General features: G+C 47.5%; 1 protein-coding gene across 2 annotated transcripts; it reads left to right on the forward strand.

Moving 5' to 3' along the window:
- The first annotated feature begins 14,674 nt into the window (after nucleotides 1-14,674).
- Nucleotides 14,675-40,125, forward strand: CDK2AP2 (cyclin dependent kinase 2 associated protein 2). Of its 2 annotated transcripts, XR_011203064.1 has the most exons (5): nucleotides 14,675-15,237; nucleotides 19,472-19,578; nucleotides 26,260-26,392; nucleotides 27,570-27,787; nucleotides 39,743-40,125. XR_011203064.1 is itself a non-coding variant. In XM_069232913.1 (4 exons), the coding sequence occupies exons 1-4, from the start codon at nucleotides 15,144-15,146 to the stop codon at nucleotides 39,808-39,810; spliced, it is 402 nt and encodes a 133-aa protein (XP_069089014.1). In that variant the 5' UTR covers nucleotides 14,682-15,143; the 3' UTR covers nucleotides 39,811-40,125. The 2 variants fall into 2 exon arrangements, 1 of the variants encoding a protein (XP_069089014.1); XM_069232913.1 differs by lacking the exon at nucleotides 27,570-27,787 and having other exon boundaries at nucleotides 14,682-15,237.
- The last annotated feature ends 31,964 nt before the right edge of the window (nucleotides 40,126-72,089 follow it).

A 72,089-nucleotide genomic window follows, 5' to 3' on the forward strand; every position in this document is an offset into this window, starting at 1 on the left:
CATAAAAACGTGGCTTGAACTTATTGTTGGAAAACCGGGAAGGTAGAAATCTGGAAGAAAGCCACACCTTGTGGCCCACTTGATACAAAGGTGCGGCTTGTCGATAACGATCCGCCTTTCGTTTCATTGCTTGTTTCGAAGCTAGGAGAGTTGTGTGAAGTAGGCCCTGGATTCGACGGATCCGTCGTGAAAAAGAAGTGACAGCAGGCACAGAAGAGGATGTTCGGGAAACAGTAGTGGAAGTCCTCGGATGAAATCCATAGGTACAATAAAAGGGTGTGGTCTTGGTCGCACTATGTATTGTGTTGTTATAGGAGAACTCAGCAAGAGCAAGATACTCCGACTAATTGCTTTGTGTGGCATTGCAGTAACATCTCAGATACTGCTGAAGTTCTTGATTCACTCTTTCAGTTTGCCCATTAGTTTGTGGATGGAAACCAGAGAATAAAGAAATCTCAATGTTAAATAAGGCACAAAAGGCCCTCCAGAAACGTGATACATATTGAGGTCCTCTGTCTGAAATGACCTCTTGTGGAAGACCATGGAGGCGAAAAATATCCCGCAGAAAAATGCGACTCATTTCTGGGGCCGTCGGTAGTTTCTTCAAGGCTGAGAAATGGGCCATCTTGGTGAATGAATCTACAGTCACCATGATTACTTGGTTACCAGAGGAGGTAGGTAGACAGCATATGAAATCCGTGGATAGAGTACACCAAGGAGTGGAAGGAACCGGTAAAGGTCTTAATAAACCTGCCACCTTAGTTCGGGGTGTCTTAGTCTGAGCACAGACTGGGCATGCTGACACATAGGTTTCAGTGTCTGTCTTAAGCGAAGGCCACCAAAAAGATCACTGAAGCAGCTCCTGGGTCTTCCTGATACCTCGATGACCAGCTATAGGAGAATCATGGCACATTTGTAGAGCTTCTGTCTGCACTTTCTTGGTAGGTAGAAAAAGAGCATGTTGATGATAGAAGTAGTTGTCCTTCTTCTGCAAAAAAGGAGCCACTCTATCCCATTCTGAAGCAGACAGAAACTGGTTCTCGGATTGAACGCGTTCTTGAAAAGATTGAGTAGCTCCGATGATTCTGCTAGACTCAATAAGAGGTGGAGAGGAGTTCTGGGCTATGTTAGGATATCTGCGGGATAAGGCATCTGCCACTGAATTCTGGGAACCAGGTATGTACGTGATCACAAAATCGTACTGGCTAAAGAAGAAAGCCCATCGAGCCTGACGACTATTGCGACACTGAAAACTCTGAAGACACTGGAGATTACGATGATCAGTCCTGGCTTCAAAAGGCTCTCTGGAACCCATCAAGAAATGCCTCCATTCTTTACAAGCTACTTTGAGTGTGAGTAGTTCTCGTTCCAGTACAGAATAATTGCGTTCAGCCTCTGATAGGATATGAGACAGATAAAAGATAGGATGTTCCAGTCCATCGTTGCTTTGTTTTTGTAGCAGAACTGCCCCAATAGCTCTATCTGAGGCATCAGTCACAACGATAAATTTCTTGGTATAGTCAGGATGACGCAACACGGGTGCTTGGGTAAAGGCTGTCTTCAATTCTTGAAACGAGCGTTCAGCATCCTTGGCCCAAACGAAACTCTTCTTCAGGTTCTCTTTCTTAATTGTTTGTGTTATGAAACTTTGTAGGTGGGCAAAGTTCTGAATAAACTGACGATAAAAGTTTGATAAACCAAGGAAACATTAAGTTTCCTTAATGGACGTTGGAGAAGGCCAATCTAATATGGCACTGACCTTGTCAGGATCCATGGATATTCCGTGTTGATTAATACTGAACCCCAAATACTTTACTTCAGATTTATGGAACTCACACTTCTCAGGTTTACAAAACAATTGGTTTTTCTTGAGTCTTTCCAGGACTTGATTTATATGTTGCTCAGGATCACGGGAATATATCAAGATATCATCCAAATAAATGACTACATATTGGTTGAGTATATCAGAGAACATTGAATCCATAAATCGTTGAAAAACAGAAGGGGCGTTGGTCAGTCCAAAAGGCATAACACGGTACTCATAGTGCCCAAAAGGGGTACGGAAAGCTGTCTTCCATTCATCTCCTTCCTTGATCCGAAGGAGATGATAGGCACCCGGTAAATCTAATTTGGTAAAAGTCTTGGCTCCTTGAATGGCATCCAATATATCTCTGATTAAAGGCAGCGGATATCGATCCTTAATCGTTATTCTGTTGAGTTCACGAAAGTCAACATAAGGATGCAGATCCTTGGTCTTCTTTGGGACGAAGAAGAGAGGAGCCCCAGCCGGGGACGTGGAAGGAGCAATCAAACCGTTGTGCAAGTTATCGTCTAAATATTCCTTTAACACCTTCTTTTCTTGATCTGTCAGAGAATATATTCGACCAAGGGGGACGACTTCATCAGGAATTAAAGGAATAGCACAGTCATAACTACGATGAGGCGGCAAAATAGGATTACTAGGTTTCTCAAAAATCCTGATATATTCCTGATAACAATCTGGAATTCCCTAGATCATATTGACAGAGTTAGTGTTATCCTTAGTTGACTGACAGGACCTTTTGGGAGTCCAATAAGAAGTAGTGGAATAACAATTCTGTTGACAAAATGAAGACGTTAGGGATATAGTTCTTGTTTCCCAATTGATATAGGGGTTGTGTCGGGCTAACCAGGGTATTCCCAAAATCATGATGTGATTTGGTGAGGCTATGAGATCAAAGGCAACATGTTCTTGATGCCCCCCAAATGTCAAACAAAGAGTAGGAGTTGAGGCCACCACAGGTCCTGAGGTTAACGGAGAGCCATCCACTGTGTGAACCTGCTCAGGAGTCTCTTTAAGAATGCAGGGAATTCCTTTACTCGTAGCCCAAGTCTCATCCAGATAGAGTCCACTGGCTCCACAATCAAGGAGAGCCAGAAGGTGTTCTTCTTGATCTTGTGAACTTTGTAACTTGACCGAGAGGATAAACAGGGTGGACATGCCTTCTTTGGAGGAACATATTGATGGTACTTCAGCTCCTCCCGTCTTCTTCCTCCTTACAGGGGACGGGAGCTGGCGTTTCCCGCAGGTCTTGAGTGACGTACCAGACAACTATGGCTCAGGTGGCCAGCCTTACCACAGTACAGACAAAGTCCCTTTCGTCGTCGTTCCTCTCTTTCTGACTCCGTCAATGGCCCATGAACCAGATCTATCTGCATGGGTTCTTCAGGGGGAGTTGGAGGGGCTTCGGATGGAATATCTTCCGTTCTCCGACTGCTAGCACGAAAGGTACCAGACTGGTATGGAGCTCGCGTTCTACGTCTCTCCATCTTGCGCTCTCGAAGTCTATATTCGATGTTCATAGATTGATCCATTAATCCCTTCAAAGAACAAGCTGGAGAAGAATGTACAAGCTCATCTTTAATTTCTTCATGCAGGCCTCGGCAGAAAAGGGTTATGAAGGTGCGTTCCACCCAGGAGGTTTCAGCTGCCAGCTGTTTGAAGTGGGTTATATACTATATTACCCTGCTGAATGTCACATAAGGCTTCTTCAGCTGCTACTTCTACCCCAGGTCTCTCAAACATTTGTTTGAAAAGAGTCAGGAAAGCGTAATAGTTAGCCAGGACTGGGTCTTCTGCAGAAACCAGAGGAGTCGCCCAAGCAAGCGCCGGACCAGACAAGGTGCTGATCAGATAGCCCACCTTAGCTTTATCCAAAGAAAACTGGAGTGGACGAAAGGCAAAGAAAACCGTGAGGGCATCCCAAAATTCCTTCATCTTTAGAGGATCTCCAGAATATCGAGGAGTAGTGGCAGATACCCAGTATGTCCATTGATCGGGAAGACAAGACCTGTTGTAGCGCAGTGTTCTCTGCCCGTAACTGTTGTAACTCTTGGGCTTGTTGTTGGACAGTCTGCAACATGGCTTGAGCATTTTCTGACGCCTCTCCCTGTGGATCTTCCATGGCGATCTCACAACGCGGAATCTTTTGGCGTTGCAATCTGTTACGTACTGCGCTGGACTTCTCACCTCTGGATACCGGGTTGGCGAATACACCAAGGGGGTGATTCTAACTTCGGCGGGCGGCGGAGGCCGCCCGCCGAAGTTCCCCCACCAAAATACCGCTCCGCGGTCGAAAGACCGCTGAGGGTATTTTGGGATTTGCCCTGGGCTGGCGGGCAGCCGCCAAAAGGCCGCCCGCCAGCCCAGGGCAAATCAACCTTCCCACTAAGATGCCGGCTCAGAATTGAGCCAGCGGAGTGGGAAGGTGCGACGGGTGCAGTTGCACCCGTCGCGTATTTCAGTGTCTGCTAGGCAGACACTGAAATACTTTGTGGGGCCCTCTTACGGGGGCCCCTGCCGTGCCCATGCCATTGGCACGGCAGGGGCCCCCAGGGGCCCCGCGGCACCCCCTACCGCCCTCCTGTTCCTGGCGGGTGAACCGCCAGGAACAGGATGGCGGTAGGGGGTGTCAGAATCCCCCATGGCGGCGCAGCAAGCTGCGCCGCCATGGGGGATTCTAAGGGCAGCGGTAAACCGGCGGGAGACCGCCGGTTTACCCTTTCTGACCGCGGTGCTCCCGCCGACCCTGGCCCCGGCGGTCTGAGACCGCCGGGGTTAGAATGAGGGCCCAAGTCTTGTACAGGTTCTGGATACTCCTAGATAAGGGCAACCCCTTCTAGTAGCCACGGTGCCGCTTGACAGGCTACGCCAAAGCAGACCGTACCCTCCAGAAGGAGTCCCAGAGGGGAAAAAAAACAACACTGGGGAAAAAAACTCAAAAAGGAACTCCTGAAGAAAAACAAGAAAAAACAGGACTAAACAACAGGAAACAAAAATAGGCAAAAATCTCTCAAGGCAAAAAGCAGGAACAAAGAACAGGCACAAAGAACAGGCAAAAATCTCCCAAGGCAAAAAGCAGGAACAAAGAACAGGCAAAAATCTCCCAAGGCAAAAAGCAGGAACAAAGAACAGGAGCGAACAGCACAACCAGAAGGAAGTGTTTGCAACGCCAGGTGGAACAAGACTGACTGACATACTGAGAAAAGGGAAGTGACATCACAGGAAAAGGAAAGAACACCATCTTGAATTGGGAAGAGCCCATAGACCAGTATAGGAAAAAGAAAGTAGTATAAAAGAAAAACAGAGCATGCTAGGACAAAAACACGAAGAAGACAAGATGGACACAACATGGCCAGAGACAGGTAAAAAGACCAGACAAGCCTACCAACAACAAAAAAAAGAAAAAGGGGCTACAGGTAAGTGTAGCGCGACCGGGAGCTAAATATATGCTTCCCAGAATGTGTAGTCAAAAAACGCGGGGAACGGCGCTCCGAGTATCGGTAGCGCGTTCCATCCGCAAGGACAGAGAGAGACACCGCGTCTGAGCGCGGCGTTACAGATGCACGCACACAATCCTGACATACAAAAGCTCCTGTGGGTTAATGGGGCGTCCCCACTAGATGACATTTTAAGAATTGTGCGGAAGGCTGAAATTAATGGCAGGTGTGCTAATGTTTTGGAACCTGACACAGTAAATTAAAGTAACGTTTCAGCATAAGGACAAAAACTACTCTAGACAGAGCAGGGACAAACCATTTGTGAAGGATGGATGCAGATGTTTCTAATGTGATAGTAAAGAACATCTGGCATAAAGGAAGAACTGCCCTGTATTGAAACAGAAAGGCAGTAATTGTAGCATCACAGGTCATTATGCCAAGGTTGGCAGAAAAATAGTGTCAATTGTGTATGTGAGGGAAATAAGACTTAGTTGGAGGAAAATTCAAACACAGACATGAAGAAATCTGCCAATGTCATGTGCTTACATGACAATTTAGTTTTGAATATAAATGACTTCTTTAAAAAACATAAGCCATGATGGAACATGAGTATAGGAGGTGCCCAGATTAAAATTTATGCTGATTCTGGATCCCCTTTATCAACAGGATCGGAACACATCTGTTAGAACCAGACATGTAACCTTAGGGATACAGTGGAGAGAAGACAGACATGTTAGGATTCAGGTGGTAGACCATTAAGTTAAAAAACAGAGTTACAAGGGGGAAACTCTATGTAGCTAAAAAAAAAAGGGGCCATTGGTGTTAGGTTTGTTTGATCAAAAGAATCTGCACATTGTACTTAATCTCAACAGTGAAGAAGAGGTTTTAGTTGTGGATGAAGGAGCCACCATCGGCGCAGCCATGCTAAAACAATTTCAGAGTGTATTCAGTAAAATTTAGGGGAATTTACAAGGTTTTGAACACAACATTGACTTAAAAACACTATTCCTAAAATTCACAAAGTGAGAACTATTCCAAGGAACTTGATAAGCTACTTGCAACTTATGTGATAGAACCAGTAGAATCTTCTGAGTGGATTTCTCCACTGGCACAGTACTGTGCTGAGTTCATCCCAAACTTTGCAGAGAATATTTACATCATGCAGTTATTAAAATTGATAACTTGAGTGGTCACAGGGTGCGAAGAGGATTTTTTGATGGCTCAAGTCTAGTATCACCACTGTAGGTACTTTGAACAGTTTTGACCCTGAGCTGGGCAATTTAATTACATCGGACACCAGTAACAAAGGTTTAGGAGAAGTGTTGACACAAAAGGATCCGAGAGGGGAAGAAACTGTGATTTCTTTTGCTTCCAGGTCATTGTTGCCAGCAGAGAAGAAATACTTTATAATTGAAAAAGATGCTTTGGCAGGAGCATGGGCCTTGGCTCATTTCAGAGTTCAATCCTTTGACCATTCGATGTGACAATAAGCCTCTTGTTAGACTGTTGACTACTAAGATTTCAGTGTGCATGCAGGACTATGTCTAAATAATTCTTTATGTACCAGGGAAGGATAACATGGTCGCTGATTGTTTATCTTGTATGCCAGCTCAATTGGAGGAATGTGAGGATGATGCATGGAATGATTTTCAGGTGGTGTTGGTTCATGGTTGTGGTAGGCCAGCATTCATGAAGGAGGAATGGGTTTTGGAGTAGAGGAATGATAATGTGTTACAAGAAGTCCGGAAGTGTCTGGATTTGTCTGTGGAGGTTGGCCAAAAAGAGCACCTCAGTAGGGATGTGAGGTATTACTGGGAAATTAGATCAGAACTTTCTGTTGAAAATGAGTGGATTTTTGGAGGTGACAATCATTCCTCCTTTGGGGTTGTGAGGAATGATAATGAATCTGTGTCATGAAGGCCATTTCGGTGTTGCAAGAACAAAATCTGCTGTACAGAAATGTTTCCAGTGGCCTGGTGTAGATTTGGCTGTGGAAAGGTTTGTCAGGGAATGCTCAGGGTGTACTTTTGCTAACAAATCTAAGTACATTGAGACCTCCAATGAGTGACTGCTGTATTCCCAAACATCCATGGGAATCTGTGGTGATTTGACTTTTTTGGCGTCACAAAAATATATTGTTGTAATCACAGATCTCTTCACGAGATGGCCTGTCGTGGATTTTGTGAACCAGGCTGATACTGAAATAATTAATTGGATAGGAACTTTGTCTCAGAAGGGGTTCCTTCTACCATTCTTAGTGATAATGGTGTTCAGTGTTTGTCTAAGGCATCCAAGGAGTATTTTGGAAGGAGAGGGTGAGTTCATTATACCACCACTTCACTGTATAACCCTTGTGGAAACGTTTCAACTGTGTGATTAAAGGAGGCATTCAATCAGGAGTGGCTTGTAACAGTGATTGGGAGGTACAAGTGATGAAAGCAGTGTGGGAGTACAGAGTGACGACCAATTATATCACCAGGTTCTCACTTTCTGTGCTCATGACAGGAAGGAATCCCAGGACTACATTTAACCCTGGTTGATTGTGCTGGGTGAGTGTGGAGCATTGGTCACCAACCCTTGTGTGAGAAAGGTTAGTGGAAATGCATAAAATAAGAAAATGCTATTACGATAACAAGCATGGTACGGAACCTGTGTGTGTTAAGGTTGGGGATTGGGTTTGCATCAAGAAACCTGATAAAGTATGCAAGGGCGTGAGCCAATATTTTGATCCTAAAGAAGTGGTGGTGTTGGAGAATGCAGTCAAAGTGAAGAGTGGTAAGGTGTGGAACCTCAAGAAAGTGGCTTTAGGTTTGCAGGAATTATGGAATTATTTTAAGGCATTCCCAGACGAGGATTTCCACTGGTTGGAGGATGATTTGGATGTTTCAGTTGCTACGAGTAGTTGCACACAAAGTGCTGGTTCGGAACATGGTACAGGTAATGGTAATGAAGTTGTAGGGTCCGATTCCAGTGCAGGTGCTAGCAGCGGTGATGAGTTAGAGGGTGACTCAAGTGTGGTGGTGTGGAACTGAAGGAGATGGGCATATGATGGATATAGCTAAGAGGGAGGGAAGACCTTGTTTGTTGATGGGTTACATTGTGGATGGAATCGACAGTTGTGGTGGAAAGGAGTGATATGGTTGTTTTGAGATGGCGTGTGTGATTTATGTTCAATCACCATGTGTTTGATACATTTTTGATTGGCAATGTTATGTTGTTTCTTGTATGATTTATTTATATTTCTTGTTCTTTTTATTTTATTATAAGGAAGGGGGGATGTGTTATGGGTTTGGTGATGCGTTGGGTTCCAAGATGGAATGGAATCTCTGATGATGTGTGAAGTATACTGTGGGAGCACAGAAGATTGCAGGCAGAAGAGGTGAAAGACCTGACTTCTGTTACACCTTGGATTAAGGAATAAATACTTTAAGAAGCAACTGGGTGGAGTGGTGTATCACACAACATGCACGTCTTATTTAGTCTTGGAAGGTCGCGGAGCAATCACAGAGTGATCCCACCTAAAACAATAGAACTCGTGCCCCCATCCAAAATGTTGTACCCGTTTCTCTCCTTATAGCTTACATGCTAACTTTGTAATTCAAATATTTGAATGTTATCAATTATAAGGTTGATTTTTAAGTGTATAGTTTGTATTCCATCATTATAGTTTCATGGACTTTGACCCAAAATAAACTCTCTTTGGCAAAAACATGTCCTTCTCCTAAGCCACCACTCTGTTCGAGTGTTTAGCTGGTCGCCCTAGGCTTGTGGTGAACGGCCCGTGACAGAAAAGGGGCCAGCATTAGCCAAGTAAACGTAGCCAGCATCTCAGGCTGCAGCCAGCAGGGCCTCGCTGGCCACCCCTAGCCCTCCCCCCCAAAACGGTGTGAGACAGCAGGCAATCTTTTACATTAGAGAAGCAACATATAATCAAACATGCAAATAAACACATCCACAAATTCCAATCAGTGAGATTCTTCTTGCATTCATTTTTTAATCATCTTAGCAGGCAGGAGAGCAGCCAACGCGTTTCGCCGAAATCATATCTTCATCAGGGCACAGAATATGAGAAAGGTCCAAGTCTAAAATATCCAACGGAATCATTGCCAAGCACATAAGCAAGAAGCAAGACATCGATTATCCAATTAGACCACTGAACAACAGCCTCGTCTGCTGTTATTACAAAACATCCCAATGACCAATATTCTTGCGGAACACGGCTTGCACCAATGACACTGCAAACGTAATTCACAGTTAACTGAACTGGGAAAGTGGACACCTACACCACTAGTATAAGGTTTTCATGAAACCATTAAATATTGGATCTAATACGGACTTTATGTGTCTGTTCTTCAGTGGTGCGACAAGAATCTTACTCATAGCTGCCACGGTTTCAGACTGCTTTGTGTGACATTTTCATAATTTCAGTGTAATTATGAGTGACATTCCAACGACTATGAGTAACAGGTTTTGCAAGCAAAAATCAAGCAATTAAGACGAAGGAAAACATAAGGGCATGACAGGCAGCTCAGAATGAAGCAGATTTTAGCAGCCATAGCAAGCTAGCAACTGCTATAACCTGGACTCAGAGGCAAACATACTTCTTTTGGTGGTCAAAGAGCGAGTCGGTGCTGCAGCAGTTAGCGTGCCCTGTGGTCACATTGACATGTTGAGGATCGACTGACTCCTGGGGCAATTCTGGCTCAGCCCTGAGCTCTCAACTGCACACACGGCCTCAGATCCCAGTGCTGCCTGGGGATAGGTCCTCTGGCGGTGGCCGAGGCTCACAAATGGCAGGGAGCCTCCGGTCATGGTGGCAGGTTAGGTACTTCTGGGTCTAGGGAATCACCATGATACTGCCACCCACGGAGCGAGCAGCCCACTGTGCTTCCATTTGCATAGCTGTTGCACTGTGCATCCGCAGCCAAAACTTTTGAGAACTGCTGCGGCGGCCTGCTCGCGCCGCAGCATGAGCAGACGGACCCGCCTCTTATATATCATGTGTCTCACAAATAACTCTCTGTGTTGGGCACTGACCCTCTGACCATCCTGACATTAGTGATTGGCATTGCTAATGCCGCACTGGTGTCAGGTGCAAAAGTGTTAGATTGTAGCACTGTCCAAGCTGAGCTCTAGCAGCTCAGCTGGAGCCGCCAAGCCTGCCTGGAGCAGTGTGTGCTGCCACTGCAGGTACAGTGTGGTGCATTATAGCAGTCCCCAGGTCTTGACAGCTGAGGCGTTACAATGCGTGACATTGCATTTCAGTGCAGTCGTGGACCACAAAGAAATGCGTTAGTCAAACGCCTAATGCGCGGTACTTGGCAGGACTGCTTACTGAATGGGATTTGTGGTGCGTCTATTTGCACATTTGATTATGTGTTGGCTCTCTAATGTAAAACATTGCCTTGGTTCTGGGCGGCCAACTCACAGAGGTGGGCAGCAGGGGCGGATACTCGTTGGGGCTCACAGTAGGGTGACCACCTGGCATTGAGGCAAATTCTGGACAGGACTATAAAAAATTCAGGACAAAGGGTCAAAATTCAGGACAAAAATTCAGGACAAAGGGTCAAAATTCAGGACAAAAATTCAAGAACAAACGTCAGTTTTACAGACACACGCAAGAGAGGCCATGCCTCACTATGTTGTCAGTGCATTTATTTACTCTTTTTTAACATAGCACTATTTATTCACTGTGGTTTTTTTGTGATTGCCTCCTGGTATGCTACATTCAGGTGTCGCATTACATCCTTGTTCAGTAGTAAATTAATGCCCTTCAGTACTGCGGCAAGGCCATCCCCCCTACCCAAATCTACCTGATCTTTCCTGAAGAGAAAGTAACAGCAAAATTTTGATTATGTTTCTGAACATTTTAAAACCCCTGGCAAACAGTTTGGGAAACATTAAGGTAATTAACCTTATGCTAGTTTAAACAAATTGAACAAAAACATCTGGCTTACCCCAACCGCCCATGGACTTTCAACTTAACGAGGCAGGGCAGATGGTGTGGGCGACAGTCTCACACCTAATGTCAGGATGTGATGTACCCATAACTTGTCTGTGGTCTCACAGCACTAGAGTGTATGTCTGGGACTCTATATTTATCTTAGAAATGGGAGCCCGGACTACCAATCAAAGATAATAAAAGAGGAGGATGAAATCGAGAGCAAATGGGAGATCCACGGCAAGTAATTCAAAGGGTTGTTGCCAAGAACTGGGTAAATAAGGAAGAGAAGTACAAGGTGGGACAATTCCTAAAATCAGACAAGATGTGTCCACCAGGACTATCGGAAGGTATTGGGAACCTGGGGAGTTGTCTCTGCACACAGGAGCGAAACAGAAGTGGCACTGTCAAGTGGTTGAACAAGCAACACCCATCCACCTTGGCAAACTCTTCTGGTGCAATGGTCCGCTGTTAGTGCTTTTGAAGGGTGAGCAGGGGCCAGACCCCTTGCAAGGTTGTGCAAGGCAATTGCCCGCTTTGTCCATGTCTTTATATGGTTTTGAAATTGAGCAAAAGGCAAACTAGAGATCTGGGTTATCCCTAAGTGTCAAGTACACATAGAATCTTCAAAATATTTGGGATGTAAATTGCACAAACACAATATACAAATGTTAAATTTTAATTAGTGATTCTTTGACATATGGCACTGTTTTTGCCTTTATATACATTTAGATCTCAGATTGAACTGGGTACCAGTTACCTTTTGATACCTAATGATTAATATCTACCATTCTTACACTGATTTCCAGGAAGAAAATCTCGGCAGAGCGAACGGTCCCTCCAAGCCCAGTTTGCTTTTTGGTCTTCTCTTCTGCTTTTTGTAGAGGCCATGTGGCACTAGTGAAGATGGTGTGCTACCCCAATGATAGTATTATTTTGCAAACCTTCCTCTGCTCGTCCTTCATTCCTTCTTCAGACAGGCCACACATCTGATTTGGTCACTGCGGCACCATCAGGAGCTCTTTCCACTCTAAAGCTAACTGTGACTGCGGGTGGATTAGGTCTTCTGGACTTAGAATGCTATTATTCAGCTGCACAGGTCCAATGGGTGGCTGGCTTTCTGCCCACCTCCCTGCATGAGATGGGGTTTACCAGTAAAGACTTTTAAAAAAGGCTTAATGCACTGCTCATTGTTTCCTACTGACCATTCTACGGATCACCATTCAGGGTTATCATGCACAACTTTCTCTTGCCTTGCCAGAACCTGTACACCACTGCACTGACACTCTACTCTGCACCACTCTACTCTATGCCACTGCACTCTAGGCACTATACTCTACAATACTCCAATCTGCACCACTCTACACCACTGCACTCTATGCCACATGAGTCTACTCTGCACTCTGACACTGCACCACTCTGCATTACTGCACTCTCTGCTACTCTATTGTATGCCACACTACTCCACTGCACTCTATGTAACTCTACCCCATGCCACTCTATGCCACTGCACTCTGCGCCAATGCACTCTAAACAACTGCACTGTACGCCACTGCCCTCTACACCACTGTACTCTACACCACTGCTCTCTGTGCCACTCTACATCACTGCACTGACACTCTACTCTGCAGCGTTCCACTCTCCACCACTGTACTATACACTAATGTACTACTGCATTCTATGCCACTGCACTCTATGCCACTCTACATCACTCCACTCTACAGCACTTTGCTCTACTCTGCACCACTCTACACTACGCCACTGCACTCCCTGCAACACCAGTCTACTCTGCAATCTATGCCACTGCACCACTCTACACTACTGCTCTCTCTGCTACTCCATTGTATGCCACTTTACCCCATGCCACTCTATGCCACTGCACTCTGCGCCAATGCACTCTAAACAACTGCACTGTACGCCACTGCCCTCTACTCTGTACCACTGCTCTCTGTGCCACTCTACATCACTGCACTGACACTCTACTCTGCAGCGTTCCACTCTCCACCACTGTACTATACACCAATGTACTACTGCATTCTATGCCACTGCACTCTATGCCACTCTACATCACTCCACTCTACAGCACTTTGCTTTACTCTGCACCACTCTACACTACGCCACTGTACTCCCTGCAACACCAGTCTACTCTGCAATCTATGCCACTGCACCACTCTACACTACTGCTCTCTCTGCTACTCCATTGTATGCCACTCTATTCCACTGCACTCTATGCCACTCTACTCTGTCCCACGCCACTCCATGCCACTGCACTCTAAACCACTGTACTCTATGCTAACACACTCTAAACAACTGCACTGTACCCCACTGCACTATACTTTGCACCACGGGGCTCTACACCAATGCTCCTATGCCACTCTACTCCACTCCACACAACTATGCCACTAACTTTAAGCCATGCTGAACAGCAGCTATGCTGGTGTACAACATTGCTAATGGCTAAAACACATTAGCAAGGCCAATAACTCTTTCGTAGATGAGACCTATTGGCTTTGCCAATGTTTGTTAGTACTATGAGGTACCGAGGTACCTGAAAGAACTGTGAAAAATACAATTACATCATAATAAAGGCTGCTACAAAATGCGCAAACACATTTCGGTTAAATAAAAAAAAAGTGCTTTTCAAATACAGATTTGAATAATATACAGTTTATACCTAGTACTAAAAAATGTTATAACACTCCATTAAAACCACACACTCCACAGCTCACCTTGGAACACCATTACAATACCTCTCTAAAAGAAATATCTTTGCCACCAGAAAACTTCAAGTGACTCCTTTTAGTAAAGTCAATGGAGGTTTTCAAGCCCCTTTGTATTTGCAGATTTCCCAGTTGGGCACATTTGCATGTCTTTAGGGAAGGAGACCCCCTGGCAAGAAGGCCTTTTCTTATCTGTCTGCCCCTCCCTCCCTCAGAGCACAGGAGACCCCCTGCCTTCCAGCCCAGCTGGGGAGACTGATCTGCCCATAATTTCGCCCTGCCTCCATTGCCCTTTAGGTGAAAGGCTAAAATTACGGACAAATGCTGTTGGTGAAGACTTTCATCACGGACAACGGACAGCAGGGCGAAACTACGGACAGTCCGTGAAATTTACGGACGGGTGGTCACCCTACGAGGTAGTGCTGTACACTGATCCTTAACTACCCGATTTACTATATGCCAGGGCCGCGACCTGTTGCCGCCGCCGGTCTCCAGCTCAGTTCCCGGCCGGTGGCTCACGGATCACACGAGCTCCGCCGGCGCCAACAAACAGCAACGGGAACCTGGAGATCTGCCATGACGGTGTTTACAAACCTCCAAGCACGCGCGGGCCCCGCGACCAATCAGCACTTCCGAACTCGGTGCAGAGCCACGGGACTGGCTGAGATGGTGACAATGCTCCAATCCGACGTCACTTTACTTATTATCCGCACCTCAGCACCGGGGAGCCTGTCCCACCACGGGATTGGCTGCTCCCGACCCGGAAGTAGTGGGTCTACCGACCTAATGAGGGCCGGCGGAAGTGAGCCCCAGTTTATGGACGGTCCGTGAGTGTACCGGACGGGTGGTCACCGTAGAAAGAGGGGGCGGGGGACCCGAGTACTGAGCCGACGCCCCCTAACCAGACACGTCAGTTTAATGTCACAGCAACAAGAAATCCGTTGGTTCTGCTAATCCGCCACTCACAGCACGGGGGTCCCTGACAGCCCCTCGCCGGTTACAGTCAGACGGGTTTTACCACTTCCTGTCAGAAGAAAAGATTTCAAAACCACCTGCTGAGCACAATAGAAGAATAAATCCGTTTTTGACGCCGCCCGGTATTGCAGCTCCACTGGGGGCGTATTTATTTCATAGGACGGTTCATCACAGGTGCCAGGCTGGCGCTGGCGGCGACCTTCACCGGAGGGGGCGACCTGCCCCCCACGTTAATCGGGACTCTGGGGATGTCCTACAAGCCCATCGCCCCGGCACCGACCACAGCCAGCAGCACCACGGGGAGCAACAACAACTCTGGCCCTGGCACACCCGTCCCGCCAGGTAAGGAGACAGTAACCTGGAACTGGGGCTGCAAGGGCACATGTCCCACCAGGTGATGCGCCAATAACATATGGCGATGGAGCTACAAGGATAATTGTCCCAGCAGGTAAACAGACAATAGCATGGTAATGGGGACTGCAAGGACACCTGTCTCACCAGGTAAGGAGACAACAGCAGATGACGATGGGGCTGCAAGGACATCTGTCCCACTAGGTGATCAATAGTCTCGACCATTGACATACCAAAGGTAGAGTGATGTGGCAGCAAATGCACATCTCTCACTAGGTAATGCTTCTAGGCAAAGTGGGAGAATGCCAAAGATGCCACTCCAACTATGCAACAATCCATGGCATTCGGTCCAATCGCAGGCACCCTTCCACCAGGTAATGAGCTACTACAACTGATAGAACATCTAAGATTTCTGTTCTTCCATACATTTAGTAAGTGCAAAGTAAAAGATGCACTTGGGACGCCATTCACACCTATAATGGCAAAGTTGAAGGTCATGGAAATCCACCTGCACCACGTTCATCCTTCCAAACAAAAATCCAGTACAAGTTGACTAGACGGAAGGACGCCATGTACTGCACTAAGGGAAAGCATTGAATCTATGTAATTCTGGTTACAACTGCTCATTATTCCTACTTGACAGTGTAAAGCTTGTTTATCATCCTGGGTTACAGCCTAGTCAAAGTTGTCGTAAACAAAGGACGTTTATCCTCCCAGGTCTTGATCGAAAGTGCATTGTTATGCCCTAAGGACATCTATCCTACTAGGTAATGGTTCTTATGAAGTTCCAGAGGTGATTAGATGCTTTTTCTCGGCAGAGCCGCAAAGAACCCCACCAGAACAGGTAATAATTTGGAGTAAGGTGGCATATCTGTAATGGCCCTGTCTCCAGGAATTAACGGAGGGCCACCATTGGTAGAAGGAAGAGAGATCAGTTTGGAAAGAGGGATCCCAGATCCAGGAGCTATTATTGAGCTGAATCGGGGATTCGATTATCCCTAGTACAGTATGCTGATTTTGTCCCGGTGTAATTTGCCAACACCGGGACACGTTGAGCAGTGCCCACACGTTGTCTGCGATGAACAGGAAATGAGGGGCCATTCTTATTTTCGAAAACAAAGGTCGAATTTAAGGGGCCGTCAGCCTTCCTTTTGTCTGATTATGATCCTGTCTGTCTAGAGCCTATTACTGTTGCATTTGGCTTCTGCCCATTAAGTACTTCCATATTTTTTTCTTTTTTGATCACCCAGTTTTGGATTTATATATTTTTTTTACTGTGGGTGAGTCTCACTATTTGTGTCTCACAGACAGAAATAACACGGCAAATGGACTGTGCATGTTTACAGCCAGGGCCTGCCTGTTATTAAGGATCCGTGATGCAGCAAGGATTAGGTGCACCTGGCTGATTACATGTGAGCATATGCGCACATACTGAACATGTGACACTACAGTCATGTGCATCCTGGTAACTGCACACAGGTAGCCTGGCACAGACGGGACTCTGCAAGGTTAGGTAGTCCTTTTAATATTGGTGGCCACTCATCGGTAGAGTAAATATAGTGTACTGTATATCTTCAGTGACAGTGTTTTATACAATGGGGAATCTGACTTTTTTTCACTATCTTTTTATCTGGTTTTAACACAAGAAACAGGTGTCAGAAGCAGTGAGCATGGAGTATACAGCAGTTGTATAAAAATAATATATAAAAGGACATAGGAGAATTGAGCATTGTATACTGACACAAATAAAGTTATGGATATCGCCTGTGTACCTAAACTACCATTGGGGAATCTGCCTTGGAGTGCAGGTTCACTTCTCTTTGGACTGTAAGTCCCTCAAGATATGAAACTGTAGTGAAATGTGAGCCCAGTTGAGCTAAGCGCGCCCTAAGATCATAGATGTACACCTTGTGAGTCATTCAGAATTTTCATATTTCTTTGGCTCAAAGACTTCCTTCACTTTGCTGGGCCAAGTCAATTAATTACTCTGCTCCCCAGCAGAGGGAACAAAGGCCTACCCACAAAAAAAGGAGTAATTAACAGTGCTTCTTTCAACTCCTGAGTTGCAAGGAGTGGGGAAGAAAATTAGCATCTATTAATTGGCTGTTGCCCTGTGCCTGTGCTGGGACTGAATAACAAAGGAGGAAGCCCAGACCTCTGGGGGCCTCCTTTGATATTTAGGTTGGAAAGTCCCTGTCCCTGACAGTGATATCGGCTGTGGCAAAGCTGAGACCTTCAGAGATGCGAATAGTGACGTCTTGACAGCACCGTCTTGGATTGTTCCAGAATGCTGTGCAGGAGGGTTTGGGCAAGAGTGGAGAAGAGATGTGGCACCCTACAATTGGCCAGGGTTGCCTGGATTCTAGAAGTTTCCTCCCCTATCTAACAACTCTTGCACAAGGTAAAGAGGATTGTTGTTGTCCTCTGGACTGCATGAAAATGCTTGGATATTTTTCTCTGCAGCCTGGGGCTTGGCTATAGTGTGGCTGGGGGGGGGGGCACACGCAGAGACCATGTTTGGCAGTTTTGCCCAGTTTGTCGTTATATGATGTAAACATCATTAAAACACCTAGCATTTAACAAAATGTAAGAGAAACTTTAATATGAAGAGTTGATGGATATAACCTCAATTTTCATTGTTGGTTTCTTTATCAATGTGAAACGAGGGTTTCTGTAGCGTCCCCAGTGAAATCTGAGGCCACATACAGTTAAGGAAATGTCCAAGTTCACAATTAATCGTATCGGTAATCATCCCCTTCTAATGCAGCAGTGTGAAGTTAAATGACAGTGTATTCTAATTTTTGTGCTTAGCCCTCGCTCTTGCATAGCTGGAAAAAACTAAGAAGGTTCCTCTTTAACACATCCTTTAGTGCCTTGTTACATTGCCTGCTCCCCACAGTTCCCTTCCTCTTCATTGGCTCTCCACATGTTATCCTGCTTTTCTCTCTTTCCCATAGACTCTTTCCCGATTCCCTAAGAACCGTCCTTTGGATAGTTATCTAATTGTGTTGCGTGAAGCCCTGTTTTTAGCTCGAAGTCTGTAGTGCCGTATAGGACAAGCATGTTAGCAAAATGAGGATCGGGTTATGAACGGAAGTGAACTTTTAATTTCACTCATTGGTGAATTGAAGTAAGGTTTTCCTTCTCTTGATGAATACTTCAAACCAGGTTTTGACTGTAGTAGTGCATGAGGAGCTTGGTTTTAATGCTGGTAGAGAGTTATGTTATGGAACAATATATTAGTTGAATAGAATGACACCAATTGACAAAAAGTTCACTAAGGAAATTCTGTTAGGTGGAAATGTATGTGACTGTATGAGAGTCCGTACTCAAATTTGGGAAAAGACCAGTTAGAAGGTTTTCAGAAAAAGTGGAAGTGTTTGGCCGTGTAGAAAGTGACTAGGAAGGTTTTCTGTTGGCAGGTATCTGGGACTTTCAGGCACTGTGTTGCTCTTTCCTTATAATATAATCAGTTCGTAAAGTGGTTTACTGTCTTTATGCTGCAATGACTCGACCAAAGTGTTTTAATTCAATTTTTTCCATTCTCCAGTCAGTCTTATTCTTTCACCAGTGGTGTTGGCCTTAGGGTGGCAGACCTAATGTTTTTAGCTGTGGGACACTGAGAGATTCTCACTTCTCAGCTAGTATCAGCATGAGCTACTTTTTTTGGTGAGTTTCCGACCCATTTAAGCCAACAAACCTATTGAATAAGTATCAATTTAGACATTTCTAGATTTCATTGGAAGCTGTGGAGTGTTGCCAAGCCTGACAGATGATCCTTCTTCCCCTGATGACTCTTGGAATGCTTCTGAAGTTTTGGGACTGGTTTGGAGATTCTCAAAAGTCCCCAGGGGGCAGGGCATTGTCAGTATCTAACTTCAATTCCACCCGCTTCACAATGGTGAAATGGCAGAGATGATAAACTTCAGGGCGACCACAAACCAAACCCTTGTCACTCTGGCTGTCAACTTACAAACTTTTGCATGCGATGTTCAACCACAAGATTCAAACTTGTTTATTCACAGCTGCCAAGGTGTATATCTGCCATAGCATGCTGGTGTAACACATTCTTTGCTCAAAGACTTACTGTCCCACCAGTAGGTGATTCGATTCACATGACAACCAAACACCTCCTAAATTACCCACAGTCCATTGTGTACCCCTTCACTGTCTCCAACACTCCTTCATGCTTTTTTACTTATGAAACTGTTTTCCTGTCTTGCAGTTTCCAGTGTAAGTGTACCTTCACCGTCTGGGTCACTAGGTGGAACTTCTGCTCCCTTTCGACCACTCTTCAATGACTTCGGCCCACCATCCATGGGGTACATTCAGGTAAGGCCCTAATGTATCTTCTAAAGATAGCGATTAGTAGATGGCCAAGAGGGTAGAAATGTGACTTCTGCTGACAGTGCAGTATCAAAGTCATTAGCTATGCCTCATCAACCCTATAAGTATTCTCCTGGTCAGAAGAGGTACCTAGGCAAATGGCCACTGACGTATGCTACTAAGAGAGAGAGGCACTCGCTGAATGAGGCATGCAGAGGGTGAAAACTGCTACATAGCTGTCAAGTCTAGAATCCCATCCTAGACACACTGACACAAATAGACCCAAATATGCAAGACATTGGGGAAGATGTGGCAAACATAGTAACTTTGGAAACTCTGGGTGCAAAGAGCCTGGTGCAGAGCTGTGAGGTGGTGACAGGAGCCAAAAATGGCAGATAGAGCCAGTTGGGAATGGCAGAAAGACCCACATACTAATATGCATCTAATAACCTATCAGTAGCAACTATTGAAGTAGCATCTCTGGAGAAAAAATGCAGGAATTTGAGGAGTAGTCATAAGGGAACACATGAAATCCAGCGAGGAAGTCACACTGTATATCGCAGCGGAGGCTTAGCCATGCATAGACGTGGAACTTAGTTTCTTACCTGTAGGTGTAGTTTTGCAGCTTGAACACTTTTCTGGATTCACATGCTGTGTATTATTCCGCCATCTAGTAGCTGAGTCCGCAATTTCTACTATTTCACGAAATATTTAGTCTGTCTTTTTTTCCTACTATTGTTTGTTGGCTGGCATTGACGGAACCTCCATTTGGTGTCTTCTTGTGACATTGTAATGCTTTCTCCCGATGTTCCCACCTTAGGTCACCATCCATGCATAGATGTAGGACCATGTTATAAAGATGTTTGCATGGAGGCACATATGTGAGATTCAAAGAGTGGGTACAGTGTAGAGATTGTAAACCAAGATACAGTGGCTTCCGCCGAGTTGACATAGAATTGTGAGTCACTGTCTTGTATGTAGACTTCAGGCTGTTGGATAGTATGCAAGTCTGTTTCTTTTACAAGGGGCCATGTCTTCTTGTGAACAACGCTTCTTTGCTGTGATTCACATAGCATAGAGCTATAAGGACATATTTGTCAAAGACGCATGCTGTTATATCTAACACGTGAGGGCATCCACAAACTCTTGCACTGTCAGAGAAGCAGGGCAACTATTTGTGTTCACCACCCTTGTGCTGCCCTGAATGTGTATTTTGCCTCTCATGCCAATCGCAAATATGAAAATTTCCTTCTGAGACAAGCAAAACAGGAGTCTGATGAATCAGTTGAGTTCATACTCCTAATGAGCAAATATATACGTTAGCAGGAAAATGAAGAGATGTTTCGCCCATCGTCGTCATCTGGAAACCTCGTCTGCCAGAAAAAGTGTGTAGTTGCGTAGATATTTGCCTACCAAACATTGCCATCCAGCAAGAATGCCACTTGACATCCACAGTAGATGACCTGGTGTCGGAGGTGAGCAGCTCACAGTAGTTCTCCAAAGTTGACCTTAATTTGGAGTACCACCGGTTGCCCTTGAACCCCCAATCTAAGTACGTAATCACCTTTAAATGCACTGTGGCCTCTACTGCAACAAGAGACTGAATTTCTAAATCTCTAGCACCACAGATGTCTTCTTAAGTATCACCAGGGCGGTGCTGATAGGTCTGGATGGAGTAGTTCACATGAATAAGAATATTGTAGTGCATGCAGCATCATTTGAAGAACACCACACTGCCTCCGTAATCTCTTTCAAATACTGAGCAACTGTAGCATCACACTAAGCTGTGAGGAAGAAATGCAGATTTCTCTGATGCAGTATCTATCTATTTAGAAACAGATTTTCAGCCCAAGGCGTCGCACCCAGCCAACTAAGGTAGAGGACATGAAGACAGCACCACCCCCTCAACAGTATTGGAAGTGAGGATAATTGGGATGGTGATTTATTGCAATAGATTTATGCAAAAAAAACTTTAACAGGAAATGCTGTGAGAACTGACCAAATAAGCCCTGTGACACTGGGGCGATGATCAAAAGGTGATAATTTAAGCCACCAAAGCTCTCAGAAGAGCTCACTTTAGAAACTTAACTTTCAGTTGATTCCAGTCCCAGCAGGCTTTTTGAAGTGTTGCTCAGAAGACCTAACTACCAGGACTGAGGCAATGCATTAGTTGCTAGTGTCAGGACTGTGGATATGCATATGTACTTTGAACAGGAAGTCATGTTTGCAGGTTTGCATCCTCTCTGCTCCTGACTTCACCTAGTCTGGATCTTTACTTGTCTGAGCCCATTGGCAGAGCGTAGTAATTGGCCTTCTACCTGTCATTAATATTGCTGGCAACCATGGGGTACAAATGGTTTTTGTCTTTATAGTAATCGAAGCAAAACCTAAACTTTGAGGGCTGACAAGCCTTCTCATTCCTCTGATTGCCTTGCGAGCAAGGCCTGCTAGATGTCCCGCTTTAAGCACGCTTCGCTCTCCTGTCATAAATCCTGGCCTGTGTATTTCTGTTCCTACTGTCACCATTTCACACCCCCTCTCCCTCTCAGTGCTGGTCGTGAAGTCTCTTTCAATGCTGTTGCCATGACAGCCTAGTAGAGCTCAGGACAATGGACACTGCGGGGCTTGAAAAATCCACTTGCATTGGCGAGTCTTATTTGATCAGGTCGAGCTATTTTTAATGTTATCATATAGAAAAAGGTTGTTATGCTAACAAGTTCGTACATCCCAAATGTCCATATAGTAGCTGGAAAAATGATGCTTAAATCGTCATAAGGATTCTTTAAGTGGGTGCCACACTGGTATACACATCCAACCACCAAGGGTGTGCGTTGTGTTGACTTGAGAATCAGCCAACCGCAGTTATTTCATAAGTTCACCAGGGCACACCAAAGAGTATGCAAGAAGTTCACATATGAGATCAAGTAACTCAATTAAAGTCTTCGACACGTCCTGTGATTGCTTGAGATTTATTCATTCCAAAGCATGGAATGTCCAAGAAAGCAGCCGACACATGTTTCGTCATCCAGACTTTCTCAAGGCATATAAAATGGAGGATAATGTCAAAGTCTAATAGAAAAATTCATTCTTGAAATGTTCTAAAAGCGTCTGTTTAGAGTTCGACAAGTTCAATGAAGTTGGTGAAGAAAAATGGGGTCATGATAAGCCTCTCTCCAGCCCAAGCCGAATGTGGCGACAATGCCGTTGTTAGTACATTTTTAATACTTACTCATCCCTTCTGGAGAGTTGATACTGAACAGGTGTTCTGTTCAGCTGAAAAGTAGAGGGGCAATAAAAGATGCCTTTAAATCTTGTTCTTATGTCACATTTGCTCTGTGTTCACAGACAGAGGTAAAAAATCAGTTTTTCTTAACAATTAATTTTCCTTCTGACTGAAGAGTTCCAGAACTTTGTAAGGTGAACTGTGTGACCTGCTGCTTAGAATATAAAATAAAAGGATATAGGGTTTCAGGTTTTTCCTAACACACAACATTTAAATGACTAAGTCAACTGTGCAAACATTTAAAAATATAATTCAGTAGTTGTAAAAGCCCTTTTTTATATTTGTGTGATGAAAAAATATTTTAATAGGATGAAAACAAATTAGAATACTTTACATGTTGATGTGCAAAGGATATGTTTTCTGAAACCCAATTTTCACATTCTTAATACACTATATAGTTTTATCAGTAAAGCTGCAAGTTAGTGGAGAGGTTTTTGAACGTTTCTTGGAAGGTTACTGTGTGTAGATGACAATATGTTACCACATCATGGTATAGTAATATATTTATTAAAAGTGAGTGTGTAAACAAACTGAGAAACACTCCTGCCCTGATGGCAGTGTTAGTAAACTAAAATAAGTCCTAGGTTATATGGGCTAGACCTCATGGGTATGTGGGCTAGATTCATGTGATGCATGCAGCAAACTTTAGTCTACTTAATCAAAGAAAATATATTTTTTTGTACTGCAGAAATGCTGAGCTCACATATTTGAAGGTGCAATCATATGTGAGAACTAAGAAAAGGGCGACTCTGTAAACTATTTGCCTAGGATCACACAATTTGAGACCCGTTTACGGGTCAAGTACATTACAGTTAGGTCAAGTAGATTATTTATGTAACTCGACAGGTCGAGTAACATTTTAATGTTTTTTCAAGTCTTACATTGTCTAGGAAGGACTGCGTAGCATGTCCTTCCAATCATGTGCTTGCCTTGCACGTGGGTTACATGTGACTGCTCTCCTCAGCTGTTCTGGCTCTGCCTGCTTTTCTTGTTTGCACGTCCCTCAGTCTGTTTTCTCAACTTTGTTTGTTCCTCCCTCCTTCCTTTTGTCTTTGCCTCTCTCCATACTTTCCATCTTCCATGCATTCAGGCTCTAGATCAGGTTTTCACTGAAAGTCACCATCTCTCAAGCCTTTGAGTCTCTTTTTCTGTTTGTCTCTCTCTTCACTCTTATTTTATGCTTGCCATGATTTCCTCAGGGCACTAACTACTTTTCTATCTTTCCTTCTGCCTAACAGTTCCCACTTTGTTTGCCTGCACTTCTCATAAGCAGTTTCAGCTTCTTGTTTCTCTCTTCTTACTGGTTCCTGCCACCCTGCTTCCTTTGCTACCCACCAGTGCCTGCCTGTCTGCTTTCTTGCCCCTCTCCTTCCCCTGCTCCCAGTGGTTCCTACCCCTCTTCTTGGCTTGCTCCTGTAGATTCCTGCTTGTTTCCTTCCCCTGATCCCCACAAGTTCCTGTCCTTCTCTTCCCTTGCTGACCCTCTGCTTCCCTTGTTAACCAGCATTCCTGCCTCTCTGCTTTCTTTGCTCCCCAGGGATTCCGGTCCCTCTCCTTCACCTGCTCCTTTTGGGTTCCTGTCCCTCTCCTTCCTCTGCTCCACAATAGTTCCTACCCCTGTGTTTCACCTGCTCTCCAATAGTCTCTACCCATCTGGTTACTCTGCTCCCCAGCAGTATCAGCCTCTTTGCTTCACAGCAGTTCTTGCCCTTCTGCTTCGCCTGCTCCCCAGAGGTTCCTGCCTCTCTGCTTACCATCCTCCCAAGCGTTTCCTACCCTTCCGCTTCCCTTGCTGCCAGCGGTCCCTATCCTTCTCTTCACTTACTCCCCAGTGGGTCCTGGCCCTCTACTTCCCTGATCAGCACCAATTTGTGCCTCTCTGCTTCCCTTGCTCCCCACCTCCCTCTCTGCTTCCCTTGCTCCCCTGTGGTTGCTGGCCCTCTGATTCCACTGCTTCCCTGCAGTTCCTGCTTTTCTGTTTCTCCTGCTTCCCAGTGGTTACTGCTCCTCTATTTTCCTTGCTCCCCAGCAGTTCCTGCCCCTTTAGCTCCCCAGCGATTCATGCGTCTCAGCTACCCGGAGGTTCATGCCCTTCAACTTCCCAGAGGTTCATGCCCATCAGCTCCTCAGCGGTTCTTTCAGGCTGCTTCCTGTGATCCCCAGTGGTTCTATGTTTCTCTGCTTCCCAGCGGTTCCTGCTCCACAGCTTCCCCTGATCCCCAGCGATTCCAGCCCCCCTGCTCCACAGCAGTTCCTAACCCTCTGCTTCTCAGCTCCCCAGTGGTTCCTGCTTCTTTGCTCCCCCTTTTTTCCAGTGGTTCCTGTTCCTATGCTTCCCTTGATCTGCTGTGGTTCCTCCTCCCCAGTGGTACCCGCCTCTCTGCTTCCATTCTCCTCCCCTGCCCCCTTCCCTCCAGTGGTTCCTGCCTCTCCTGATTACTTTGCTTCCCAGCGGTTCCTGCCCGTTTGCTTCACCTGTCCCGCCAGTTTTGGTTTTCTCTTTTCCCATCAGTTCTGGCTTTCCACCTCTGCCCTCCTCCCTATCAGTTCCTGCCCCTCTGGTTCCCCTGCCCTTAGTACCTTTTGCTTACCCTCTTGCCATTCCCCTGCTTGGCACGCTCTCCTTCTGTTCCTTGTTTCCCTCCCTTCTTCTAAATTCCTGTTATTCTGGTCGGCCATGCTCCTTAACAGTTCCTGCCACTGTGCTTCCTCTGTCAAAATAGTTCCATCTTACTCTTTCCCATCGGTTCAGGCTTTCCTTTTCTGCCCTTCTGGTCAGTTCCTGCCTGTCTGCTTCTCCTCTCCAATAGTTCTCTTATTGTTTCCCATCATTTCTGACTTTACCTCTCTGCCCTGAAGCCCTCCCATCAACTCCCGCCCTTTTGCTTTCCCTGCCCCAAGCAGTTCTTGCTTACTCTCTTGCCATTCCCTTCTACCACTCTCTCCTTCTGTTCCCGTTTCCCTTCATCCCCCAAATTTCTCCTTCTCCTACTTGCCATTTAACAATCTGTTGCTCTGCTTTTCCTGTTGCAGAATTCCTCCGTACCCTCCTGTTTGACTACCTGTCCTGCTTGTCTTGTCACCCAACAGTTCCTGCCTGACCCTTCTGTCATTACATTTCAGGGTGCCTGGCTTCCCAGTTATTCTCTTGCTTCTCCATAGTCCAGTCCAGAATGTGTGGTATCATTAACCTATTACCATGTCTTGTCTCACAGGCCGTAAAGGTGCAGGGGTCTCACGTTCTCAGAGTATGTGCTGTGCCCTGCTTCCCATTTGCTTACCAGTACTATCCATACCCTCTTCCCGCTCCTCTCTCCATCACTTCCTGCTCCCATTGTTCCATAGCTCTTGTGTTATTATGTGATGAGTAAAGTAATGTGTGGTAACATGTTTTTCTCTTCCAGGCGATGAAGCCACCTGGTTCTCAGGCCTCCCAGAGCACGTACTCTGACCTGCTGTCTGTAATAGAGGAAATGGGCAAAGAAATCAGGCCAACATACGCCGGCAGCAAGAGTGCCATGGAGAGACTAAAGAGAGGTCAGGAGTAGCCTGTGTAATTCAATTCACCACATCTATTTTTCACCCTTCAACTGCCTACTTGCATATTTTTTATGAAATTCATTTTGCTGTTACCTTGAGTAACTTTTCTCTGCAAGTGGATACTTGGCACAGAAAACGGAAGCATAATTCTGGGGAAGAAGAAGATTTACGTCAGCATCAGATCAGATCTTTGCTAATAAAGCGCCAAAGGTACACGTGGGCACCTAGACCTACTGCAATCCTAGGCCATTAGTTATCCACACAGAGCAATCCAGATAAATTTCCCAGGCCTGCGCCCAACCATTCCATATTTGTAATACTTTTTAGGGCACCCTCTTGACTTCTATATGGGTTTTTACAATAAACATTGTTATTTTGGCTCACAGATACCCTTCAGGGTGAATGTCTGATTTACAAATACATGTTATGTTATATTTGAAGCTGATCTTTTGGTGTTAAATCATGCAGTGTTGCGTAGACTTATTACAAACTTAGTACACTACAGTTATGGCTGTTTTGTATTCCCCATGTAGAGCTATTCCAAATCGATAAAGCCTTTTTAGGGTCGAGCCTGCGTTGCATGCCCTCGCGCATGTGTATCGCAGCGAGACGCTTTAGTGTTTAGAAAAGGGCTCGGAGCCCTGTCGACGTCATGTCCGTGTTTTTCATTGGTTCGTGGGCTTGCCTATTAAAATCTGCTTGCTTTCATTAGTCTAAGGCATGCATACGTCATGCCTTTTCCGGTGGCTAGCCCTCCTCGAGCACATCGACCAAGTACAGAAAACATGCGAGGCTCGCTGTTTTCTGTCCGGCTCGTGGACTACTTTTCCTCTAATTTATTAGCGCGATTTCGCTTGGCAGAAGTCGAGCGCTTTACATGGTTAATTGCACTTTTTTGGGTTACGTGCATAAATGCACTTTTGCCGATAGGTGAAAAGTCGGGTGATGAGTTTACAACGCTATCAGCTCTAACATGAGCAAACGCTAGACCCGTTGCATTGCAAATGCTTGTTAATATTGCTGCTGTCACCCTGCCTGATGCACTGGGGCGATCAGTTAGTAGTCTTGCATGTGGTGGCCACTAATGTAATCTTGTATGATGTCACTAGGGCAACACTGATAATATCTGTAGCTCGCAATGCTTTTCACTGAATATAAGTAGTTCTTATTACAGGAAAGGTTGGAGACCACTGCTTGAGAAGGAAACAAAGAAATCTCCCTTTGACCAACAATTAGCACTCATTACAGCACGCAGCATCTATACAGCTATAATGGAAGAGAGGAGAGCAAAGTTTTTGTTCGCCACACTGGTCAGATGTGGATTCCCAGCAGCGAGGAACATGGCAAATCAGCTGTCATTTAATACCCATTTCCTCTCCCAGCCTATCTCAGGTAGGGAAATTTCTTGCCCATATTCTCAAAAGGGCTGAAATACCAGCAGACTGGAGAGATATTGTAATGTTACGCATCAGGTCACGTATTGGTATTCCCACATGCACCATCTTCTTAAGCCTGAACAAACGCAGCCACTGATAAAACATTGTTCTCCTGGTTTCTCAAGATCCGCGCTATATAAAAGGGGGTGGGGAGCTCAAAAGGCCCTGAACAAGGGCTACATATGCATACTGTTTTTGCTGAAGCTGGTTAAATAGAGAGCCGTCAGTAGATAAACCTGTACATTTTCCAGATCGGCAACATTGCATATACTCTGTTGAACCACCAGCTGGGAGACTTCATGTGTTATCTGGGCTTACAGAGCGCCTGTTTTTGCACCCTGATTAAACATAAGAATGGTGTAATCCCTCTCTCACTCTTGCTCCTTTACGAACAGGAGTGCTGGCTTCCACCCAGGCAGTCCAGGTCACTAGTACCCTTTTCCGATTTCCAGTATTCCTAACTGGTGAATTTAACTTACCTATAAGTCGCTGGCATATGGTGCAAAGTGTAACCAAGGCCTGGAAGTTAAATGGAACTAGTGGACTGCAGCACCCATTGTGCTATCCCCTACAGTTGCAGTGCAAACATAGCTTTAGTCCTACTATTGTAGCCTGGCAGTAACAATGTAAGAACTGCAGTTAAAATATACCCTTCTGACAGGTCCAAACCCTCTTCTTAGATATTGAGTCACACCCAACTAGGCCTCGTAGCCCTGAAGGCAGGCTGCATGACATTTAAAAATAGGACATGTAGAAATTTAACGTTAACCTGTCCTTAGTGTGACTAGCACCCAAAAGCTACATTTCGTTATGGCAGGCCTATGTAGAAAACCTGAGTACTGATTAAAATCTTTAAACTGTATTTCAGAATTAGGACCAGCTAGAAATACTATTTTTAATAGTTACTAAAAATCCAATTTATTGGTGAAGTAGGATTTTTAATAAATGCTAAGGAAAGTAACTTTTAGAAAGTTAGCTTTTTCCTGCCTGAAGTTCCTGGAGATTAATTTGCATATTCTCTCAGCTTCTCCCAGCCAGTATTAAGCATTTGAATGGATGTGAATAAGGTATGAAATGATTCCCAGGAGCAAACAATAGTCAGGCCTGAATGGGCAGATATGGCTCCCTTGAACCTCACATAATATATGCAGTGTGGGGCATTTCCCCTTCAGGACACGGCTGGACCTGAGGAACAAAAGAAGGACAGAACTTGCTGTCTGTGACCTGAGAGGAGCCCTGGACATGTCATTGGTAGCATTTGAAAAGAGCAGCACTATCACCCCCAAGGGTATCTCGCTCTGAGGGTACCATGTCTCCATTGAAAAGCCATGTCTTGAGTCTCTTTCTGAAGTCCTCCAGAAAGGGAGCTGTTCAGAGGTGGAGGGCCAGGTTGTTCTAGGACTTGGCTGCTGTGTAGTAGAAGGAGCGGCTTCTGCTGTGGCTACAATGGATGTAGGGGTGTGTGTGCGAGGTTTAGCGAGGTGGAGCATAGTTGTCTTGCTTGGACGTGGCAGCTCAGTCGATGGTTGATGTAGGACGGCCCTCAGTTGTAAAGAGCCTTGCATGCAAGTGTGAGAATGTTGAATTGGCATATCTTGTGGACGGGGAGCCAGTGGAGGTTCCTGAGGTGTGGGGTAATGCTTGAGCACTTGGGGAGGTTGAGGATGCGTCTGGCTCTGGTGTTCTTTAGAGTCTGGAGTCTTTTAAGTAGCTTGGAGGGGACACCAGAATAAAGAGCGTTGCCATAGTTGAGGAGGCTGGTGACGAGGGCATGCTTGACTGACTTTCTGGTGTTGGTAGGGATCAATTTGAAGATTCGGCGGACCATACGGAGGATGTAGAAGCAGGAGGAGGCGACAGAGTTTACTTGTCTATTCATGGATAGTTTGCAATCAAGGATGATGCGAGGTTATGTGCGTGGTCAGATGGAGAGGGCATTAATCCGAGTTCTGCTGGCCACTAGCTGTCGTCCCTTACAGAGGTGTTTGTCCCGAAGATCAGGACTTCCGATTTGTCGGTGGTTAGTTTGAGGCAGCTGTTTTTCATCCCTACGTTGCTACGTTGGTCATGGCATTGCGGAAGTTGGCTTTGGTGTTGTGGGTGTCTTCGGTCAGCAAGAGAATTAGTTGAGTGTCATCCGTGTAGGAGACTATATTTAGTCAGTATGATCTGACGATGTATGCAAGGGGGGTCGTTTAGATATTGAAGAGGGTTGGGCTGAGGGAGGATCCTTGTGGTACACCGCAGGTGATATTCTTGGGTGTAGAAGTGAACGGAGGAATGCGGATGCTCTGTGTGCGGACTGAGAGGAAGGAGGCGACCCACGTAAGGGCGTTTTGTTGAATGCCTATGTTGTGGAGTCTGTTGAGGAGAGTGTGGTGGGAGATTGTGTGGAACCCTGCGGAGATGTCCAGAAGGATCTGAGCTGGTGGCTTTCCTCAGTCGAGGGGGGTCCTGATGTCGTCCGTGGCGGCCATTTGTGCATTCTCTGTGCTGTGGTTGGCCTGGAATCGTGATTGTGAGGTGTCGACAAGGTGGTTTTGTTCGTGGTAGTCAGTGAGCTGTTGGTTGATGGCTTTATCAAGCACTTTGGCTGAGGAGGGAAACGGGGAGATCAGTCTGTGGTTTTTGAGGTTGCTGGGTATGGTGGAGGGTTTCTTTAGGAGGGGTCCGCCCTCTGTGTGCTTCCATTTGTCCGGGAAGGTTGCCATGGAGATGGAGGTGTTGAGGATGCTTGTTAGTTCAGTGCTGATAGTGTTGGCTCCGAGGTTAAACAGCCAGTGGGGGCAGGGGTCAGTGGGTGCCCTGTAGTGGATGGATGGCATTATGGCTGTAGTGGTCTGTGTGGTAATCGGGGGGCCAGTAGGTTATCGTGTAGCTGGTGTTCGCTGCTTGAGAGATGTTATCTAGGCTGGGGGTGGAGGGTTGGGGGTCAAATTGTTTGTATATGGTGGTGATCTTGCTGTAGCATTAGTCTGAGAGGGTATCGCAGAGTTCCTGGGATGGGTGAATGGTGGTCTCTCTGGTTGTTGGGTTAGAGAATTCCTTGATGCTTCTGAAGAGTGTGTGTGGTTGGCTGCAGTGTTGATGTGGGCAGTGATTGCTGCCCTTTTTGCTGCCTTAATGTGGTGGTGGTAGTTGTTGAGGACTGCCTTGTAGACGGCTGTTTCAGAGGGGTCCTTGGTCACACGCCATTGTTTCTTGAGTCTGTGGCTGTTGCATTTGGAGTTTCTGAGCTCTGGAGTGTACCATCTTGCTGGCTTGGTGATGTTGGTTTTAGCTGGTTTCAGTTGGGCAACGCTTTCTGCATATTTTTTGATCCAGGGGGTGACGTTTTGGACCACCTGGTTGAGGTCTGCTGTGGGCTTGGGTTTTGTGGTGCCTAGGGCCTGGGCCCATAGGGTCTCCGTTACTGTGCGCCAGTTTTTTTTTTTGGGGGGGGGAGCTGCTGAGAATTGGAGATGGTAAAGTGGACTATGAAGTGGTCGGTCTCGTTGAGTTCAGTCACATGCATGAAATTGATTCTGTCGCTAGAAGTGAAGATGGCATCCAGTATGTGTCTGGCTTTGTGCGTAGGTGACCAGTTGGGTGAGGCCGATGTTGCTGAAGTTCTCTATGAGGGAGGTGGAGGTGGTGTTGTTGGGGTTCTTAAGGTGGAAATTGAGATCCTCGAGTAGGACGTAGTGGAGGGAGTCGATGGCGAGGGAGAAGATTAGGGTGGCAATGGCATTGCAGACGGTTGGGAGTGGTCTCGGGGGTCTGTATGCGAGGGTGCCTCTCATCGTGGTGTTGGCATCGGTCTGGCGTCGGAAGTTGAGGTGCTTCATGGTGGGCATTGGGTTGTCGTCTGATGGTGCATTGGATGGCTTCCTTGAAGATGATGGCCCTGCCATGTTTGTTGGTTCAGCCTTGGTGTATAATCTTGTAGCCATTAGGGGTAGCTGTGACAATGTCAGGGTTTGTGGAGGGTGTTAGTCCTGTTTCGGTTTTGAAGGCGACATCCGGGATGTGGATGGTGTCCCAAATATCCGTGGCGTGTTTGCATGAGGAGCGGGTGTTTAGCAGGATGTAATGGAGTAGTCCTTGGTTATTCGTAGTCTTCTGTGTGGGTGCAGTGCAGTCGTTAGTGTGCGCAGGTGGGCCCGCCGTTGCAGGAGAAACAGCAGTGTAGGCAGGTGAAAGGTCCTTTGGTTGAGCGTGCGGAGGCCATGAAGCAGCTGTTGATGGGGTGTCCGATGTTCAGGGCCTGGAGCTCCTTGGTGGTGTGTGGGTGGGAGAACCAATGGTTCCTGGCACTGGGCGCGATCCAGGCCTGGATGAGCATTTATGGGATTGCCTTTGGTACACCAGCGACGCGGCCACTCTGTGACCTCCATTACATGTCCTTGGAGGTAGGAAGGGCTGGGGTGGGAGCGGGAGCAGCAGTGATACAAAGGAGGCGTCGGCAGGGGCTTGAGCAGATGCAGTCAGGCTCAGGAATGCAGTTAGAGCTGTCCCAATGAGGCACGGGAATGCAGGCGGAGCTGTTGCAGTGAGGCTCAGGAATGTGGGCAGAGCTGTCAGTGGCAGGCAGGGGGGCCATGGAGCAGCTTGGGAGCTGTGCCTGGCCCAATGGGTCAGGCTGTTGTACCAAGGGAAGGGAAGTGAACTCTAATGGTCGTAATGCTGACCTTCTGTTCAAGCTAGAGGAGGCCTTTCCTGCGGCTTTCCAGCTGAGCAGTGGCACCTTGACCTGCATTGGACCCTGCTGTTTGCCCACTGCTTGACCCCCTGCAAGTTTCTAAGTGCCTCCTCTGAGGTCCTGAGGAGCTTTAGAATTGTACTCCAATAGTGGTTTGGGAGTCAAAGGACTGAGTCAAAATGTCAAATGTTTGACCAGGACGAACCTGGTTGCTGTATTCGACCCGTATTCCGTCGCGGGCAACCGCAGTAGTAGTAGCCCCGGTCTACAACAACCATTGACTGTCATTGGCACGTTGTGTTTTTTGGCATTATTGTTAAAGGTTTAAAAAAAACATATCACTGGTTCCTCTTATTGTTTATTTGTCCTAGCAGAAGAGCCTGCTGTAAGATGTTTTCCTTACAGCACGTTTGATTCCTGCTATGAGACATTCATCTGAACACTTCGGCGACCACTCATACACCAGTGGTTGGGGGGGCGGGGAAGGTTTCAGTGTAGGTGTAGAGTCCTCAAGCCACACAGGTTCCTTCTATCACTTCAAGAATCTATGGGCAGCAATGCATGGTGCAAGCTCATGGGCCTTTTTAGTCTTCAACATCACTTTCAGCTGTGCACAAAGTGCAGGGTTTGGGCATACAACCCTCATGCACCCATCGGTACCACATAGCGAAGCAGTTGTGCAGCAAATGCATGATGCATACGACCCTCACAGTCACCTGTATGCCCTGGGAAAGCGGTTGTGCAGCATTAGAGTCATCGACACACCAACCATGTCCTTTGCAATGGCACCAGTGGGGAAGCATATCCGCAGTACTCGCATGAGTTGATTGAGTTGGGCTGGGCAGCAGTTGCAGACTTCCAGGCTTTGCACTTCCAACATCTTCATGGCAAGTTGCTTAAAGATTTCCTCTGACTCTCGCTGAACAAGTAATGCATTTGCTCCATTGAGCAGTCCAATCTCCTGGGTCCTTGAGGAGCACAGAATTTCATCATCAGCACTTACAATATGGTCATTACTCTTCGAAGGGAGACAGTCACGATCTTGCGTCTGGTCCTCTCCTTCCTCTACACTGAGGTTTACCTCAAACTTTTGGAAGGAATCCACTTCAGAGATGTTCAAAGAGTAAATGGTTCCAAGGGTCAAGGGGATCTAGTGTTGGACCTTGTGGGGATCTGGTATTGTTGGTGCCTAGAGTACAGCATAGATTACACAGGTGGAACAAACACCATCTTTACTCAGCAGACCTTAGGTGGGCCTAAACCTGCCAGATGCATTCCCATAGACACACCTCCTTAAGGTTGGCGTGCGTAAATGAAGGGAAACTATTCAGGGAAAGGGGACATGACAACAAACACTTCAGCACACATTCCTGGTGAAAGTGAGTGCGTTTGAGCTTGCCCTCAAGGGTTTCCAGAAGTCTACTCAACAAGATGGTGCTTGTTAGCACTGACGGCATGACAGTCATAGATTCATCTCAATAACAGGAAAGTACACATTCCCTTCTGTTGGTGAAGGCTCAGCAGGTTTGGCATCCAGCTCCATCCTCTGAAAGATTGTTTAGCCGTGGGTGGTGAGCGCCGGGACGCTGCACCTGAAGCAGCCGTGCACTGTATAAACTACCTAACAGAACTCTTCCGGCGACCAGGAGGCTCCACAAATCCGCATGTTCGCAACAGAATGAAACAAAAACTCCCCGCATTATGCGTCCTGGTTTTATGACATTACTTTAGGGGGTTTGACATCCTGCACCACGGCATGTTATGAGCTAAGAGGAAGATATTCACAGGGTATTCGACGTCTTTACCTTTTCAGGCGTCAATCCAGGATGTTATGAGGTATCGATTGATGAAAAGGTCAGCCTCAGTTCATACACCGGTACTGATATGTTTGGCGCCTGTAGTGGCTGGTATTCAAGACGAACCTTTCGCTCTTGTGCTGCTAATCATTAAAGCATTCATGGAAGGACTTTATAGAATAAGCCAGTCTAGAGGCAATCAATCAATCAGTGTTTGTAAAGCTCAGCTACTCACCCGTTCGGGTCTCAAGGCGCTAACATTTCTTTTGTGTGATTTAAACAGTATTCTTACTTGTCACGCAACCCCCCCCCCACACACACACACACACACACACACACACACACGTGTAAAAGGCTCATATTGGCATATGTGATCCAGCTGGCAGCATGGAGTTTTCTATGTAGCTCATCTGGTACATACTTGAAATGGTGAAATTCAAAGATCTGAGATAGGTCAAAATGAGTGTATAAATAGTTTGTGTACATACAACTTTCTTGCAGTTGTTATGTATTCAGTATAAGTAGATTGAGTACAAAGCGCTTGTATACCAATATCGGCATCAAGAAGCTAAGTAGAGGATAAGTATTGAAGTCTTATCCAAAACTCAGTTGAAAAAGCCTAACAAAAAGACCTAGTACAAAAGCCGAGTTTTAAACATTCCTGAAGGCAAACTGGGTAGAAACTCTTTAAATGTAGAGTCAGATTATTTTAAATGTAGGGGCTGAGATATGGGAGAGAGCGTTGCAAAGAGAAGTTCAGATGCGGAAGATGGAAAAGTAACTTGAAGAGAGCCAGTGGAAGCCTTGTGAATAAAGGGTTGTTACAAGGGGGGGGGGGGGGGGGGGGGGGGTTCTGTTTGATAGAAATTGGATTTAAAACGTTTTTTTTTTTTTTTTTTTTTAAATAATCGGGAGCCTCTGAAGTCTAGTATAGAAGATAGTGTAACAAGATCAAGAGTATGCGACTGGCAGATCTCTGTAAGGTCACGTTTTTGATCCTTTGACGTTTGGACAGGAGGAGTCTTGCAATCCTGGGTAAAGAATGTTACAGCAGTCCCACCTAGAGAGAACACAGGCTGAAACTAGGTGGGCATGCACGTGGCTTGGTGAGAACAGAAGAACCTTTCTCCCTAACATAAATAAATAAAAACACGGCGAGGAAGCAGTATTGATTTGGGCTGAGGGGGAAGGATCCCAATCACAAGGGCTCCTAAAGAGTTCACTGTAGTTGCAGGAGGAGGACAGACTAACCGTACTGCTCATTCTCGAGAACTCTGTATTTACAAATGGAAGTTTTCTTTCAGAGAGTCCAAGTCATTCTTGCCTGAGTGCACGCCTACCGTTTGTCAACCTGTCAGTTTATGGTTATGTACCGTGTGCCGGTATAAGATTCAACGTGTATGGGCACCACCACTAGGGTGTGTATGACCGGCATTGCCCTTACCAGGTCCTTCTACCTAGAATATTCTTCTGAGTCTTGTCTTTCCTCTTTCGAGTGTAAATGCATTTAATTTCCGTCCGCATCGTTGCAATGTCTTGTGAACCTGTAAAAAGAGACAGTTCACTCGAGAGGCCGTAAAGTAGCTGTAATCTAATTTACACACCGCTTCTTCTCTATTCAAGAGGTTGCATTGATCCCATCAATGCGGGTAGGTGTTCTGCAGAACCTAGTAGAACTTTCGAGATGGCTGCTCATCCCGGGGTCTAATGGGAGAAGTCACGACTGCCTCAGGGTCGAACCCTGTCCATTCAGCCCAAATAGGAAAGACACCGTAGAAATCTGTACTCTCCATCTCTGTAAGGGGAACATGACAGCTTTTTTCCAGCGAGTTTCAGGTAGACAACTGTCAACACCAACATCACTTTAGAGTTTAGAGCTATGCTAAAAGGCTCCCGACGGAGCTCAATAAAAATGTCCCCCCTCAAAGCTTCCCCCTTTTTCCTACAGCTTTCCACAACAAATTGTGCTCTGCCTTTTTTGTTCGTTGTAGTTTCAGTGCAGAGCCTTTATTCCCTCAGAAGGTTCATTCTGATTCTCATTTGGATACACTTGGGTTAACACTTGTCCCTCTTGGATACATTTGCGTTAAGGCGTTGATACTCCTTGTCCTTGCGCCTTCCGTAGGCGCAGCGTGTAAACGCGTAGAAGCGTAAGGGGATGGCATGTTGGCAGTGCGGACATGCGCTGTTTTGCCTTGTTGTTCCTCGTGATTGGCAGCATGAGGAAGTTACCAGGTGCTAAGGCATCGAGTTGTGTCTGGCTGCATTAAAGCGAGGGCGCAGGGGCAGAGCGACTAGTGTGTTTGCCTGACTATTGAGGCGGCCAGGGCGGCACGACCCATTCATGTCGCCATCACCCACCCTTGCTGATGTGCACACTCCAGATGTATACGCAGTGTGGGATCTCTGTTCATGGCCAATAAATCTGAAAGGTCGAGCACCGTTCCAGATTGTTAGCAGTGCTTTCTGTTCAGAAGAGATGGCTCAGTAAATGCAGATTGTGGCCAGCACTCCCAGCCCTGTCCAGCAGGAGTCACTGTGAGGACCACGCCTGCCTTCCCTGAAGACTTACTGTGGTGAGACCTCAGTCCTGGAAAGGAAGACTTACTGTGGTGAGACCTCAGTCCTGTCCAGCAGGAGTCACTGTGAGGACCACGCCTGCCTTCCCTGAAGGCTGTTACTGTGGTGAGACCTCAGTCCTGTCCAGCAGGAGTCACTGTGAGGACCACGCCTGCCTTCCCTGAAGGCTGTTACTGTGGTGAGACCTCAGTCCTGTCCAGCAGGAGTCACCGTGAGGACCACGCCTGCCTTCCCTGAAGGCTGTTACTGTGGTGAGACCACAGTCCTGTCCAGCAGGAGTCACCGTGAGGACCACGCCTGCCTTCCCTGAAGGCTGTTACTGTGGTGGTGAGACCTCAGTCCTGTCCAGCAGGAGTCACCGTGAGGACCACGCCTGCCTTCCCTGAAGGCTGTTACTGTGGTGAGACCACAGTCCTGTCCAGCAGGAGTCACCGTGAGGACCACGCCTGCCTTCCCTGAAGGCTGTTACTGTGGTGAGACCACAGTCCTGTCCAGCAGGAGTCTCCGTTAGGACCACGCCTGCCTTCCCTGAAGGCTTACTGTGGTGAGACCTCAGTCCTGTCCAGTAGGAGTCACCGTGAGGACCACACTTGCCTTCCCTGAAGGCTGTTACTGTGGTGAGACCTCAGTCCTGTCCAGCAGGAGTCACTTTAAGGACCACCCTTACCTTCCCTGAAGGTTGTTACTGTGGTGAGACCTCAGTCCTCTCCAGCAGGAGTCACTTTAAGGACCACCCTTGCCTTCCCTGAAGGCTGTTACTGTGGTGAGACCTCAGTCCTGTCCAGCAGGAGTCTCCGTTAGGACCACACTTGCCTTCCCTGAAGGCTGTTACTGTGGTGAGGCCTCAGTCCTGTCCAGCAGGAGTCACCGTTAGGACCACGCCTGCCTTCCCTGAAGGCTTACTGTGGTGAGACCTCAGTCCTGTCCAGTAGGAGTCACCGTGAGGACCACACTTGCCTTCCCTGAAGGCTGTTACTGTGGTGAGACCTCAGTCCTGTCCAGCAGGAGTCACTTTAAGGACCACCCTTGCCTTCCCTGAAGGTTGTTACTGTGGTGAGACCTCAGTCCTCTCCAGCAGGAGTCACTTTAAGGACCACCCTTGCCTTCCCTGAAGGCTGTTACTGTGGTGAGACCTCAGTCCTGTCCAGCAGGAGTCTCCGTTAGGACCACACTTGCCTTCCCTGAAGGCTGTTACTGTGGTGAGACCTCAGTCCTGTCCAGCAGGAGTCACCGTGAGGACCACACCTGCCTTCCCTGAAGGCTGTTACTGTGGTGAGACCTCAGTCCTCTCCAGCAGGAGTCACCGTGAGGACCACACTTGTCTTCCCTGAAGGCTGTTACTGTGGTGAGACCTCAGTCCTGTCCAGCAGGAGTCACTTTAAGGACCACACTTGCCTTCCCTGAAGGCTGTTACTGTGGTGAGACCTCAGTCCTGTCCAGTAGGAGTCACTGTGAGGACTACACTTGCCTTCCCTGAAGGCTTACTGTGGTGAGACCTCAGTCCTGTCCAGCAGGAGTCACCGTGAGGACCACACTTGCCTTCCCTGAAGGCTGTTACTGTGGTGAGACCTCAGTCCTGTCCAGCAGGAGTCACTTTAAGGACCACCCTTGCCTTCCCTGAAGGCTGTTACTGTGGTGAGACCTCAGTCCTCTCCAGCAGGAGTCTCCGTTAGGACCACACTTGCCTTCCCTGAAGGCTGTTACTGTGGTGAGACCTCAGTCCTGTCCAGCAGGAGTCACCGTGAGGACCACACTTGTCTTCCCTGAAGGCTGTTACTGTGGTGAGACCTCAGTCCTGTCCAGCAGGAGTCACTTTAAGGACCACACCTGCCTTCCCTGAAGGCTTACTGTGGTGAGACCTCAGTCCTGTCCAGCAGGAGTCACCGTGAGGACCACACCTGCCTTCCCTGAAGGCTGTTACTGTGGTGAGACCTCAGTCCTCTCCAGCAGGAGTCACTGTAAGGACCACACCTGCCTTCCCTGAAGGCTGTTACTGTTGTGAGACCTCAGTCCTGTCCAGCAGGAGTCACTTTAAGGACCACACTTGCCTTCCCTGAAGGCTTACTGTGGTGAGACCTCAGTCCTCTCCAGCAGGAGTCACTGTGAGGACCATACCTGCCTTCCCTGAAGGCTGTTACTGTGGTGAGACCTCAGTCCTGTCCAGCAGGAGTCACTGTGAGGACTACACCTGCCTTCCCTGAAGGCTGTTACTGTGGTGAGACCTCAGTCCTGTCCAGCAGGAGTCACCGTGAGGACCACACCTGCCTTCCCTGAAAGCTGTTACTGTGGTGAGACCTCAGTCCTGTCCAGCAGGAGTCACTGTGAGGACTACACTTGCCTTCCCTGAAGGCTTACTGTGGTGAGACCTCAGTCCTTTCCAGCAGGAGTCACTGTTAGGACCACACCTGCCTTCCCTGAAGGCTGTTACTGTGGTGAGACCTCAGTCCTGTCCAGCAGGAGTCACTTTAAGGACCACCCTTGCCTTCCCTGAAGGCTGTTACTGTGGTGAGACCTTATTCCTCTCCAGCAGGAGTCTCCGTTAGGACCACACTTGCCTGCCGTGAAGGCTGTTACTGTGGTGAGACCTCAGTCCTTTCCAGCAGGAGTCACTGTTAGGACCACAGTTGCCTTCCCTGAAGGCTGTTACTGTGGTGAGACTTGAAGCCCTGTCCAGCAGATGATGTGTAATAGTATTACTTACCTTAGTGGTGGTGTAGTTTGTTTACAGCGCTTCCATGCCTGAGCGCCATGTGTCAGTGTCACAGTTGCCTTTCACTGTTGTTTGTGTTTTTGAACATTCAGATGACTGCTCTTTCTGATTGGTAACCTCGATGTCTCTTGTGTTTTTCCGTAGGCATCATCCATGCTCGGGCGCTGGTGCGCGAGTGTCTGGCTGAGACAGAGCGCAATGCCCGCACGTAATACCCTCCATTTTGGATGTACTTTTTGGGATTTCCCTGATGAATTTTCCCACAATCGGACACCCTGGAATTGGCAACTTCTTTAGTTTGCTTCCAGTAGCCTTCGCCAGCAACCGCTCTTCAGCCCCTACCTTCCCTGTTGGAATTTTATTGTGTCCCCAACCCATCTTGTCTACCGGGTGACCTAGTCCCTGCGTCTGTCGGCCCAATGCAGGCTTCCCAGGGCCAAGGCAGACTCCGGATCCACAGAAGATGCATTCGGACCCTCAGAATTCGTTCTTTTGATAAACTACAATAAAAGTTTTGAATCCAGAAACGGGCATTCATTTTCTGTTTGTTCCATCTTAGTACAGTGCATGTCTGAAGTGTGGGCGGTGCTGCAGGTCGGGAAGTTTTTCCAGTGCAGTGTGCAGAACACTCCATAGTTTGTTACATACTAATTCTGACTTACACCACATATACATTTTGCTGTCCTGTTTTTCACCCTTTGTAACTGGTGTAATTCGGCCTCCAGAAGCTGACATTGTAAGAGATCTCGGATAAAGGGGAATTATTGATTATAGTGGCTTTTTAATGGTTGTGGGGCAAAGGCAGAATTTTTAGTATACCTCAGCCTTGATTTGAGTGTAGTAACACAAGCCTACCAGATCCACACAGCCTGGGTGAGTTGTGATCTCTGAGCTGTCTCTGGAACCCTTTTAGGGTTTGTTTGTGGTGTCTGTTGTGTGCATACAACTAGCACTTATGCCCACAAGATCGGAAGGTGCCTTGTGTCAAGAGCCACTGAGAGATAAAGATCACAGCGCCATATTAACGAGTGTGAAACTCACTACTGGTGAACCTTCGAGCAAATTGTGCCTGTCGAAAGGTATCAGAAACTTTCCTGTACTAAGCGGGTGGCACTGTGGCTGCAGTAATGGATAGTTGCACCTTAAATGTTGATAGGTTAAAGAATATCTCATGCGGACAGCAGGGACTCGCTGATATATACCAAGTGTTTCTTCCCTTTTATAGTAAACCACCAATAGGTAGAAGTCTGCAGTCTTTGCTTTTCTTTGTACAGTTGTAGTAGCCTTGGTGATGTAGGGTGGTTTTGAGATACATAGTCAGTTTGGGCCCCTACTGATTATGGACTGGTCTGTGTGAGCAAGGGTGTGACAACAGCTTCTTTTAGCCTATGAGAAATGTTACTGTTCAGGAGGGAGTCCTGTAGCATACTAGCTGGACAATGAGCCTCTGGACAGATAGAGACTTCTGTTTGGTTGACCTGTTAAACCAGTTGGCCATATTTAAAGGTTGGAATTAACTTAAAATTGTAACCTCATGGGGTATCCAAAGCCAAGGTATGAGTTTCTTAAATTCCCACTCAGAAGAAAGCCATTATCCTTTTGGTTTCTGTAAACGCATTTTTTATGTGGCTAGGCTGGGGGATTCCATCCCAACTTCCACTACAATGGGTGATGTTTCTGAATTAGTCCAAGCCTCGCAGTCCAGAGAAGCCTGCAGATTGTTTTTGTATTTGATTCCGTCTGTTCCCCACATTCCAGAGAATGCTGCAGATTTGGTGTTATTTAGCAATCCTTCCAAGACCCACCTTCCAGAGAATGCAGCAGATTTGGTGTTATTTAGCAATCCTTCCAAGACCACCTTCCAGAGAATGCTGCAGATTTGGTGTTATTTAGCAATCCTTCCAAGACCCACCTTCCAAGGAATGCGGCAGATTTGGTGTTATTTAGCAATCCTTCTAAGACCACCTTCCAGAGAATGCTGCAGATTTGGTGTTATTTAGCAATCCTTCCAAGACCACCTTCCAGAGAATGCGGCAGATTTGATGTTATTTACCAATCCTTTCAAGACCACCTTCCAGAGAATGCTGCAGATTTGGTGTTATTTAGAGATCCTTCCAAGACCACCTTCCAGAGAATGCTGCAGAGTTGGTGTTATTTAGCAATCCTTCCAAGACCACCTTCCAGAGAATGCTGCAGATTTGGTGTTATTTAGCAATCCTTCCAAGACCCATCTTCCAGAGAATGCTGCAGATTTGGTGTTATTTAGGGATCCTTCCAAGACCCACCGGGATCCTTCCAAGACCACCTTCCAGAGAATGCGGCAGATTTGGTGTTATTTAGCAATCCTTCCAAGACCACCTTCCAGAGAATGCTGCAGGTTTGGTGTTATTTAGCAATCCTTCCAAGACCCACCTTCCAGGGAATGCTGCAGATTTGGTGTTATTTAGGGATCCCTCCATGCCCCATATCCAAAGAAGCCTGCAGCCCTAGTGATATTTTGGAATCATACCCCACACTTCAGAGAAGCCTGCAGATTTGGTGTTATTTCGGAATTTGTTCTTGCACACTCTAGGGAAGCCTGCAGACTTGAGGTTGTCTCCCAATCCATCCATACGGGCACCACATTCCAGAGAAGCCCACAGATTTGGTACTTGCTAAATCGATAATGCCCAAAGGTGAGAGATCTGTTGCTACAAAGAAATATTTTGCTTCAAGGGGAGCTTTGGAAACCGGGTGGGGAAATCCTCAGACTTCCTGAAGCTAGGGGTAGACCCAAGGCATCCATGCAAGTTAGGAGACGTTGACACAGAATACAAAAGGGTGCTTCTCGTTCCACTTTGAACTCTCCTAGAACAATGTAATTTCCTCCTGTCACCATTGAGAATAGTTGTGTTTTTTTTTTATTTTTTATGGTAAATTGTATATGTTCATGTTTGTCTAATAACTGGCAGAGATTCTTCTCATACTATGTGTATGGCTTTAAAACAGTGGTTCTTACCATGGGGTACATGATACCTACTCAGCGGGTCCACAGGTGTTTGAAAAATTAAATAATCGTAACAGATTGATAAAATATTTATACACACAAAAGATAAATATAATATTGAAACTGTAAAAATGTTCAGTGAATGTGCAAGAATTTGAAGTTGGAAGCCAAAATTAAGGGTCTGACTACGATCTTGGTAAATGGGGTTACTCCATCACAGATGTGACCGACATCCTGTCCACCGCATTACGATTCCGTTATAGCCTATGGAGATCGTAATACAGCGGACAGAATATCCGACACCATTCCATCGACCAAGATCGTAATCAGGTCCTTAGGTGGTATCCTTAGATGATTCGTGGGAGCAGTTCAATGCAGCAAACAGCAGAATGGACAACTGGCGTCCTCAAATAAAGCATTAATACGCCACAAACAAAAAGAGCATACATTAGGAGCAAAAAAGACCAAGCACTCTGCAAGAGCCTGTTTTATGACTGTCTTTTAGAAATAAATCTAAATTTTAAATGTTCCAATCTTACCATTACATTTTCTATTTTTGTATATATTTGGTCTGTGTATTTAACGAAATATTTCATAATTTATGTATTCCTTTAATGTATATTTGTTTCTTTACTGTTGTGTTTTGAGGTTCAAATTGTAGAAAATATTTAGGTGGGGGCCCTGGGTGTCCAGTAGTCATTCATTGGAGGGTCCCCAGAAGTCAAAAGGTTCAGAACAGCAGTTCTGTTTGATCTTTAGAGATTGTCTAAGTGAGGCGTATTTTTTTCTTTTCAGAAATGTACAATAGTTTTTTTTGAGTTTGTATTTCACTTCTAGTTCTGCAAAAGGCAGCAGGTATGGGCTGTAGAATAGATCGCTCGAGTCCCTTTTAGTATGTGTACCATCATGTTTAATTTTACTTTACTACAGGTGAAATGACCAGAAGTTTTCAATTTAAAACCCAATCATGTGTTAGTAGCCCACCTACCTCATTTGCTCCTTCTCCACTTTCCACCAAGGACTGGATGGAGTTAGCCTTCCTCCATTTACAGCTTCTCCACTTATGGATAAGCTGTTACTCTATTTAATTCTAGACGCTACCTTGAGGTGTAATTGTTCTAAAGGCATAACATTCTATCCTTGGTTAATAAGTCCTATCTGGATGGTTAGTTTTTTCTTTACTGGTTTGTACGCAAGGTGGAGAAGAGATACAAGACCTTTAAGTGATTCCCGTGGGCAGGGTGCACGCGAGAGCCCATCTGGCCTGAAGAAGAACCCACTTGATTGTTGGATTTTTATAAATATGTATTATTTATTTTTCATGCATGTACTTTTATGATCTTGTTGATCGAAAATATAGTTAGAAATAAAATGAAAAAGAGCTCAGAGAGAGCAGCAGACAGACTGTCATTATTTGCTGCTGCTGAAAAATGCTTCTGATAAATTCAGCAGATTTCTCACATTTAAAATATTCCCAGGCATCAGACGGGATCCACATATTTACAAGCAGTAGTGCTCACTAGGTGGGACAATGCGACTCTACAGCAACCTCACATCCCCTCTGCAATGACCGAGCAGAGCAGCATACAATTGCCACCCCTACGTGCGGATGTCAGTTCCTTTCTTTCCTTGTGAAAAAATGCCCCCACCCCCGAAGACAGGGTTCAAGCCATGCCTGAACTGCAGGAAGCACATGATGTTAGTCATTGTCCCCCCAACCACTCCCCCCACCCCACCACATGAGCCTGGGCTGCAGTTATAACTCAAAGTTGTGTGATAAGCGCGCACTGATGCAATAGAAGCCTTTTAAGAGGCCATTCTGCAGATTTTTAGGAGGCTCTTGGCTCCCTCTGGACCGAGTTGGGCCCCACGGAGCTGTAGGGGCCACCTGTCACACTTTCGCCAGCAGATCTACCCTGACACCTGTTATCGGGCTTGTGCCAACACTAGTCCTGACCTCCACTCTGAAGGTCCACAATGATTCCTCCTTTGTTGGTGCTTCCCCCAGCTCGCCAGTGCTCATGCCAAGCCTGGTACCAATGCCGAATTGATGTCAGCCTGCGCCAGGCCTATGCCTTCTTATGAAATTACCAAGACGTTGCCAGTAACACTTGAACTTGATTCCTAGCCTCTTCCATGTCATCAGTCCTTTCAGAAGCTGGAGGCTCCGATTTGGAAACCGACAATTTACCCCCCTCATTTACAGATGAAGGACTTTATTTTGACCTACAGAATGTAAGTAGGTTGGATAACTCTCAAGAGACCGAGCTGGACTCACCATGTGCTCTACCAAGGGAAGAAAGTGCTTATTTTGCTATTGTGATGAACACAGCAGTGGGGGTCATTGACCTACAACTGTTCACTGTTAAAACAGTCAAATTTGTTCACTGTAATCCTTCACTCAGGCCCACTCTCCACAGGAGACACTCATGGCCACTGGGATAAAACCACGTTCGACCTCTGTTTTGTCGACCTAGACTGGTGCCTGGCGATCCTGCATTCCTCACTTAACATGCAAGACCAGACGATGTAGTGGAGCATTAATCACCCAGAATGGTGAATTCAACCGCCTTTCCTCTCAATCATCCAGAAGGGGAATCTAAGTACTTTGCTTTTGGGGAAAATATGTCTTCTTTAACCAGCCTAGCCTTGCACACTCTGAACAGTTTTCCTTCTGGTAGATACATCCAGTCACTGTTGGTCATGGCCAGCAAACTCTTTCTTACCTGCCGTCAGAGATGACCTGAAGTAGACATTTGTGAAAACCACTCTGGATGGGCAGGACACGTTGAAATGTGTGTTGTGTGTTGGCTTTGATACTACAGACTGGGTAGCTCACGTCGTGAGCACAAGTGCAGCGCTCTGATGGCATGTTTGAATGGGCATAACAGGGTTTTTGGGCATATGCAGGCTTCCCTGCTGGACATGCCCTTTGATGTCTTTGGACTAATCAAGGAGTACACTACCAATTCCCCATTCTACCTTTCGGCCTCAGCTCGTGTCTTGGGTTATCATGAAAGTGAAGATGGTGGCTATAGCCTAAAGTCAGAGGTTGAGGATACATGTTTCATGTTTCTTGACAACTGCCTGTTTATGGCAGACTTGCCGCAGTCTGTCGCAGAGTGCCTCTGAATGATTGTCACCTTCTTACTTGGCATTTTCTATCAGCGAATGGAGAACTCAAGTTGATACCCAGGCGGAGAATTCCATTTATAAGGGCTATGGTGGACACTAGAGTTCAAGGCCTTTCCACTGCATCAGTGAGAGTTTGGGACATTTAGGATATATCAGGCACAATCGTGGTTCTCAATGCAGATGGTTCTTAGGCTTCCGGGGCTTCTAGCCTCATGCATGCTCCTTGTCCCGTGCACCAGATGGTACATGTAAGCCTAACAGTGAATCTGATGGTTTCAGTGGGCTCGGTGTTGGACAGTCTGCACCTTGAAGGATTGAGTCCAGGATCATCAGTAGTGGCAAGCTGCCCTCCCTGCTCTATCCAGAGCTCACAGTAGTGACTGATACATCATCTTTTGGCTGGAGAGACCACTTTAGAGAAGTGGAAGACGGAGGTTTGTGGTCACCAGTGGGATGCCACTCCGCATCAATCTGTTGGAACTTCAGGCTAAACTGGGTCATAAAGCTTTCCTACCAATGATCACTGGAGGCTGGTGGAGGGTCTCACAGACAACAGGACCGCCATGTGCTGTGTAAAGAGAAAGCATAATTTATTATTGGGTGTGTAACAGGAGGCAGCAATGCAAGGTGCACCCCACAGACCTCTCACGATCATTGGGTGTGTAACAGGAGGCAGCGATGCAAGGTGCAGCGCACAGACCTCTCACGATCATTAGGTCTGTAACCGGAGACAGCGATGCAAGGTGCAGCGCACAGACCTCTCACGATCATTGGGTGTGTAACCGGAGACAGCGATGCAAGGTGCAGCGCACAGACCTCTCCTGATCATTGGGTGTGTAACCGGAGATAGTGATGCAAGGTGCAGGACACAGACCTCTCACGATCATTGGGTGTGTAACCGGAGACAGCGATGCAAGGTGCAGGACACAGACCTCTCACGATCATTGGGTGTGTAACCAGAGACAGCGATGCAAGGTGCAGCACACAGACCTCTCACGATCATTGGGTGTGTAACAGGAGACAGCGATGCAAGGTGCAGCGCACAGACCTCTCCTGATCATTGGGTGTGTAACCGGAGATAGTGATGCAAGGTGCAGCACACAGACCTCTCACGATCACAGACCTCTGACGATCATTGGGTGTGTAACAGGAGGCATCGATGCAAGGTACAGCACACAGACCGCTCATGATCATTGGGTGTGTAACCGGAGACAGCGATGCAAGGTGCAGCACACAGACCTCTCACGATCATTGGGTGTGTAACAGGAAGCAGCGAAGCAAGGTGCAGCACACAGACTTCTCATGATCACTGAGTGTGTAACCGGAGACAGCAATGCAAGGTGCAGCACACAGACCTCTCACGATCATTGGGTGTGTAACAGGAGGCAGCGATGCAAGGTGCAGCACACAGACCTCTCATGATCACTGAGTGTGTAACAGGAGACAGCGATGCAAGATGCAGCACACAGACCTCTCATGATCATTGGGTGTGGAACAGGAGACAGCGATGCAAGGTGCAGCACACAGACCTCTCATGATCATTGGGTGTGTAATGGGATGCAAGGTGCAGCACACAGTCCTCTCATGATCATTGGGTGTGTAACCGGAGACAGCGATGCAAGGTGCAGCACACAGTCCTCTCATGATCATTGGGTGTGTAACAGGAGGCAACGATGCAAGGTGCAGCACACAGACCTCTCATGATCACTGAGTGTGTAACCGGAGACAGCAATGCAAGGTGCAGCACACAGACCTCTCACGATCATTGGGTGTGTAACCGGAGACAGCGATGCAAGGTGCAGCACACAGACCTCTCACGATCATTGGGTGTGTAACCGGAGACAGCGATGCAAGGTGCAGCACACAGACCTCTCACGATCATTGGGTGTGTAACCGGAGACAGCGATGCAAGGTGCAGCACACAGACCTCTCATGATCATTGGGTGTGTAACAGGAAGCAGCGATGCAAGGTGCAGCGCACAGACCTCTCAAAATCATTGGGTGTGTAATGGGATGCAAGGTGCAGCACACAGACCTCTCATGATCATTGGGTGTGGAACAGGAGGCAGCGATGCAAGGTGCAGTACACAGACCTCTCACGATCATTGGGTGTGTAACAGGAGACAGCGATGCAAGGTGCAGCATACAGACCTCTCACGATCATTGGGTGTGTAACCGGAGACAGCGATGCAAGGTGCAGCACACAGACCTCTCACGATCATTGGGTGTGTAACAGGAAGCAGCGAAGCAAGGTGCAGCACACAGACTTCTCACGATCACTGAGTGTGTAACAGGAGACAGCGATGCAAGATGCAGCACACAGACCTCTCATGATCATTGGGTGTGGAACAGGAGACAGCGATGCAAGGTGCAGCACACAGACCTCTCCTGATCATTGGGTGTGTAATGGGATGCAAGGTGCAGCACACAGTCCTCTCACGATCATTGGGTGTGTAACCGGCGACAGCGATGCAAGGTGCAGCACATAGACCTCTCATGATCATTGGGTGTGTAACAGGAAGCAGCAATGCAAGGTGCAGCACACAGACCTCTCATAATCATTGGGTGTGTAATGGGATGCAAGGTGCAGCACATAGACCTCTCATAATCATTGGGTGTGTAATGGGATGCAAGGTGCAGCACATAGACCTCTCATGACCATTGGGTGTGTAACAGGAGGCAGCGATGCAAGGTGCAGCACACAGACCCCTCACGATCATTGGGTGTGTAACAGGAGACAGCGATGCAAGGTGCAGCACACAGACCTCTCATGATCATTTGATGCGTGTGACCGGATGGAAGGTGCAGCACACGGACCTCTCACTATCATTGGGTGTGTAACAGGAGGCACCGATGCAAGGTGCAGCACACAGACCTCTCACGATCATTGGGTGTGTAACCGGAGACAGCGATGCAACCTGCAGCACACAGACCTCGCACGATCATTGGGTGTGTAACCAGAGACAGCGATGCAAGGTGCAGCACACGGACTCTCATGATCACTGAGTGTGTAGCAGGAGGCAGCGATGCAAGGTGCAGCACACAGACCTCTCACGATCACTGAGTGTGTAACAGGAGGCAGCGATGCAAGGTGCAGCACACAGACCTCTCACGATCACTGAGTGTGTAACAGGAGGCAGCGATGCAAGGTGCAGCACGCAGACCTCTCACGATCATTGGGTGTGTAACCGGAGACAGCGATGAAAGGTGCAGTACGCAGACCTCTCATGATCATTGGGTGTGTAACAGGAGGCTTCGATGCAAGGTGCAGCACACAGACCTCTCACAATCATTGGGTGTGTAACAGGAGGCAGTGATGCAAGGTGCAGCTCACAGACCTCTCACGATCATTGGGTGTGTAACCGGAGGCAGCGATGCAAGGTGCAGCACACAGACCTCTCACGATCATTGGGTGTGTAACAGGAGGCAGCGATGCAAGGTGCAGCACACAGACCTCTCACGATCATTGGGTGTGTAACAGGAGGCAGCGATGCAAGGTGCAGCACACAGACCTCTCATGATCATTGGGTGTGTAACAGGAGGAAGCGATGCAAGGTGCAGCACACAGACCTCTCATGATCATTGGGTGTGTAACAGGCGGCAGCGATGCAAGGTGCAGCACACAGACCTCTCATGATCATTGAGTGTGTAACAGGAGGCAGCGATGTAAGGTGCAGCACAGACCTCTCACGATCATTGGGTGTGTAACCGGAGACAGCGATGCAAGGTGCAGCACACAGACCTCTCACGATCATTGGGTGTGTGTAACCGCATGGAAGGTGCAGCACACGGACCTCTCACTATCATTGGGTGTGTAACAGGAGGCAGCGATGCAAGGTGCAGCACACAGACCTCTCATGATCACTGAGTGTGTAACCGGAGACAGCGATACAAGGTGCAGCACACGGACCGCTCATGATCACTGACTGTGTAACAGGAGGCAGTGATGCAAGGTGCAGCACACAGACCTCTCACGATCATTGGGTATCTAACCGGAGACAGCGATGCAAGGTGCAGCACACAGACCTCTCACGATCACAGACCTCTCACGATCATTGGGTGTGTGACCGGAGACCGCGATGAAAGGTGCAGCACACAGACCTCTCCTGATCATTGGGTGTGTAACAGGAGGCAGCGATGCAAGGTGCAGCACACAGACCTCTCATGATCATTGGGTGTGTAACAGGAGGCAGCGATGCAAGGTGCAGCACACAGACCTCTCACGATCATTGGGTGTGTAACAGGAGGCAGTGATGCAAGGTGCAGCACACAGACCTCTGACGATCATTGGGTGTGTAACCGGAGACAGCGATGCAAGCTGCAGCACACAGACCTCTCACAATCACAGACCTCTCACGATCATTGGTTGTGTGTAACCGGATGGAAGGTGCAGCACACGGACCTCTCACTATCATTGGGTGTGTAACCGGAGCCAGCGATGCAAGGTGCAGCACACGGACCTCTCATGAGCATTGGGTGTGTAACCGGAGACAGCGATGCAAGGTGCAGCACACGGACCTCTCATGATCACTGAGTGTGTAACGGGAGGCAGCGATGCAAGGTGCAGCACACAGACCTCTCACGATCACTGAGTGTGTAACTGGAGGCAGCGATGCAAGGTGCAGCACACAGACCTCTCACAATCATTGGGTGTGTAACCGGATACAGCGATGCAAGGTGCAGCACACAGACCTCTCCTGATCATTGGATGTGTAACAGGAGGCAGCGATGCAAGGTGCAGCACACAGACCTCTCATGATCATTGGGTGTGTAACAGGAGGCAGCGATGCAAGGTGCAGCACACACACCTCTCACGATCATTGGGTGTGTAACAGGAGGCAGCGATGCAAGGTGCAGCACACAGACCTCTCCTGATCATTGGGTGTGTAACAGGAGGCAGCGATGCAAAGTGCAGCACACAGATCTCTCATGATCATTGGGTGTGTAACAGGAGGCAGTGATGCAAGGTGCAGCACACAGACCCCTCACGATCACAGAACTCTCACGATCATTGGGTGTGTAACAGGAGACAGCGATACAAGGTGCAGCACACAGACCTCTCATGATCACAGACCTCTCACGATCATTGGGTGTGTAACAGGAGGCATTGATGCAAAGTGCAGCACACAGACCTCTCACGATCATTGGGTGTGTAACAGGAGACAGCGATGCAAGGTGTCGCACACGGACCTCTCACGATAATTGGGTGTCTAACAGGAGACAGCGATGCAAGGTGCCGCACACGGACCTCTCACGATCATTGGGTGTGTAACCGGAGACAGCGATGCAAGGTGCTGCACACGGACCTCTCACGATCATTGGGTGTGTAACCGGAGGCATCGATGCAAGGTGCAGCACACAGACCTCTCACGATCATTGGGTGTGTAACTGGAGACAGTGATGCAAGGTGCAGCACACAAACCTCTCACGATCACTGAGTGTGTAACAGGAGGCGGCGATGGAAGGTGCAGCACACAGACCTCTCACGATCATTGAGTGTGTATCCGGAGACAGTGATGCAAGGTGCAGCACACAGACCTCTCATGATCACTGAGTGTGTAGCAGGAGGCAGCGATGCAAGGTGCAGCACACAGACCTCTCACGATCACTGAGTGTGTAACAGGAGGCAGCGATGGAAGGTGCATTACACAGACCTCTCACGATCATTGGGTGTGTAACAGGAGACAGCGATGCAAGGTGGCGCACACGGACCTCTCACGATCATTGGGTGTGTAACCGGAGACAGCGATGCAAGGTTCCACACACGGACCTCTCACGATCATTGGGTGTGTAACCGGAGGCATCGATGCAAGGTGCAGTACACAGACCTCTCACGATCATTGGGTGTGTAACAGGAGACAGCGATGCAAGGTGGCGCACACGGACCTCTCACGATCATTGGGTGTGTAACAGGAGACAGCGATGCAAGGTGCCGCACACGGACCTCTCACGATCATTGGGTGTGTAACCGGAGACAGCGATGCAAGGTGCAGCACACAGACCTCTCATGATCATTGGGTGTGTAACTGGAGACAGTGATGCAAGGTGCAGGACACAGACCTCTCACGATCACTGAGTGTGTAACAGGAGGCAGCGATGGAAGGTGCAGCATACAGACCTCTCACGATCATTGAGTGTGTATCCGGAGGCAGCGATGCAAGGTGCAGCACACAGACCCCTCACGATCATTGGGTGTGTAACAGGAGGCAGTGATGGAAGGTGCAGCACACAGACCTCTCACGATCATTGAGTGTGTATCCGGAGACAGCGATGCAAGGTGCAGCACACAGACCTCTCACGATCACTGAGTGTGTAACAGGAGGCAGCGATGGAAGGTGCAGCACACAGACCTCTCACGATCATTGAGTGTGTATCCGGAGGCAGCGATGCAAGGTGCAGCACACAGACCCCTCACGATCATTGGGTGTGTAACAGGAGGCAGTGATGGAAGGTGCAACACACAGACCTCTCACGATCACTGAGTGTGTAACAGGAGGCAGCGATGGAAGGTGCAGCACACAGATCTCTCATGATCATTGGGTGCGTAACCGGATACAGTGATGCAAGGTGCAGCACACAGACCTCTCACGATCATTGAGTGTGTATCCGGAGACAGTGATGCAAGGTGCCGCACACGGACCTCTCACGATCATTGAGTGTGTATCCGGAGACAGTGATGCAAGGTGCAGCACACAGACCTCTCTTGATCATTGGGTGTGTAACAGGAGGCAGCGATGCAAGGTGCAGCACACAGACCTCTACTGATCATTGGGTGTGTAACAGGAGGCAGCGATGCAAGGTGCAGCGCACAGACCTCTCACGATCACGGACCTCTCACGATCATTGGGTATGTAATGGGATGCAAGGTGCAGCACACAGACCTTGCACAATCATTGGGCGTGTAACAGGAGGCAGCGATGCAAGGTGCAGCACACAGACCTCTACTGATCATTGGGTGTGTAACCAGAGACAGTGATGCAAGGTGCCGCACATGGACCTCTCACGATCATTGAGTGTGTATCCGGAGACAGTGATGCAAGGTGCAGCACATGGACTCTCATGATCATTGGGTGTGTAACAGGAGGCAGCGATGCAAGGTGCAGGACATTGACCTCTCACGATCACTGAGTGTGTAACAGGAGGCAGCGATGGAAGGTGCAGCACACAGACCTCTCACGATCATTGAGTGTGTATCCAGAGGCATCGATGCAAGGTGCAGCACACAGACCCCTCACGATCATTGGGTGTGTAACAGGAGGCAGTGATGGAAGGTGCAGCACACAGACCTCTCACGATCATTGAGTGTGTATCCGGAGACAGCGATGCAAGGTGCAGCACACAGACCTCTCATGATCATTGGGTGTGTAACAGGAGGCAGCGATGCAAGGTGCAGCACACAGACCTCGCACAATCATTGGGCGTGTAACAGGAGACAGCGATGCAAGGTGCAGCACACAGACCTCTACTGATCATTGGGTGTGTAACAGGAGGCAGCAATGGAAGGTGCAGCACACAGACCTCGCACGATCATTGAGTGTGTATCCGGAGGCATCGATGCAAGGTGCAGCACACAGACCCCTTACGATCATTGGGTGTGTAACAGGAGGCAGTGATGGAAGGTGCAGCACACAGACCTCTCACGATCATTGAATGTGTATCCGGAGACAGCGATGCAAGGTGCAGCACACAGACCTCTCATGATCATTGGGTGTGTAACAGGATGCAGCAATGCAAGGTGCAGCACACAGACCTCGCACAATCATTGGGCGTGTAACAGGAGACAGCGATGCAAGGTGCAACACACAGACCTCTACTGATCATTGGGTGTGTAACAGGAGGCAGCGATGGAAGGTGCAGCACACAGACCTCGCACGATTGTTGGGCACAGGAGGCAGCGATGCAAGGTGCAGCACAGTCCTCTGAGGGTCACTGGGTGCAGAATACGACCCAGCACCCTGACTTCAGAGGCTACTGCTAAACAAGTATTTTCCTTCCCCCCTGGTTAGTCTGCCTTCTACTTCCCTCAGTAACAGAGTTCCATCTCCACTGCAGTGGTGTAGTTCTTACCCCTACATCGAAAGAGCCACAGATGTTGCCTCTAGTGCCTGCCTTCCTCCACATTGTTGTGCAGAGACCCTCGAGTGAGAAGGTGAACCCTGGACATGCTGGAGTGGCCAAATTATATCCAGTCCAAGGGACAATTTTCTTTCCAAATGCCCAATCGATATCCAAGTTCACACTACACTTTTGTAGGAAACAGATTTGGACATAACACTGCTAACATTTCTTTGTGGGTTGCTAATAGTGCCTCAACTCAGCACTAAACAAGATATAAGAGGGGCAGGAAGCCCTGGTCTTTGAGTGGGGTGGCGCAGGCCAAGTGTCCAGACCACTCTCTTTATCCGAGCACCATGACCTTGACTGGTTCTAACTGCTTCTGCTTGGAGCAAAAGGACTTTACTCTAAGGGCCTGATTTAGATGTTGTTGGAGGGGAATACTCCGTCAGAAATGTGACGGATATCTTGTCTGCCCTAGTATGATCCCATTATATTAGATGGAACTCGTAATACAGTGGACAGGATATCCGTCATGTTTGTGACTGAGTATTCCATTCGCTGAGATCTAAATCAGGGCGTAAATGATTACTGAGAGCCAGCTACCTCCCTTTGCTTCACAAAGAATTCCGGTGGGTGGGCGGAATGATAAAATGAGGAACAGGTTATCATATATACACGGTGTAAATAGACTTTCAGCAATTTAACCTTGGAACCCTGTTTACCTCAATCTGTGTGCACCGCTACACGAGGGGCTAGTTATGTACAAAAATGTACAGTTTATGTACCCTGACGAAAAGAGTTAGTGTAGATAAAGTAGGCCTAGGGTACATGTGCAGTACTGCGTGTGTGCTGTTTATGGAGAAGTACTGAGGTATGTGTTCAAGTGCCTCCTTCAAACAGTATGGACCATACACGCATTCAAAAAGACTAAAGGACTCTAGATAACGGTTACTACAGTCAATACCCTCTGCACATCCCAGCCACAAGGCAGTCCTTTGGGGTCTACAGCCCATGTACTACTCTTTTCATCTCCTCTTACATGTCCATATTTATGTGATTCTCTCCTGGCTTCTAGATAGCCAAGTCAGAGTCCAATTTTCTTGCCCCAATTAGCCGCTGGTATCCTTCCTATTACCACCTAGCTGCAGCTCTACCACTTAGTTTAAATGACCCTCCAATCCTACAATGTACCTGAACTGCCCATGCTGCCCTACCACCTACTGGAACTGCCCATACTGCCCTACCACCTCCTGGAACTGCTCCTGCTGCCCTACCACCTACTGGAACTACCCATGCTGCCCTACCACCTACTGGAACTGCCCATGCTGCCCTACCACCTACTGGAACTGCTCCTGCTGCCCTACCACCTACTGGAACTGCCCAGGCTGCCCTACCACCTACTGGAACTGCCCATGCTGCCCTACTACCCATGTGAACTGCCCCGCTTACTCAGTAATCCTACGCACCTACCCGAGCTGCCTTAGCTATCCCACCACTGCTTGAACTGCTCATGCCATCCTACCCTGCTACCTTCCTGCAGCAACACTACTGCTCTACCACCCTCCTGACGCCAGCCCTTGCCATTGGTAAGAGGCTACACCTGCCCTGAATTTAGGAGAAAGAACCCAATGTGTCAGGCAGCAGGGCTGCAGGAGGGCCTTCGTTCAGGTACCAACAGTGGATATCGATCCCTCCAGGATCTGCAGAAATATTTTCACAGCCCTGCCTTGCAGAACCATCATTCTTCCTTCATTCAGTGGCAGGTAATTAGTGCTGCCAGTTATAGTCCATCCCCTCAGTAGAAAATCGGCCCCATAGGTGTTTGTGAGCGTTGGTGGGCACACAGAGAGATTTGGGCTGGCTCAAATATAGATTTTTATAGCTTTAAGTAGAAATAGTGCCAAAAGAGCGCAAAGCGCCAATGATAGTGGTCACTGTAGACCGGGACCGAAGCTCAATTTGAGGCTGACTGTGTTTGAGTGCGGGTTGGATACACCAACCAGGTTCATCCTGGTCAAAGATTTTACCTTCTGGCTTAGCACTTTAAGTCCCAATCCAGCATCGGAGTACACTTCTAAAGCCCTCAGCAGAGCCGCTTAGATAGTAAGAGGTTTTCAGGCAGAGGACAAAAGCAGGGTCCAATGTAGGTCCAGTTACCACTGATTAGCTGGGTCATTCCTGTAGCTTATTTTATCCCAGTAGCTTTAACAGAAGGTCAGCCTTAAGTTCCTTAAAGTCTACGTCTTTGTCCTGGTTAGAAGAGGGAGCTCCTCTCAGATCACAGACAACAAGTCCAGTATTCTGATCTCCTGCAGGTCCAGGAAATATTCCTTAAGTGGGGGCCTGGAAATGCCACATTAATGCTTGCCTCTAGCTATTGGGTGTAACTGACTCCTGGGTATGTTCTAACCAATAAGGCAAAGGTGCCCAGCATAAACCCTACTTTGGGCATTTTCAAGATGGCAAAAGACTTCAGCCACACAAACATTGGGCTCTTAGAGCTGGATGTGTGTACGTGATGGGTGCGTTCTATGGTAATCTTTGATCATCCCACATTTAACACTAAAATCCAATATGAGGCACCCACTATATCCACAACAAACCCAGAGACAGAAGTCTAGTAACATAAAAACAGTCCTTCAACAACTAGACAGTGGATCCACAAGAATTGCCTTGGCATCCTGTTCTCTTCTCTTTCAAATGTGCCACGAGTATTATATGTGAACCCAGCAGACATGTCAAGCAGGATTTGACACTGTACTGTCACAAATGATGTCTACAGCCTCCACCCTGTATATGCAGAGGATTCATCTTTGCCAATTCAGTTCAGCCTGTTGTTTACTCGTGGAAGGTACTTCTATACCCACTGATTCAAGGGTAGTTACTGGCTGGGAGTTCTCAGAGGCTTATGTTAGCCATTTGACAGTTTGGCATTTAAAGGGTAACTTTCTAAAATGTACTTTTCCTTAGTACTTATTAAAAATCTGTCTTCATCATTTGATTGGATTTTTGATCTATTAAAATGGTTTATTATTTTTTTCTAGCTGGTCCTATTTCCAAGATACAGTATTAGTGTTTTAATCTTTACTTTGGTTTTCTACACTAGACAGCTAAGCCTGCTATAGTGAAAATAGGTTTTGGGTGCTAGTAACTATAAGGACATGATAACATTACATTTCTACAGCTTCTACTTTTAAATACCATGCAACCTGGCTTTTGGAACACAAGGCCAACATAGGGGTGGCTTTTTAATATTTATACAGGGGCAGTTTTTACCTGTCAAAAGGGTTTATTTGGACCAGTTGAACTGCAGTTTTTTATACAGATATAGTCAGGCTGCAGTATTAGGCCTGAAGCCATTTTTCACAGCTGCTATAATGGATGGCACAATAGGTGCTGCAATCCACCCGTGGCATTTAATTTCCAGGACCTGTGTACATCTTCTACCATATGCTACAAACTTATGGGAAAAATAAATATGCAATTAGCAATATACCAAATGACCATGGTTGAAAGGGGGAGCACAGGTACCTTTCTACTGGTTAGCAGGGATAAAGTGCACAGAGTTCTAAAGCCAGCAAAACATATAGGGTCCAGCAAAAGGTGAAACATACAGGGTGACCAAGCAGGAAAGATTGATTTTCTACAATTTCTAGTACATTGCATATAAGTTGATGGCTTTGTTATGCATCACAGTTCACTGTTCCTCATTCAGTAGCTTTCCTTGCTGTTCTCATGCTTGTGCCACTGAGGAGCATTTAGATCTCTCAGGGTAAGAACTAGATAAGGTTTCATTTCACTGCTTATGTCAGTTATTGCTTGGCTAGAAATATGCAGGATTATTTCCTCTATCTCTGTCTCTCTCTCCCTGCTCTTGCTCCATTCCCTTTTGTCACTTTTTAACCCTCCCTTTAGCTTCCTCTGGGGCACAACTTGATCATTCTTTACTGCCCACCACGCTGCCTACAGGCAGCCATCTTAAAATCTTTTGACCATTCCAAGGTGGCCCATCACATATGTGTGCATGCACACATGGTAGGCATTTGAAAGTTTCATTCAATTTAATTTAACAAATCCCATTTGAAAATGGCCACCGTGGATATGCACACATCTACACAGGTGATTAGTGGTCAGAATTTGTTAAAATAACCAAACTACTCAAATTTGGCCATTGCAGATGTATGGGCATCCATGACCGCCATCTTTGTTTGGAATTTGTTAAAACAAATGCATTCAAATTTTGCCACCATGATTTGCTCACCTCTGCGGAAATCATCATTTAATGCATTTTATAATATTTTAACAAATACAAAATGGTCCCCATAAATGTATGTGCATTCACTTTGGCTAGCTAGGATAAAAGAAGCACTGACAAAGCTAATAGCTTTTACAACTGAATACAGTTAGTGTTGCCAATGTTTTTTTTTAAATAAAGCATTCTTTTTGTCCTTCCCATTTTGCCAAGGCACATATGCAAACTCATCCTTAATCCTAACACTTGAAAGTGGTTTTCTTTTGTAGTTTTGTCATGAGCTGATCTGTATTTCTTTATGATTACATTTTCTCTTTCCTCAAACACTGACACCCACTGCCATACTGAGTCTCCAGTATGGTGGAATTCAAACACTCAACCAAACCATTGGTTTACGGGTGGTAGGGTACTAATGTTTTATGATATTTGCAACTGTTAGAAATGGGGTCTCAAGTTGGCAGTCTGTTTGCACCCTGTCCAAGTAGGGACCCTCACTCTAGTCCGGATAAGGGAGATACCCGCTCAGATAACCCCTGCTCACCCCCTTGGTAGCTTGGCACGAGCAGTCAGGCATATCTCAGAAGCAATGTGTAAAGCATTTGCACATAACACACAGTAATAAGTGAAATACTACAAACGGACACCACACCAGTTTTAGAAAAATAGCCAATATTCATCTATATAAAACAAGACCAAATACGAAAAAAATCCAACATACAGTAATAAAAATATGAATTCTGCAAGATTTACTCAAAAATACAGTTCCTTGAAGTCGATAGCTCCACCTGGGGCTATCACGGCATCGTGATCAACAAAACCAACAGTTCAGGCCGGCCGCGGCGTTGCGGGCCAGCTACGGTGTCGGGAAGACCGACAAACAGTACCTTCGATTTGCCGGGCGTTGTGATCCTAGCGACGTCGCTGACGTTGCGGTGCCCGTTCCGGAGTCGGTGCAGGAGTCGTCGGGCCCTTGACGTCACATGCATTGCGGATCGAACTCCAGGCTGATGAAGTCAGATGCGCCACGTGGATGGCATCAGGGCTGCGGTGCGAAGCAGGACGATGCAACGTGCGATGTCCACAGGTCACGGTGTAGGCAGCGGTGGCATCGTTGCTGAAGTGCTGTCGTCGGTAGGCCCAAGCCAGCGGTGCGGGACAGGCCCATGCTTCATGACCCTCAGGAGTGGTGTCCACAGGCCAGGGTGCAGGTAGGATGCCTGCTGATGACACAGGAGTCGATGATGCTGGCATCGGTGGACCGGGGCTGCGGTGTGGGACAGGACAGTGCTTTGTGTATCTCACAAGCGGTGTCCACAGGCCACGGTGCAGGCAGCGGTGCCGGTGTCAGCAGGAGCGTCGTCGTCGGGGATGCCCAGGCTGCGGTGTGAGCAGGCGATGCCGGAGTGCGGAGCTCACAGGTCGCGGTGTGAGCAGCGGCTCAGTGAAGTCATCCAATGACGGCATCGGGGAGACCAGGGTCGCAGTGCGAAGCAGGGCAATGCGACTCCATGCGCGGCATCAGCAGGTCATGGTGCAGGCCAGCAGCTTTGCAGCGGTTTCTCCTCTTGAACAGCACAAAACACACAGTTCCCAGTGCTGCAGGTCGAGGAAACAGAAGTCTTTGGTGTCCCTGAGGCTTCCAACAGGAGGCAAGCTCTACTCCAAGCCCTTGGAGAATTTTCTCAAGCAAGACACACAGCAAAGTTCACCCTTTGTACTCTTTTTTCAGGCAGAAGCAGCAACTGCAGGCCAGTCCAGCAAAGCAACACAGCAAAGAGACAGTACTCCTCCTTCAGCTCTTCTCCTGGGCAGACATTCCTCTTGATTCCAGAAAGATTCTAAAAGTCTGGGGTTTTCGGTCTTCTTCTTATACCCAGTTCTGCCTTTGAAGTTGGCAAACTTCAAAGCAAATTCTCAAGTGTTTACAAGATCCTTGTCCAGGCCAGGCCCCAGATGCACACCAGGGGGTCGGAGACTGCATTGTGTGAGGGCAGGCACAGTACTTTCAGGTGCGAACGACCACTCCTTCCTCCTCTGTAGCTCAGATGGCTCATCAGCACATGCAGGCTACAGCCCCACCCCCTTTTGTGTCACTGAGAAAATGTACATAAACTTAATCATACACCATAGCTGCTAGGCATCTGTTTATCTTTATTATGTTGCCATGTGCTCGACAAACCTCCTGAACTTTGATGATTGACCTTGTGCTCGCAGCCTTGGGCTGCAATCTGCTTATCGCTGCCATATTACTTTTTTCAATTACAGTTCCGAGAATTGTCGTGCTTAATCAGTAACTGCCAGAACAGGTTTGTACAGGTCGTTGCCACCTCCTGCCAGCTGCATCTGTACCTTCTCCCACCACACGTGCGTCCCTGAAATATTCTGAAGGCCGCAGAGGACCTTGAATACGTTAGGGGTGGAGTTGTCCTCTGACTAAGCAGTTTTGTGTGTATATAAGGTTGGGTGCTCCGGAGTGAAGGGGCAGCCTCCGTAGGATAGTCACTTGACTGTCCTGGGACTCTGTATTAGCTCGAGCTATAATCCATGTAATAAACTTCTCTTTATTCCTCCAGTTGGTGACTCCGTCCGATTTGTGAACTCTCTGCTAAATTGACCCTGAGGACATAAAGGGTGTCCCTCCACCGCTGGGAAGGAGACCCCGGGTGGGGGTCTAATCTTTCCTGGTTCCTCATCACTGTCTAGAGAGGTGCAAAACAGCCCAACTGTCAAACTGACCCAGACAGACAATCCACAAACAGGCAGAGTCACAGAATGGTATAAGCAATAAAATACCTACTTTCTAAAAGTGGAATTTTCAAACAGACAATTTAAAAACCAACTTCACTAAAAGATGTATTTTTAAATTGTGAGTTCAGAGACCCTAAGCTCCACATTTTTATCTGCTCTCAAAGGGAATCTGCGATTTAAGGATATTTAAAGGCAGCCCCCATGTTAACCTATGGGAGAGATAGCCCTTGCACAGTGAAAAACGGATTTGGCAGTATTTCACTGTTAGGACATATAAAACACACTATTATATGTTCTACCTTAAACATATACTGCACCCTGCCCCTGGGGCTACCTAGGGCCTACCTTAGGGGTGCCTGCCATGTCGTAGAAGGGAAGGTTTAGGCCTGGCAAGTGGTTATACTTGCCAAGTCGAATTGGCAGTTCAAAACTGCACACACAGACACTGCAGTGGCAGGTCTGAGCCATGTTACAGGGCTACTAATGGGTGGCACAACCAGTGCTGCAGGCCCACTAGTAGCATTTGATTTACAGGCCCTGGGCACCTCCAGTGCACTTTACTAGGGACTTACCAGTAAATCAGATATGCCAATCATAGATAAACCAATCAACAGTACACTTTACACACAGAGCATATGCACTTTAGCACTGGTTAACAGTGGTAAGGTGCCCAGAGTCCTAAAGCAAACAAAAACAGGTCAGAACAAATAGGAGGAAGGAGGCAAAAAGAATGGGGATGACCCGGCAAAAAGGGCCATTTCCAACACAACCTCCCACCAGCCTAAAGCCAGGGGAGAAAAAACCAATACCTTGATGTACTTCCCTGATTGGGGGCGATAGAACAGGGACCCAGGCCCTCAACAGCAGGGGCATGTTCCAGCTCTATGCCTTCCTGACTCCAATTGGATCCCTCTGTCCATACTCTCAGGGCCCACTAAGCTAACCCATGGGGAACCTTTCTCCTCACCTGCAGATACCATCTGTGCAGCACCTAACCTTACTTTGCTCACAGATGTATTCCAGGGGCCAGATAGTACCATCATGGCCAACACAGTGGTGTTGCCCACTCCACCCCCAGGGTGTGACTCCTGTCCCCCCCTCCCAGGGAAAACTCTGTCCGCCAGGACAGCAAGACACAGTGGCCACTGACAGCTGTCAGGGATGAGAGCCAGGCCCCAGGCCTCTCAAGGCTCTCCAACCACTGTGACTGTGGAGAGTAGGGGGTGGTAGCCCCAGGTGCCTGGCACCCTGTGACCACTTTCCCTTCCGCAACACAAAAAGATGATGGACGGAGTGCTGAACAATGCAAACACTCATCCCCAGTCACAGATCCGGGTTTAAACCATTGTTCTTTTGCTCACCATGCCACCCCAGTTTGGACCCAGCTATATGCAAATCAGTCTTGACCCTGTTCCTCCTGGGAGCAGTCCAGCCTGACTGCCAGGCCAGGTCCTCCCTGGACCAGAAACAAGCATCCTGGTACCGGTTTCATGGTATCACCCTTCATCAGCCAGACTAGCTTGAATCCAGTGGCACAGTGAGCAAGGGACCCATGTCTGGGCATACCCTTCCCACTTAGGGCGACTTTAGCAACACAAAAGGATGATGGACGGAGTGCTGAACAATGCAAACACTCACCCCCAGTCACACATCTGGGTTTAATCCATCGTTCTTTTGCTCACCATGCCACCCCAGTTTGGACCCAGCCATACGCAAATCAGTCTTGACCCTGTTCCTCATGGGAACAGTCCAGCCTGAACTGCAGGGCCAGATCCTCCCTGGACCAGAAACAAGCATCCTGTGACCGGTTTCAGGGTATCACCCTTCATCAGCCAGGCTAGCTTGAATCCAGTGGCACAGTGAGCAAGGGACCCACGTCTGGGCATACCCTTCCCACATAGGGCAACTATAGCAACACAAGAGGATGATGGACGGATTGCTGAACAATGCAGGCACTCACCCCCAGTCACAGATCTGGGTTTAATCCATCATTCTTTTGCTCACCATGCCACCCCAGTTTGGACCCAGCCATACGCAAATCAGTCTTGACTCTGTTCCTCATGGGAACAGTCCAGCCTGAACTGCCAGGCTAGGTCCTCCCTGGACCAGAAACAAGCATCTTGGGACCAATTTCAGGGTATCACCCTTCATCAGCCAGGCTAGCTTGAATCCAGTGGTACAGTGAGCAAGGGACCCACCTCTGGGCATACCCATCCCACTTAGGGCAACTTTATCAACACAAAAGGATGAGGGACAGAGTGCTGAACAATGCAAACACACCCGCAGTCACAGATCTGGATTTAATCCATCGTTCTTTTGCTCCCCATGCCACCCCAGTTTGGACCCAGACATATGCAAATCAGTCTTGACCCTGTTCCTCATGGGAACAGTTCAGCCCGAACTGCCAGGCCAGGTCCTCCCTGGACCAGAAACAAGCATTGTGGGACCAGTTTCAGGGTATCACCCTTCATCAGCCAGGCTAGTTTAAATCCAGTGGCATAGTGAGCAAGGGACCCACGTCTGGGCATACCCTTTCCACTTAGGGCAACTTTAGCAACAGAAAAGGATGATGGACGGAGTGCTGAACAATGCAAACACCCCCCCCCCCAGTCACAGATCTGGGTTTAATCCATTGTTCTTTTACTCACCATGCCACCACAGTTTGGACCCAGCCATATGCAAATCAGTCTTGACCCTGTTCCTCATGGGAACAGTCCAGCCCGAACTGCCAGGCCTGGTCCTCCCTGGACCAGAAACAAGCATCCTGGGACCAGTTTCAGAGTATCACCCTTCATGAGCCAGGCTAGCTTGAATCCAGTGGCACAGTGAGCAAGGGACCCACGTCTGGGCATACCCTTCCCACTTAGGGCAACTTTAGCAACACAAAAGGATGATGGACAGAGTGCTGAACAATGCAAACACACCCCCAGTCACAGATCTGGGTTTAATCCATCGTTCTTTTGCTCACCATGCCACCCCAGTTTGGACCCAGCCATATGCAAATCAGTCTTGACCCTGTTCCTCATGGGAACAGTCCAGCCCGAACTGCCAGGCCAGGTCCTCCCTGGACCAGAAACAAGCATCCTGTGACCGGTTTCAGGGTATAACCCTTCATCAGCCACCAGGTCAGGGATGACAGCCTGACCCTGGTCATCCCCTCTGGGGCTCTGTACCCTCCCCCTAGGAGCAGCACCCCCAGAGTCCAGAATTGTCAGGGTGCTTGTAAAAGCAGTCCTGCACAATTCTCCCACCAGTGCAGGGATGTTAACCTGCACCTTGTCTTCAACCCGGGGTCTGTACCTTCAGGTTGGACCAGGGCCAGGGGCGAGGCTTCCTTCCCGTGCCCCCCTTCTGGGGTCCTGCACCCCCCAACTAGGAGTGGCCTCCCCAGAAGACAACACGGTAGGGGCACTGTTAGCAGTAGCCCCTCCTTCCAGGTCAGGGGGGTCACCCTGAACCGGGACCTTCAATCCAGGGTCTGTACCCTGCGCCCTCCCCTGCCCCTACTCCCATGGTTCTGCACCCCCCGACCATGGAGAGTACCCCTAGAAGTCACATCAGGGGGGGTGATTGGGCAAACCACTCCCCCCCCCCTTCAAGTCAGGGTTGTACCTTCAGACTGGACCAGTGCCTGGCAACCCAGGACTTCCTGAGGAGCACACCTACCCCCCATCAGGTCAGAGCTTACCCCCTGAACCTGATCATCCAACCCAGAGTCACCACCCTGCGGTTGAACCATTGCCTGGCGCACCAGGACTTCTTGGGGGGTACACCTATCCCCCACAAGGGAAACACCTTCCCCAAGGGCCACACAAGAGTCTGGCTGGCGCAGGTCTCCTGCCCTCTGCCCATCCGGCAGAGTCTGGATTCCCCCCAAACCAGAAATGGTCTCACCAAGGTCATTCCTAGGGTGCTCTGACCTTAGAGTTAACCCCTGATTCTCCAGGTTCTCCACTGGGGTCCGCAACCCCCTCTCAACCCTCTGTCTGGATGTCTGCACTCCCTTACCCCTCACTAGGAGTGGTACTGCCAGACACCAGAACTGGTGGGACGCTGGCTACAGCCGTCCCCCCAAATTCTCCTTATACTGTGGGGTCTCCCTCAGTAGATGGCCCTACGGCACAGGCTAGTCTCCCCTCCTGGCATTCCCTCATGGAACCCTCCATTACCTGGGATTGGATCTCGGGCACCCTGGGCCTCAGCCCAACCCCATTCCCTCTCCTCAGAGACTGGACATGGGATCCCTCACCCATCCCACTACACTGGGACCTACCTGGGACACTACAATCCTTTCCCACCTCACCTGGTTGGGAAATACCTAGACTAGTCCCCTCAGGAGAACCCCAAAATGCCTCTTCAGACTCTCTGGTACTCACCCAGAGGTCTGCCTCCAGTGCAAGTTCCCTGGGTTCAGAGAACTCACACTCCACCTAGTGTTGGTGTAGCTCTGGAAAATACAGACTAGACATATGCTCTCCAGCAATTGCATCACTCAGCCCCTCACATGAATTAACCAAACTGCCCTTCATCCAACCATCCAGTGACTCAGCCTTGACAAAGTACCCCCATCACCCTCCTGAGACTAGTGAGACAATACCTGACTGTCCCTGACACTCAACCCACACTCTTCTTGGATGTCTCCACACTCCATAACCAGGGGGAATCTCTCTCCCTATCACTCTCACCTAGAGCCAGTAGAGTGTCCCTCCCATCACTAGGGATATGTCTCCCCATGCCAGTTCCCCAATCCACCTCAGGGACCCTGTGCATCACTGGAGCTACTTCATACCCCTGAACCTCCTGGTGTGTGTTAACCCCCTCCTTGAGGTAGGGCACCAAGTCTCTGGGCATGTGCACTTCTTCATCTGCACTGGATACAAGATTTTTGCTGCCACCATCTGAACTGGACTCAGCCCCCATGGCTTCCAGCTTCCGCTCTTCACAGCTCAGCACTTGAGCTGCCAACATTTCTTTTTCCTTGGCTAATGCTCTTGCTGCCTCAGCTCTCTCGAGCTGTTCGTCCAACTCTCTCATCCACTGCTCCTGAGCTAGTAGCCATTCCTCTCTCTCTGGTTCCCTTTCCTCATCAGAGTAATCCTCCTCCTCGAAATGATCTGGTATGGCTGCTTCCCAGCGTTTCATCTCATACTGAAACAGGGCTGTCTTAAAGACCCACCTCGGGGACCTTCACTTCACAGCCAGCCCCCTTTCCTTGCAGAAAACCTTTAGTTCCCTCAACGTGTAGTACTCCAGGTCCCAGAAGTTGACTTCCATTCTGCAAGGGCCTCACAACCAAAAACCAGAGTCCAAAAATACCACAATATCTCTAAGAGGACACCAGTGAACAAAAAGGAAAACACAGTATGTGGTACGTAATGGTCTGCAATATGGTAGTAGTGTACACCAATCACATCTATATAAAACAAGACCAAAGACGATAAAAATCCAACATACAGTAAAAAAAATATGAATTCTGCAAGATTTACTCAAAAATACAGGTCCTTGAAGTCGATAGCTCCACCTGGGGCTATCATGGCGTCGTGATCAACAAAACCAACAGTTCAGGCCAGCCACAGCGTTGCGGGCCTGCTACGGTGTCGGGAAGACCCACAAACAGTACTTTGGATTTGCAGTGTGTCGTGATCCTCACGGTGAGCTCCAGAGAGTGGCGTCGCTGACGTCGTGGTGTCGGTTCCGGAGTCGGCGCAGGAGTCGTCTGGCCCTTGAGGTCACAAGAGTTGCGGATCGAACTCCAGGCTGATGAAGTCAGGTGCCCCACGTGGATGGCGTCGGGGCTGTGGTGCGAAGCAGGACAATGCGACGTGCGGTGCCCACAGGTCACAGTGCAGGCAGCGGCTCGGTGACGGCGTCCAGCGGCGCGGGGAGACCAGGGCTGCGGTGTCCACAGGTCACGGTGCAGGCAGCGGTGTCATCGTTGCTGAAGCGCTGTCGTCGGTAGGCCCAAGCCAGCGGTGTGGAACGGGACGGTGCTTCTTGACCCCCACGAGCGGTGTCCACAGGCGACGGTGCAGGCAGGATGCCTGGTGACGACACAGGAGTCGATGATGCTGGCGTAGGTGGACCGGGGCTGCAGTGTGGGACGGGACAGTGCTTCATGTACCTCACGAGCGGTGTCCACAGGCCACGGTGCAGGCAGTGGCGCTGGTGTCAGCAGGAGCGTTGTCGTCAGGGATGCCCAGGCTGCGGCGTGAGCAGGCGATGCCGGAGTGTGGGGCTACAGGTCACGGTGCGAGCAGCGGCTCAGTGAAGTCGTCCGATGACAGCATCGGGGAGACCAGGGTTGCGGTGCAAAGTGGGGCAATGCGACTCCGTGCAGCGTCAGCAGGTCACAGTGCAGGCCAGTGGCTTAGTTGCCGCCGTTGCGGTGGTTTCTCCTCTCGAACAGCACAAAACGCACAGTTCCCAGTGCTGCAGGTCGAGGAAACTGAAGCCTTTGGTGTCCCTGAGACTTCCAACAGGAGGCAAGCTCTACTCCAAGCCCTTGGAGCATTTTCTCAAGCAGGACACACAGCAAAGGTCACCCTTTGCACTCTTTTCAGGCAGAAGCAGCAACTGCAGGCCAGTCCAGCAAAGCAACGCAGCAAAGGGGTAGTACTCCTCCTTCAGTTCGTCTCCTGGGCAGAGATTCTAAAAGTCTGGGGTTTTCGGTCTTCTTCTTATACCCAGATCTGCCTTTGAAGTTGGCAAACTTCAAAGCAAATTCTCAAGTGTTTGCAAGATCCTTGTCAAGGCCAGGCCCCAGACGCAGACCAGGAGGTCGGAGACTGCATTGTGTGGGGGCAGGCACAGTCCTTTCAGGTGTGAACGACCACTCCTCCCTCCTCTCTAGCTCAGATGTTCATCAGGATATGCAGGCTACACCCCTGCCCCATTTTGTGTCACTGTCTAGAGAGGTGCAAAACAGCCCAACTGTCAAACTGACCCACACAGACAGTCCACAAACAGGCAGAGTTACAGAATGGTATAAGCAATAAAATGCCTACTTTCTAAAAGTGGCATTTTCAAACAGACAATTTAAAAACCAACTTCACTAAAAGATGTATTTTTAAATTGTGAGTTCAGAGACCCTAAACTCCACATGTTTATCTGCTCTCAAAGGGAATCTGCGCTTTAAGGATATTTAAAGGCAGCCCCCATGTTAACCTATGAGAGAGCTAGCCCTCGCACAGTGAAAACCGTATTTGGCAGTATTTCACTGTTAGGACATATAAAACACACTAGTATATGTCCTACCTTAAACATACACTGCACCCTGCCCCTGGGGCTACCTAGAGCCTGGGGGTGCCTGCCATGTAGTAGAAGGGAATGTTTAGGCCTGGCAAGTGGGTACACTTGCCAAGTCGAATTGTCATTTTAAAACTGCACACACAGACACTGCAGTGCCAGGTCTGAGCCATGTTTACAGGGCTACTTATGTGGGTGACACAACCAGTGCTGCAGGCCCACTAGTAGCATTTGATTTACAGGCCCTGGGCACCTGTACTGCACTTTACTAGGGACTTACCAGTAAATCAGATATGCCAATCATGGATAAACCAATCAACAGTACACTTTACACAGAGAGCATATGCACTTTAGCACCGGTCAGCAGTGGTAAAGTGCCCAGAGTCCTAAAGCCAACAAAAACAGGTCAGAAAAAATAGGAGGAAGGAGGCAAAAAGACTGGGGATGACCCTGCAAGAAGGGCCAGGTCCAACAGCAACCAAGTACACAGACATCTATTTTGATGTCAGTTGCTCCCTATTATCACTAATTAAAGGGGAGGACGGCTCCTAAACACTTCATAAAGTATATCACCTTTTTCATGATGACACTGCTTATGGTGTTATAAAGGGAGGGGCCGACTAAACACTGCATCCATAAAGGTTATCTCCTTTATCAAGATGACACTGCTTGTGATGTTATATACTGGCAAACACAACCTGGCAGTAGAAACACAACTTCTGATGAGGTTGTGTGAAGATTGTGGCTATAGCACATTGCACAGACTTCATATGGTGCTGGCACCTATGTTTGCTGATGCTTGATAAAGTGTAGAACCGGCCCATTGTGACTACACCGCTGGGCACATTATGTACACATGCCAGTGGTCCCCCCCTTGAGCACTGATGTAAATTGGGATGCAGTAGTTCTCACCATCCTGATGGCTGGATCCTCCATGGCCACAGCCCATTATATTCTTAATCAGATCCCACTGCAGGAAGGGCTGGGGCTCATTAACGCCTAGATTCCCGAATGCCCATCCACGAAGTTTCAAATTGTGTGAGTGTGGTGGCACATGGGGCAGACTCGTGCTGCTTCAATGCACTTCACGAGAGCACTTGTGATGGTTTAAACGACATCATGCTGTGTGTGTCAAGTGCACACTTGCAGTATGCTCCTCCAGGCTTGTAATTAACTCTTAATGATTTCAGAGTGCGAAATAAAGTGGTTAATGAAGTCTGTCCATGAGTACCGCACTGACCGCATGTTTTATGTGGATGTGCACAAACAGTAATTTTGCATGACATTTAGATGTTCATATTCTCCAGAAGTTGACAGACATAAGGACAGCTCCTGCTTGGGGTGATAGGCTGTCTTCAAGAGATGGTGTAGTGCCTACCGCGTCATTGTGTTGATTTAATCCTCCATAGATGCTGGAAGTAGGGGTGCGAGGATACTGCAGCACCCCCAAAATAACCATTCTCGTTTTTATCATGTGAGCATTAATAAAGATGCCTTGAAATTGTGTATTTATGTTGTCACATTTGCAGTGCTTTCAAAGACAGAGGTCAAATGTTATGCTACGTCTTCTAAAAAAATTGTTTATATGAGTAACATGGAAATTTGTATTTACTTTTCTTTCTTTGACTGCAAAGTGAGAGGATTTTGGATGTGATAATCTTGCAGGCGTGAAAGGAAAGCTTGCAGAATGTCATTTTTTCGAACCACCAACAAAATGTAAATAACTATAAATGAGCTTCACAAATATTTCAGAATATACCAGCAGTTTGAAAAGCACAAATGAGGCATTTGTTTTGTAGTTGTGAAGTGTGCTGGCAACAAAGATTTTAATAAGAAAACAAATCGTGGCACTTTACTTGGTGATACACAAATTAAAAAGTTTTCACTGCCATCCGATTTCCACACATTGTTTGTACGCTCTGTTGATTTGTCAGTAAAAGTGTATGTCTTTGTAAATTTAGTGGCCTTTTCAATGGAAAATGTGCTGTGTAAATGACAGTGTGCTACCACACCATTAGTTATGAACGTATTTGCGACAGCGTGCTCCAAAATGTCCCAATGGCTGCATATCACACCTCTGCCACTTTCTTGCTGCATGGGCGTGACTCATTTGCAACACTTGTTCTTTGTGTGACGCTTGGATTTTTCACAATCCCTTTGACTTTAGTGGTGTGACATTGATGGCAGCACCCCCCACCCTCTGAAACTAGTTCCAGCCCCACTGTAACCCTTGGTCTCATCACTTTGTGGCTTAACCCAGGGCAGGAGAACTGATTCTCTATGAACTACAGGAAAGGTATTTTCATCACTCTGTTGTCATTAACCTGAATAGTGAGTTATGAATCTACAGAATGCACCTGATGCTGTCAATGTACCTCCATTTATTGATACGTTTACCAAATACTCATGTTCTGTGCCACTAATTAACTGATTGATTTTTTTATGAAAATAAAGAAGAGGGTGTAATAACAGGGGATAAATGGCGCTCAGGAAAAAACTTGGCCAAATATAACTTCAGGGGTTGCCACCACAAGGGAAAACACCCATCCCTCCGAGGTTTAAAATAAACCCGACCAAAACATTTAACACAATGTGAGGCCCCCTCGGTACAAGTTATACTTATTTCAGTACAATAAACCCAAATCAAGAGTCAAGTGAGAAATGTTGTGACACAAGTAGGTCAAGTTCAAGTGAGTTCACTTCAAGGAAATGCAGTCAAAAGTATCACATAAATCGTTTTTCAGTCCATTCCAATCCAGAGATTTATTAGAAATGTCTTCTACTTTACAGCATCGTTCATGGAGAAACAACTTTGAGCCAACACGTGTTTCGTCATGGGGAAGTTCCCAACGACTTCTTCAGGGCTCTAAATTATGAATAAAGATTAGTATTAGAAACCAAAATGCTCAAACTTCTTGTTACAAATTTTAGTCTATTAAAGACCCTTGTGTAAAAGAAAGGAAAGGCCCAATAGTGATAGTAGAGAGGTGATTCTATTAAATATGATAGCTCCGATGTATGAGGAGAAAAAAAGTCTAGTTAGCCATTGGGCCACTAAAACACCACGTAAACAAATTATTTTACATATTTATAAGATATAATAAGTGAAATCAAAAAGAAAAACCAATACCAAGTAAAGTATAAATCAGCATATATTTAAATGTATGACTTACTTAGTTTATTAGTTACTGGGAAAAGTCCAATGCCAGAGTCCAACAATAGCGAAGCTCAACTATATAATAGATCAAATCAAGAGTTCAAATACCAATAACAGAAGCACCCATAGAGTCAAAGGTGCAGTGTGCTACCACGTGATCATACCTTGTATGATTTTCAAATATAAAAGATCGTGTCTGGCTTCAAAAGGCAGGTTATATATCTACCTACGAACCTAAATGGACAGAGAAGACCAACATGTACTATCAATATATAACAAATAATATATAAACTTCATATGTGCCAGTGTATAGCAAAGTTATTTCTTACGTCCAGGTCTTTAATTGCCCGGGATTCAATATTTGGAAACACCGGTTCAGTCAATGCTATGGAATAAATAAATCGTAGGGTTGCGATTAATGAGAAAGCTGTTTTCTGGCATTACGGAGTCCAAAAAGAAAACAATTAGATAAAGTCCATTAAGTCCTTACCTCCTGTTCGTTATCACACGCTACAAGTTCGGCGAGCGTAGGATTAACAAAACGCCTTGTTGCGAGTACGCACAGGCGCGTTATGCAGTACCGGAAATTAAATACATTTCCGGGATGCTGCGAGCGTCGAGTGTACTAAAAATAGACGACGGACTGGAGTCCTTCGTTTCAAACTAATCCAGACGCGAGGTGTCATTTATATCGTAGGTTAAAAATCACCATTCAACAACTTTCACAAATCTTAAACATAGATCATCGATATACCGCAAATCCATATCTTATGGTTGATACTAACAAGCCTCGGTTTGAAAATGACGAAACCACTGTTTTTTTTAAAAGAAAAGAGAAAGGAGACATCCAAGAGTAATAAGCTCTAAATAATGAAATCATACATATCCAAGTAAGTATGCGTATTGTTGA

Source organism: Pleurodeles waltl, chromosome 4_2 (genome assembly GCF_031143425.1).
Source record: "Pleurodeles waltl isolate 20211129_DDA chromosome 4_2, aPleWal1.hap1.20221129, whole genome shotgun sequence".
In the NCBI taxonomy this organism is placed as follows: domain Eukaryota; kingdom Metazoa; phylum Chordata; class Amphibia; order Caudata; family Salamandridae; genus Pleurodeles; species Pleurodeles waltl.

What these genes read in the sequence shown, in the direction of transcription:
- CDK2AP2 (XM_069232913.1), top strand. Translation starts at nt 15,144, where the DNA reads ATGTCCTACAAGCCCATCGCCCCGGCACCGACCACAGCCAGCAGCACC. An exon ending in TGGCACACCCGTCCCGCCAG is followed by an intron (nt 15,238 to 19,471) that starts GTAAGGAGACAG and finishes CCTGTCTTGCAG; the next exon opens with TTTCCAGTGTAAGTGTACCT. An exon ending in CATCCATGGGGTACATTCAG is followed by an intron (nt 19,579 to 26,259) that starts GTAAGGCCCTAA and finishes TTTCTCTTCCAG; the next exon opens with GCGATGAAGCCACCTGGTTC.